The sequence below is a fragment of the Eubalaena glacialis genome, chromosome 3 (genome assembly GCF_028564815.1).
Source record: "Eubalaena glacialis isolate mEubGla1 chromosome 3, mEubGla1.1.hap2.+ XY, whole genome shotgun sequence".
Classification (NCBI taxonomy): domain Eukaryota; kingdom Metazoa; phylum Chordata; class Mammalia; order Artiodactyla; family Balaenidae; genus Eubalaena; species Eubalaena glacialis.
The window spans coordinates 185,200,466-185,272,554 of NC_083718.1; the positions used below are offsets into that span (position 1 = coordinate 185,200,466).

A 72,089-nucleotide genomic window follows, 5' to 3' on the forward strand; every position below is an offset into this window, starting at 1 on the left:
TTGGCGGCGTGAACACAGCCTGAAGGGGTTAGCGCACCACAGCTAGCCGGGAGGGAGTCCAGGAAAAGGTCTGGAGCTGCCGAAGAGGCAAGAGACTTTTTCTTGCCTCTTTGTTTCCTGGTGCGCGAGGAGAGGGGATTCAGAGCGCCGCTTAAAGGAGCTCCAGAGACGGGCGCGAGCCGCGGCTATCAGCGCGGACCCCAGAGACGGGCATGAGACGCTAAGGCTGCTGCTGCTGCCACCAAGAAGCCTGTGTGCAAGCACAGGTCACTCTCCACACCGCCCCTCCCGGGAGCCTGTGCAGCCCGCCACGGCCAGGCTCCCGTGATCCGGGGACAACTTGCCCGGGAGAACGCACGGCGCGCCTCGGGCTGCTGCAACGTCACGACGCCTCTGCCGCCGCAGGCTCGCCCCGCCTCCTCCGTACCGCTCCCTCCCCCCGGCCTGACTGAGCCGGAGCCCCCGAATCAGCTGCTCCTTTAACCCCGTTCTGTCTGGGCGGGGAACAGACGCCCTCAGGCGACCTACACGCAGAGGCGGGTCCAAATCCAAAGCTGAACCCCGGGAGCTGTGCGAACAAAGAAGAGAAAGGGAAATCTCTCCCAGCAGCCTCAGAAGCAGCGGATTAAAGCTCCACAATGAACTTTATGTACCTGCATCTGTGGAATACCTGAATAGACAACGAATCATCCCAAATTGAGGAGGTGGACTGTGGGAGCAAAAATATATATATATATATATTTTTTTCCCCCTTTTGCTCTTTTTGTGAGTGTGTATGTGTATGCTTCTGTGTGTGATATTGTCTGTATAACTTAGCTTTTACCATTTGTCCTAGGGTTCTGTCTGTCCGTTTTTCTTTTTATATTTTTACTTTTAAAATTTTTTTCTTAATAATTATTTTTTATTTTAATAACATTATTTTATTTTATTTTATCTTCTATCTTTCTTTCTATTTTTTCTCCTTTTTATTCTGAGCCGTGTGGATGAAAGGATCTTGGTGCTCCAGCCAGATATCAGGGCTGTGCCTCTGAGGTCGGAGAGCCAAGTTCAGGACATTGGTCCACAAGAGACCTCCCAGCTCCACGTAATATCAAACGGCGTAAATCTCCCAGAGGTCTCCACCTCAACGCCAAGACCCAGCTTCACTCAATGACCAGAAAGCTACAGTGCTGGACACCCTATGCCAAACAACTAGCAAGACAGGAACACAGCCCCATCCATTAGCAGAGAGGCTGCCTAAAATCATAATAAGGCCACAGACACCCCAAAACACACCACCAGACGTGGACCTGCCCACCAGAAAGACAAGATCCAGCCTCATCCACCAGAACACAGGCACTAGTCCCCTCCACCAGGAAGCCTACACAACCCACTGAACCAACCTTAACCACTGGGGAAAGACACCAAAAACAACGGGAACTACGAACCTGCAGCCTGCGAAAAGGAGACCCCAAACACAGTAAGTTAAGCAAAATGAGAAGACAGAAAAACACACAGCAGATGAATGAGCAAGGCAAAAACCCACCAAACCTAACAAATGAAGAAGAAATAGGCAGTCTACCTGAAAAAGAATTCAGAATAATGATAGTAAAGATGATCCAAAATCTTGGAAATAGAATAGAGAAAACACAAGAAATGTTTAACAAGGACCTAGAAGAACTAAAGAGCAAACAAACAATGATGAACAACACAATAAATGAAATTAAAAATTCTCTAGAAGGGATCAATAGCAGAATAACTGAGGCAGAAGAACGGATAAGTGACCTGGAAGATAAAATAGTGGAAATAACTACTGCAGAGCAGAATAAAGAAAAAAGAATGAAAAGAACTGAGGACAGTCTCAGAGACTTCTGGGACAACATGAAACACACCGACATTCGAATTATAGGGGTCCCAGAAGAAGAAGAGAAAAAGAAAGGGACTGAGAAAATATTTGAAGAGATTATAGTTGAAAACTTCCCTAATATGGGAAAGGAAATAGTTAATCAAGTCCAGGAAGCACAGAGAGTCCCATAACCAGACAAAGATGTCACAAAGAAAGAAAACAACAGGCCAGTATCACTGATGAACATAGATGCAAAAATCCTCAACAAAATACTAGCAAACAGAATCCAACAGCACATTAATAGGATCATACACCATGATCAAGTGGGCTTTATCCCAGGAATGCAAGGATGCTTCAATATATGCAAATCAATCAATGTGATACACCATATTAACAAATTGAAGGAGAAAAACCATATGATCATCTCAATCGATGCAGAGAAAGCTTTCGACAAAATTCAACACCCATTTATGATAAAAACCCTGCAGAAAGTAGGCATAGAGGGTACTTTCCTCAACATAGTAAAGGCCATATATGACAAACCCACAGCCAATATCATCCCCAATGGTGAAAAACTGAAACCATTTCCGCTAAGATCAGGAACAAGACAAGGTTGCCCACTCTCACCACTATTATTCAACATAGTTTTGGAAGTTTTAGCCACAGCAATCAGAGAAGAAAAAGAAGTAAAAGGAATCCAAATCGGAAAAGAAGAAGTAAAGCTACTAAAAATAGAACTACCATACGACCCAGCAATCCCACTACTGGGCATATACCCTGAGAAAACCATAATTCAAAAAGAGTCATGTGCCACAATGTTCATTGCAGCTCTATTTACAATAGCCAGGACATGGAAGCAACCTAAGTGTCCATCAACAGATGAATGGATAAAGAAGATGTGGCACATATATACAATGGAATATTACTCAGCCATAAAGGGAAACGAAATTGAGTTATTTGTAGTGAGGTGGATGGACCTAGAGTTTGTCATACAGAGTGAAGTAAGTCAGAAAGAGAAAAAGATATACTGTAGGCTAACACATATATATGGAATCTAAGAAGAAAAAAAAAAAAGGTCATGAAGAACCTAGGGGCAAGATGGGAATAAAGACACAGACCTACTAGAGAATGGACTTGAGGACATGGGGAGGGGGAAGGGTAAGCTGTGACAAAGTGAGAGAGTGGCATGGACATATATACAGTACCAAATGTAAAATAGATAGCTAGTGGGAAGCAGCCGCATAGTACAGGGAGATCAGCTTGGTGCTTTGTGACCACCTAGAGGGGTGGGATAGGGAGCATGGGAGAGAGGGAGACGCAAGAGGGAAGAGATATGGGGACATATGTATATGTATAACTGATTCATTTTGTTATAAAGCAGAAACTAACACACCATTGTAAAGCAATATACTCCAATAAAGACGCTAAAGAAAAAAAAAGAAGTAAAGCTGTCACTGTTTGCAGGTGACATGGTACTATGCATAGAGAATCCTAAAGATGCTACCAGAAAACTATTAGAGCTCATCAATGAATTTGGTAAAGTAGCAGGATACAAAATTAATGCACAGAAATCTCTTGCATTCCTATACACTAATGATGAAAAATCTGAAAGTGAAATTAAGAAAACACTCCCATTTACCATTGTAACAAAAAGAATAAAATATCTAGGAATAAACCTACCTAAGGAGACGAAAGACCTGTATGCAGAAAATTATAAGACACTGATGAAAGAAATTAAAGATGATACAAACAGATGGAGAGATATACCATGTTCTTGGATTGGAAGAATCAACATTGTGAAAATGACTCTACTACCCAAAGCAATCTACAGATTCAATGCAATCCCTATCAAGCTACCACTGGCATTTTTCACAGAACTAAAACAAAAAATTTCACAATTTGTATGGAAACACAAAAGACTCTGAGTAGCCAAAGCAATCTTGAGAAAGAAAAACGGAGCTGGAGGAATCAGGCTCCTTGGCTTCAGACTATACTACAAAGCTACAGTAATCAAGACAGTATGGTACTGGCACAAAAACAGAAACATAGATCAATGGAACAGGATAGAAAGCCCAGAGATAAACCCACGTACATATGGTCACCTTATCTTTGATAGAGGAGGCAAGCATATACAGTGGAGAAAAGACAGCCTCTTCAATAAGTGGTGCTGGGAAAACTGGACAGGTACTTGTAAAAGTATGAAATTAGAACACTCCCTAACACCATACACAAAAATAAACTCAAAATGGATTACAGACCTAAATGTAAGGCCAGACACTATAAAACTCTTAGAGGAAAACATAGGCAGAACACTCTATGACATAAATCACAGGAAGATCCTTTTTTACCCACCTCCTAGAGAAATGGAAATAAAAACAAAAATAAACAAATGGGACCTAATGAAACTTAAAAGCTTTTGCACAGCAAAGGAAACCATAAACAAGACCAAAAGACAACCCTCAGAATGGGAGAAAATATTTGCAAATGAAGCAACTGACAAAGGATTAATCTCCAAAATTTACAAGCAGCTCATGCAGCTCAATATCAAAAAAAACAAACAACCCAATCCAAAAATGGGCAGAAGATCTAAATAGACATTTCTCCAAAGAAGATATACAGATGGCCAACAAACACATGAAAGAATGTTCAACATCATTAATCATTAGAGAAATGCAAATCAAAACTACAATGAGGGATCACCTCACACTGGTCTGAATGGCCATCATGAATAAATCTACAAACAATAAGTGCTGGAGAGGGTGTGGAGAAAAGGGTACCCTCTTGCACTGTTGGTGGGAATGTAAACTGATACAGCCACTATGGAGAACAGTATGGAGGTTCCTTAAAAAACTAAAAATAGAACTACCATACGACCCAGCAATCCCACTACTGTGCATATACCCTGAAGAAACCATAATTCAAAAAGAGTCATGTACCACAATGTTCATTGCAGCTCTATTTACAATAGCCAGGACATGGAAGCAACCTAAGTGTCCATCAACAGATGAATGGATAAAGAAGATGTGGCACATATATACAATGGAATATTACTCAGTCATAAAAAGAAACGAAATTGAGTTTATGTAGTGAGGTGGATGGACCTAGAGTCTGTCATACAGAGTGAAGTAAGTCAGAAAGAGAAAAACAAATACTGTATGTAACACATATATATGGAATCTAAGAAAACAAAATGGTCATGAAGAACCTAGGGGCAAGACGGGAATAAAGACACAGACCTACTAGAGAATGGACTTGAGGATATGGGGAGGGGGAAGGGTAAGCTGTGACAAAGTGAGAGAGTGGCATGGACATATATACAGTACCAAACGTAAAATAGATAGCTAGTGGGAAGCAGCCGCATAGTACAGGGAGATCAGCTCGGTGCTTTGTGACCACCTAGAGGGGTGGGATAGGGAGGGTGAGAGGGAGGGAGACGCAAGAGGGAAGATATATGGGAACATATGTATATGTGTAACTGATTCACTTGTTATAAAGCAGAAACTAACACACCATTGTAAAGCAATTATACTCCAATATAGATGTTTAAAAAAATTATTAAGATATTACCAAGAGAAGACATATTTACATTTTGAGAAATGGAATTTAGAGAATCAAGTTGTTTGGGTCAATTTTCTGTGATTGCAGTTATCACTCTACTGTAATCTTATAAGTTACTCTATGTACAAAATATTGAGAAGGCTGAATATGTATCCCAACTTAAAAGAAAAAAAGGACACTTATGTAAGGATGTATCAATGGCAAACTTGTAGCAGCAATGGCAACTTCCTTACTGACTCTTGGATGTATGGTTTTTAGTGGTAATCTAATTCTCTTCACTCATGGGAACCATGAAGGTAGTCCTCAAGATATCTTGGTCCTGCTCCTAGAAGTCTGGCAGTCATGGGAGAGGCTGCGTTGAAAAGAATTTAAGACCACAGATAATGGAGCCAGACTGGATTCAAATACTGGTTCAGTTACACATTAGTTGCAAGTCTTTGGACAACTAACTTAGCCTCACATTCATTTAAAAATAGTGCTGGGCTTCCCTGGTGGCGCAGTGGTTGAGAATCTGCCTGCCAATGCAGGGGACACGGGTTCGAGTCCTGGTCTGGGAAGATCCCACATGCCGCGGAGCAACTAGGCCCGTGAGCCACAATTACTGAGCCTGCGCGTCTGGAGCCTGTACTCCGCAACAAGAGAGGCCGCGATAGTGAGAGGCCCGCGCACCGCGATGAAGAGTGGCCCCCACTTGCCACAACTAGAGAAAGCCCTCGCACAGAAACGAAGACTCAACACAGCCATAAATAAATAAATAAACCCAAAGTTTAAAAAAAAAAAAAAAAAGCTAATGTTTAAAAAATAAAAATAAAAAATAAAAATAAAAATAGTGCTAATAATAGTCCCTATCTCACAGGGTTTTGTTATGAGAAGTTGATAGGTTGATATTTGTAAATTACTTACAATATTGCCTGTAGTTAGTGCTATATAGACATTTACAAAATAAAATAAAATGAGAAACTTTTTGTCTGAAAAAAAAATCAATACTACTCATCAATAAATCCTTAAATTGGAGAAACTCCTATATTGGAAAAATTTGGAGAACTTTTATAAAGAGCTAATTTATTGATATCTATTTTAAAAATTAGAAAGTGGATTTTAAAAATACATACATGTAATGACTAACCTAAGATGTCCCTTAGTTTAAAACAAATGAAACGAACAAAAATCGGTTTGGAAAGATTTATTTATGGTCTCAACTTCACCTAATGATTCTTACAGATGTTAATATTAATCTTCATTTTCCACAAAACCTTTCCTCTTTCTCTAAGTCCTGCAAGAAGTTGATAAAGTATACCTTTGTAAACAAAGATGAAGCATTTAATCTTTTTCTCTCTACATGATTCCTCCAGAATTTGGCTTCTCCAGATGGCTCCCCTGTGGACTTGATGATTTATTGCAACCAGATTAAAACTCATTATACTAATCATGGTTTAATTTGTTCTTACTTGTTTTCAAATTATTTTTGTCTTGTGCCTCTCTCCACTGTACTACAAATTTATAAATGTAACTAGCTGTATAACTTATATCCCATCTACTTTATAAAATTATTGTCTCTTGCACAACCCAATGTGAAACCAGGCATCTGACATAGCTAAACATCTTGAAGCCATCAATCATATACATAACTCTACAGAGAATATTTGTAATAGTGCAACTCTAGATAAGAGAAGAACGAACAAGGGAAATATTTCCTGCATCATAATAGACTACTAAGACAGGAGATCCAGGGAATTTTAATAAATATGCTACTACCAGATCTGCAGCTGGTTGAATCTGAGGGTGCAAGGCTGAGGATGCAGATGGTAGACTATAAGTTATATGCTGGGACTTCCCTGGTGGCGCAGTGGTTAAGAGTCTGCCTGCCGATGCAGGGGACACGGGTTTGAGCCCTGGTCCGGGAAGATCCCACATGCTGTGGAGCAACTGAGCCCGCGAGCCACAACTACTGAGCCTGAGCACCACAACTACTGAAGCCCGCGCGCCTAGAGCCCATGCCCTGCAACAAGAGAAGCCACCACAATGAGAAGCCCGCGCACCGCAATGAAGAGTAGCCCCCGCTTGCAGCAACTAGAGAAAGCCCGCGTGCAGCAATGAAGACCCGACACAGCCAAAAGATACATAAATAAACAAATAAATAAATTTATTTTAAAAAAAAAAGTTATATGCTGTATATTACAGCTATTTTATTATACATCCTGATATGCTGATGTCAAAACATGCTATACTAGTCTTCCTCAATAGGAAGGACCAGGAGGTGTTAGGGGAATGAAGTGAATGTCTTATTGACATGACCTAGCCTCCAAAAGATATAATTTTTAAATGTGGTATAAACATAATAAAACCATGTTCCATGCCTGTCTGATTTTAGTATTTTTTGGTAAGAATTTGCATGTCTTTTCCAGCCACAACTGGATAAATTCAAGAAGGAACAGTTCCCACCCATGACAGGCATGGGTTGTTGTGGACTAGAGAGTCTGGCTAATCTCTCACTGCGATGGCTCATTGACTACTGAGTATGTTCCCTTTGTTGTTTGTGTTAACCCACTGAACAGCCACAGAAATAAGTAAGGAGGTAAGATATAACTGAGAAGAATAAAAGAACTGGGGAATGATAGAATTTCAGATCATAGACAACTGAGTGACTTTTTTTTTTTTCCCCATCAGTAACTGGAGATTCCTGAGATGTAAACACAGAAAACAGGATAATATATCATGGAGGGCATCTATCCATTTACACTGAAGGTCTCTTTATTTCTGAACATTTCTACAACTGTCCATCCAAGGATAACTCAAACATGTGTGTCTCAAACTGAATCCTCCTCCAGAAATTTAGGTTCATATTTGACTCTATAAACACATGTCTAAAAGTCCCATCAGCTTCCCAAATCAACATATCCTTCTGGAATCCTGCACCCCTGTTGGATCACCTTTCCTTTTCCCAGTCACACTGAGCAGATGACAGAAACCATGGGTGTGTTTTCCCTTCATAATGTACCTATGTCCTAGATTTCAGTTTCCAAGGGTTCAGAAGAAAGCTTTTGATAGAAGCAACCAACTAGGCAGGGTATTACAGCATTATATACTGGGACTTATGTGATCACATATGTCAACGCCACAGTGAGGACAGGGGCTGGGGCTAATCCAAATGGTCCTGGGATGTCCTAAGTCTCTAAGAATCTCCAAAAGCTCAGCATGTAGAAGGGCAAGTCTCTCCTGGTGGAGAACACCCTGAGAGCTGTAACTCTCCCGAGGGGCAGGATAAAGCTCTAGATTTAAACCAGGCAGCCCATCAGTATGACGCAGGAGCCTCTCCATGACAGCCATGGAGAGGAGGTTCCCACACATGCTGAAGACCCTGAGATGGGAACAGTGGCTCAGGGCAGGCAGGATGGCCTCGAGTTGGGAGTCCATGATCCCGCACAGGTTTAAGTCCAGTTCCTGAAGAGTGGCTGCAACTTTCTCCAGCAGAACCTGGAGGAACTCAGGACTAAAGTTGGTCAGGGTAACACCACTAAGATTCAGGCCCTTTAGATGACTAATGTTTGGACACTGGAAGAGATGCGTCAAGTCTGATTCTGTAAGCAGGCAGTTGGTTATTGAGAGGTTGTCCAAGGGGGTCTTCAGGCACCTGGAAAAAAAAAAAAAAAAACAAGCAATTAGGTCTGGGAAACCAGAGTAGCAGGTGACCTCAGGTGTGAGGTCAATGATTGTCCCAAAGCCAAGGTCATTATTACCATCTGGTAAAGCTCAATATCCAGAACGCCCACTCTCATTTTAGGCTGAGTCCTGCCATATTCTTTGTGTGACTGGGTCAAGTACATAGAACCTTGAAAGCTCTCTTTTCTCATCTGTCAAGCAAAGTACAACATACTCCACTTCCTCAGGAGGATGAATGAAGATGATGGAATACTCTAGAACATGCTCAGAGGCGAGCCTGACACAGAGTCGCAATCAAGTATGGACACCACTGAATTTTAGTACTGGGAGATGAGATAAAAAAAGATTTCAACTCAGATTTCTTCAGTCCATGCTTGGGCTCCAGATGCCTATATCTCTGCCCAGGTGAGGCTGTTGGAAGACATGTAGAAACAACCAACCTGGGCAAGATCCCACAACATCCACTGGGGTTGCCAGTCTTCAGGGGCTCACTTACATCCCTGCATCATCTACAAACCTTCTATCAGTTTTTATTATCTTTTTGGCTCTGCTTCATTACCATCATCTCCAGAATCTTGCATTTCCATATATTAATTACCTTATATGCAACACAGACAACCTTTTTCAGCCTGGGGCTTTAAGACAGGCTCATTGTAGTCATAAGTTGGTGACCACAGAGTTTCTATTTAGAAATGCTCAGGTCTGATGTGGTTTTTCCTCTTCAATGCCCCCTTCACTTACCTATTTACCTAAGTCATCTGAACACAGATATCTCTTCCCAAAGAAGAAATCACATACACAACTTCACTAGATCTATACCCCCTAATTTATACCTTTCTAGCATGGTGTCACTTTCCAGAGCTTCTACACCAGTTGGTCCCACACCTTGATTACTGTGCTTATGTGACACCGCACTTCATGGTAGAGCAGCAAATTAGACAATGCATTTGGTATTCTAGTATTGTGTTCACTGTTACTCAGCCAGTGGTGCTACCCTCACCTGAGCATCTGGTTCAGGTGACCTTCGAGGAAGGATGGAGATTCCATATGGAGATCTCGGAGGTACTGCAGCCTGAGGATCTGAGAGGCAAACTGTAGAAGATATTGATGGTCTTGCTCCTTGAAGGCAGACACATGAATGGGGGAGAGAAGGAGTCTCTGAACATTCCTCATCTTGCCCAGGTGAGGAGCATACATGGCCAGGGTGGACAGCTTCCAGGTGCAATTCACTTCCACCTCCTGTACACAGTCCAGCTGTACTATACTCAGAACTTTCTTAATATTTTCCTTGGGCATTGAAACAATCTTCAGCTTCTTACAGCACAGGTGTATGGAGCCTTTTCTCTGCTCCACCCACTTGATGAGGTAAGCGAGGAATTCATCCAGGGTCTTTTTCTTGAGACAAAGTTCTATGAATACCTCCAAGGGAGCCAAGGGCTGTTTTGTCCTTGAAATGTCCTCAACCACTGGTGCCATCGATGAGCTTGAGTACACATGGGTTCTGGCTCCAGACCACATGCTCCAGAAGTTCTGGCCAGTATTCCTTAAATCCAGCACCCTCAGTTTGCACCTCCTGTGGGGAAACAGCAGATTGGGTGGGATCCTTTAAGATACACACTGAATGAAACCAGTCTCAGAATTTAGGCAACACTCAGGATTCCCATCTGTGCTTTTATTTCACATTCCTGACATCATCTGCTGTCTTGCCTCTTCCCTCTCTTCCTCACTTTCCTCCAGCTTCTTTTACTCTTCCATCCTTCCTGCTTCTTCACTTGTAATATTGTTAAACATCACAGTAAGGAGGCTAGGACACATTCTTTCAGGTTCCCCTGCATCTTAGGTACTACTACACTTTTGTAAGGCATTTTCCAAAGTGATCTCAGCAATGCTCAAGGCTTCTGAGCTTCTTCAGAAGCCTCTGGTCCACCCCCTGGTCATTCACTCTCCCTGACACCAGCAGTCTCTTCCAGGATACCTAAGACCCTGCCAGGCTAACAGGATCAGACCCACCTTGGGCGAACCTTCTGGGCTAGCAGGACATCAAGCCCATCCAGCACTGCTTGTAAGGTTCCCTTGTGAGGCTTCTGCATCAGGCCCCCTAGAGGCAGGCGGGCAAAGGGCCAGGCTTGCACCATGGTCTTCAAGGTCTCCCTGCATCTCCCATAGAAGGCAGCTATGAACAATGGTGGGAAGAGCTCCGTGGGCAGATACTCCAAAGAGAAGATGGTCGACGCCTCGTCTCTCAACAGGCTCATTGCTGCTAAGTCCAGGAGTCTGGGTGGGTTCCCAACACTCATCCTGACTCTGCTCTGAAAGGAATCCTGTGAAACTGCCAGGGAACAAAGCATCGTTCTCAGGCCACGCATGAGCACACACTTGTCTGTTTCCCCACCCTTCAGAGGAATCAACTCAGGGCCAAAATCAATGCTCTGGCAATGGTGAACCAGAATGGAAGAAACCCAATTTTTCTGGATTCCAGTCTGGGTTTGGTGGGCACACAGTCATAGCTCTGTCCCTTCTGGCACTAGAGCAAGAATCTCACAAGTACCAAGAAGGAAGAAAGGCAATGAGTAACTCATCCATTTCCATCCACTGCTTTGCTTAATGCAGTTCACCCTTGCAAGTTTGTACCGTGAGACTGAACAAGCTGGCCCCCTTGTTTCTAGGGTGAAAACTTTTAAACTATCACTTAGGGCCTAAACTATGGGGACAGGAGTTCATGTGGAACAGTTTCATCTTCAGTCCCCAAGTTAGTTTTCTGGGAAAGATTAAGGAGATACCTTTAAAATGAATGCCAGTTGTGTATAGAATAAAAACTTTAAATGTCAAGAAATATCATTCCCAACAGTTAGATGTTTTTCATTAACAAGAAAAAGTGCGTGATAAGACATTTAAATGATATAAACCAAAGCACAAATCAAAATGTTTAGGATGAAGGCAAAACTACACTTTGAGGCAAAACCAAAGTCTTAAATTTGTTCAACCAAAAGGAAAGGAAAAGGAAAACTCTCCATGCCATCTCAGACTGCATTCCACCATTCAAAACATGCTTGCCATTGGTAAAATATCCTTAGCTGAGGTTGATAAGTTACCGGCTCTGATGTAGCTGGCAGGCTGCTCAGACCTCAGACTTAGTGGAGAATCCAGGCAGTGACTCCAGAGTGAGAAGTTTCTGTATCTCTTCTTTGGTGCTTGAGGCTCTTATAGAACTTTCTGATCACATCCTCCCACTTTCCTACTACTAACTTCCAACCAGAAAGCACTACCTGAATAGATTCCAGAATATCCCTCAGGTTAATCCTGATTGGATTACTGTCTATCTCAGATGAATTGATTGGGTCAGATCTCCATTCTTGAAAGAGAAAGAATGAGGGAGGGGGATGGAGTCAAGGATTTATTCATTGATTCACTCCACAAAATTGGATTGAGTTTTACTAACATGGACAGTTGTAGCCCCGGGTGTGAGAAAAGGAAGGGAATATGAGTTCCTGACACTATACAAAAAGCAAAACCAAAAACAATGTCTTGAACACATCATTGTTGGGAGATCTTTGGCCAAATCAAAGTTATTAAATGTCCCAGAATTAAAACAGCTTCATAAAGACAGTGGTGTTACATCCAAAGGAAACCAAAAAAAAATCCTATTTGCTTCAAGTTGTCACTTAGGTGTTATATTGGAAACATAGCAGATCACGAGTTTATACAGGGAGCAAGGGAAGTGCAACTGGGGATGTGGTTGGCCCTCCAGGCTTAAGTACTGGCTTCTCTGAAGGACATCTGGTCAAAATCACAATGAGAAGTAAGGGTGGGTGCTGGGCAGTGTGGTGGTGGCCATTCCTAAAGGGACCCTGTGACTCACTCAAACAACATCATATTTTTTTTTCCTCTTGGGGAAGAGGCACATTAAAGACTTTTCTTTGGGTGATATTTAGAAATTAAGCAGGAGTGGCTAAGAGAAGACAGTGTCATCTTTGAAGGTGTTTCCTCCCAGAACGTTGAGATCTGGACAGCAAACTGCCACGAAAAGACTAAACCTGAGAATGTGAGCAAAGGGAGAAATGACCAGCTCCGCGAAGCTGAGAGATTCAAAGCTGAGAAGCTGAGAAGCTGAGACATTTTCAAGTCTGAGATCCACTGAGGGTGGGCACTTTTGGCTCTTTGGGAACTCGGAGCCGGCGGGAAAATAAATGTGGATCAGTCCCTTCTAACCTTGTCCTCAACATGGCAGTTGCTACCAGTAAAAGTTTTATTTTAGGTTCTTCCCACAGAGGATGCAGCCGAGATGGCAATTAACCCCAGGCATATTCTAGGGGCCCTGGGAGCTGAACCATAATCCCACTGGCCCCTTTCTAAGTATTTTTTGATAGTTAGTGTTTCCTCAAACTTTGGTAAGATTCTGATCGAAGTGACACCATTAGGCACAGAAATAAAATTCTGTCCTTCTCCTCATATTAAGCACCGTTCAAAAATACCAACACTTTCCCCCTCAAACTTCAGAGGGTATATCTGTGTTTAATGATCTGCCACGTTGAGGGAGGTCTCCCACCCTGGGTTACATCAGGCAGAGATTCTTTTGAAGTTTAAAATCATAAAAAAAGGGAGAACCTTCCTCCATCCCCAAGAATTTTCCATGCCTCCACCCGCCCTCATTTAATGTAATGCCCAAACCATTCTCATATACCGCTGGCCACCAAGGCTAGGGTTTTTGAAGTGTGTCCTCCATCCTGGAATCTTTCTGGGATATTCAATTCACCATATTTCTACCCTGAGTATAAATGGCCTTTGCATAAAATTGGGTTAAACTGGGTTGTACTCAATAGAGATTTTAACTATCATCTTTCTTAATGAGCTGCAGTAGAGTGAGATTAACCATACATGCCTGTTTATGGAATAAAAATTGGGTGAGCAATGGTGCCAGCACTTTTCATCCACTATTTCAAATAACCTTCACAGAAAATGTAAACTTCACTGCTCTTTCCCATTTTTAGGCTGGTGGATTCAGGTCTGAGCTTGGGGAAAAGACCTGCCCACTTCCACCCAGCGAATAAATGGTAGATTCCCTCAGGTGAGGGGTTCAGAAGGACCCCTGAGTTGTCAGACAACCTAAGTGTTAGGAAGAACTGGCTGACAGACTTCAGGTGCTGTCAGTGAAAATGCGAAAATTGCAGAGTCCAAGCTGCTGATGTTTCTACGGGATCCCAGCTTCTGTGAGATCCAAGGAGGTGGGAGGGATCAAAGTGTTGGAATGTTCTAGAAATTATAAAAGTCCAGCACCTTTCCTTCCCCCTGAGTAGAGGATACCTCCTCTGTCTACCTCCACACAGAGCCTGTTTGCTCAGGGGACACACTGTGTGTCGAAGAGGAGGGAGCACGTGTGCACAGAGGTGCCGTCCTTCCCGCCCAATTCTGGGCCTAGCGGGACTCCCAGGGTCTGATGTGAATCCTGGATTTGGCATTTCTACCATGTCCTGGTGAGCTGTTCTCATGACTTGTTTGCTGTCCAGGTCGGAGCAGCTCTCTGAGCCCATCAGGGGGACGTCCTGACTCCCTTCTCCAGTCACAGGATCCCACGTGAGATTCTAAAATATCTGCTCCCGGGTCTCTGCATAATGGTTTAGAATATTTCTGTACATCCATTTCCTCTTCCAGAATAAGCTGGCTCAGCAGTCCTCTCTTTCTGCAGCCCACCAACATCACCTCTCCTAGAACCTGGAGCCTGGCTGCAATGCTGGGACACACTTCCACCGAGATCAGCAGAAATCAAGGAATTCTTCTCAAATTCCACTGAGCTATTTTGGAAAATATGACTAATCCCAAGGCATAACATTCCCCTGCAGATCCATCGAGGCACCCAGAAATGCTGGAGGGCAACCCCTCCTGGGTTACAGAGGAAGATCTTGAATCTTCTGGTCTTCGCAGAGGTGACAGTTGATGATGGGAGGTCCTGAGGACGAGTCCCCTGCAGAGGCTCTCCCCGATGTGGCTCTCTTGGCCCAGCCCTTGAGCTGACAAAGTTCTCCTCAAGCCCAGTAAGTCTTTTTTCTCTCCCAACACAGATCTCTTCTTGCCCTGAGTTGTCTTGCCCTCTGTGCCTTTTTAAACATTCAGGTCTCTGTGTTGGGTCTCCTTGTCCCCTCTAGTTCTCAACAGGCTCTGGTTCCACTCTAGATCCAGTAATATCTTGCTATAAAAAAAGGAGCTGTCACTCTTCTTCAATAAAGATTTGATGCAAATGTCCCACTGGATCCAATTCATCTCAAAGGACGGGTTTGTAGACACGTGGTGGGTGGAGAGCAGATATGGTCTGCTGACTCTCTCCAGGCAGGGTTGGGCCACAGACACTGAAGGAAGGAAGAGGGAGGAGAACAGAGAATATCCATGGGAGCTGGTGTGGGGCCCAGAATGAGGGGAGAGGAGGGAAATGGCAGCTGAGCAGGAGATCATGTCCTCTGACTCTCACAGGGCTGTGTCCCTTCAAGTCTGGGGACTTGTGCCTGAGACCACTGGGAGCACGGGTGTCCTGGTTTTGGGAGCTGTGAATATTACCAAACCAATCTTGGGTCTGCTTGCCCACTCTCAGTAAAGCCAGTCTACTGGCACCGTGTCGTGGTAAGAAAAGTGCAGCGATTATTTCCAGGCCAAGGAAGCAGTACAGGTGGCAATGCCTTAAAGGCCTGAATTCTTAGATGGCTTTCAGGGAAAGGTTTTTAAAGACAGGGTGAGGGGCTTCCCTGGTGGCGCAGTGGTTGAGAATCTGCCTGCCAATGCAGGGGACACGGGTTCGAGCCCTGGTCTGGGAAGATCCCACATGCCGCGGAGCAACTAGGCCCGTGAGCCACAATTACTGAGCCTGCGCGTCTGGAGCCTGTGCTCCGCAACAAGAGAGGCCGCGATAGTGAGAGGCCCGCGCACCGCGATGAAGAGTGGCCCCCGCTTGCCACAACTAGAGAAAAGCCCTCGCACAGAAACGAAGACCCAACACAGCCATAAATAAATAAATAAATAAATTTAAAGACAAGGTGAGGAAGAGCATTTTTAAGTTCATGATCTTCTCCTGGACATTCTTCTGAATGGTCGGAGTCAACATCATCAACCTTCTGCTTCCAACTGGTCTGGAATCTACCTGCTCCGGGTCAGCATACAGTTAACTTCTTCAGCCTCATGGGAATCTCAGTATCTGCAAAACAGCTCAAAGGATATTGCTGAGAATATTATCTATAACCTTTGAAGAGGAATTAAATGTTCTGGACTTTTTTTTTTTAATGGCTAAACAATCATCATTTTGTCCTGCTTGAATGTTTTCCTTTATTTTTGCATTTTCTCACTTCTCTGATTAAATTCATTCTTTGGAACTCAGGGAAGGCCTTAGGAGGCTAAAGTTTTTCTATAAACGAGAGGCAGGCAGAAGACATGTAGAGGAGTCTGTCTAGGGAGGCACCATAGGGTCCTGCTCAGTGACATGAGTTCAAAAGGGACTGGCTTCTATTGCCCTGACCTGCATTAAGTTCCAGTGGCTGCCCCCAATCTCTACCCCAAGGGCACAGAGTCTGGCCAATGGAGACTGGAGAAACAGAGTGGTGAGTATTCATTCTGGATGCAAAGATGAGGGGCAGCTTAAGAGGGAAGTGGAGGGTCCCCACCATGGCATTTAGGCCAAGGAAAGAGATGCTCTTTGGAAGTTTTGCAGTTTACTCTCCTCACTCATCACACCCTCCAGACTTTGAAAATTGTGCTTTACAGGAGGAAATGAGAAAGAATGACATCTGGCACTGTGCCCCTGTCATCCAAGTGACACTAAGTTGCCTACTTTGATCTGAAGAAAGGTCACAGGAGATGAAAATTAAACCATGACACATTAACTGCCCACCACAAATGAAGGATTAGCCCAGAAGCCCACAATGGACTAGGGGGCACTGGACTCCCCTTGTGATAGAAATCCTCTAATGTCCATGGCTGAACAATGGTAGGATCCGGGGGGTGTGGGGACTCTGTAGACACATTCCCTTGGATGTCTCCAGCACACGTGAAACTCCCCCAGCAAATACCCAGTATTGCCCCCCACTTCTCTCTCCTTGATTCATTTAAAAGTATTTATTTTCTTATAACTGGATAATTGTAAACTGTGACCTATGTCATCCCATTTCCCCCTTTTCTGACTCCTAGAAACCTCCATTATATTCTCTGTTTCTATGAAATTGTTTTTTTAAAATTATTCTACGTATAACTGATACCATATAGTATTTGTCATTCTCTGACTTATTTCACTTAGCATAATGTCCTGCAGGTTCATCCAAGTTTTCACATATGGCAAGATTTTCTTCTTTATATGGCTGAATAATATACCTTTATGTATATACCGCTTGTTCTTTACCCATTCTTCCACCAATGGATGTTTAGATTATTTCCTTGGCTATTGTAAATAATGCTGCAATGAACATGGATGCTCATATATCTCTTCAAGGATCTAATATACTCAAGGTGACTATAGTTAACACTATAATATTACATACTTGAAAGTTGTTGAGAGGAGATTTTAAGCATGCCAACTACACACACAGAAAAAGTTAACTATGTGAGCTGTGGACGTTTTGATCATCTTGATCTTGGTAATAATTTCACAATATATATGTATATCAAATCATCATGTTCACTTAAAATATATACAGTTATATTTGTCAATTATTCCTCAATTTAAAAGAAAAATTACTGAGTATCTAGTATGTGCCAACTGCCATTCTGGGTGAAGGGGCAACGTCCAATGAATGTGACATATTCCTCTCTCTGTTATCTCGAGGTACAGATTTTACATTCTATTGAGGCAGACAAAAAAAACACATAAGCCAAAAAATACCTGTACCTAGACCGCAGTAGTGCAAGAGGGTGAAGGGGCTCAGAACTAGCCTCCCCGGAGTATGCAGCTTTGACATGCAAACTGTTTTGAGCTGAAGGTAATAAAGACCCAGCAGACTCAAAAAGAAATATTTTACCTCTCCCTGAACTACCTAAAAGAATTTGGATAGGGGGTCTGGCCCTGAAAGAGAGCTATTATGAAGAGAGAATTTTATCTGAATGATGTATCTGTATGATAGGACAAGCATCTAATTACCAAACACCTGCTCTTCTGTGAATTACCTCTTCCCCTTTGAAGTCTGGGGTCTCTGTCCCATTCCGTGTGCTGAGATCATAGAGAAGCCTCAATTGCTTGGCTTCTCCGTGAGTCTCACTGTGCTTGTGGGACTTCCATATGCTTCCATTTAAATTTGTTTTTCTCCTGGTAATGTCTTATATCAACTTGATTATTAGACTAGTTGAAGAACGTCGAAGTGTAGAGGAAAATGCTTTCCTCCCTAACACAGATAAAAATGAATGTGCAAGATGAAACTACAACACAATCTTAATAATCAAAAGGGAAAAAAAAATCTATGATTATCCTGTGACCTTTTAAAAGGTTAACTCTCTTGCTGTGGTTATATATATATAGGTAAATGTAAAAGCAGTAAAAGGAATATTTATTTAGAACACAGTATTTTAAAACATTGAGAATTAAATTGTTTTACTTCTTTATAATAAACTTATCAACAGTAGTGTGAGCAGTGACTGCCTTCTTTTCATGGCATAACTGATGACCGGGAGCCAACATTATTTCTATGCTTTGTAAATTGTCATCTTCCTTTCTAAGTTTGGATCAGCCTTCCACCTTGGATCCTTTGTGTTTCCAATGTCATGAAATTCCCCCAGAGTTTTGTTAGTCTGAAATTTTTGGACTGTGTCACTTCATTTGGGGCTTCTTCAGAGTTTACTTCATACACTATCCTCCTTCCTGCATCTCTGGGAGAAAAGGATGTGAGCCTGAGAGGAAGAGAGGCCATAGAGAGAGGGTCACCCTTGACTGGTTCAAGATCACACGCAGGAAAATGGAGGGAGAAGGGTCTGGTTTTACATGCTTTTTATCCACAGGAGGTGCCTCACCACATTGCCTCACTGTGTAGGTTGCCTCCACTGAAGGAGAAAGGGCTCAGATCAGCAAGTCACTGGAACAGCAGGAGGGAAACCATTCCTACCAGTAATAATGTGGTGTATCTGATGAAAACTGTTTTTTTTCATTCTGGGCAGAAACTCACAGGATCCTGGTGATCAAAAATCAGTTGGTCCAGGGAGTTGGGAGGAGTTTCTTCTCTTTGAGCTGGGAAGCCAGGGGTGTGGGGCAGGTTTTGAGGCCACACCCACTGGACTCGGGAACACAGGGAGGAAAAGAATGAGGGGCTGCCTCAGGACTCCCCCGTAAGACCTGCAGTGCAGGTCTTCTATGAACTGCAGAGTCAGGAACCAGCCAGCTTGGGGGTCCTAACACATCCCTGAGTCCCTCTTCTAGAGAAGACTCACCTGCAGGACAACTGGCCCTGGCCCTCTGAAGGAGAGGTCCTCAGAATCCACCAGAGTCTAAGATCGATAAAGGGGGACACAGGAACTTGGGAATTGGTGGGTGGAGGGAACATGTCTGGAAGGACGGCACCTATTACCCTTCCCCATTCACTGAAGTCACAGCAGGTTTCCCTCCTTCCAGGTCCTCTAGGGATTCTTGCACCTGGAAGTCAGGCTGGCTCAGCCAGCACCTTATGGGGAGGGGGATGGGTGCAGAGCTCTCATGTGTCATTTCAACTTTTACAAGTCTCTAAATGAAGGCTCTCTCCCAGTGGTCTCATATTCTCTTTGAATATGAGGAAGTCTTGGGAAACCCAAGACTTTTACCTGCACTCCTTCCTGGCAATGGCCAGGCAGGGATTTGTGGACTTTGGTTTTTCCCTGTCACGGGGTCCACTCCATCCTGGAGGATCATGACAACTTCTAAGTGTGTCTACATACATTCTAACGTACAAGTGAGGTCAGCCCCATTCCATCTGGATTATTACATAGAATAGCTTAGTCAAAAGCCTCCATTTTTCTCACCTGGGAGCTACAGCCTTGACACATTCAACAAGCATTTGTCCTTGAGTGGCTGCTGAGGCAGTGACACAGGCTTCAGTGACTCTGGCTCACAGACCGTAGCTTTAAAAATGCAAACAAGAAGGATCAGGTTTACTAATCTAGTGAAAAGTTTTACTAATTTTCTTATGAAAATGCAGGTTTACTAATCTAGTGAAAAGTTTTACTAATTTTCTTATGAAAATGCAGGGGCTCATATGGAAAGCTACAAAGGCAGGCAGGCTCCAAGTTGGGTCACTCTGGGTATTTAGGATATTCAGGAGTGCTTTTCTGCTTGAAGAGAAACCAGCTGTGAAAGTACTATCAAAGAAGACCAGAGAGGGACAGAGGTTAAAGTGGAGAAGGCAAATTTGATGCAGGACTATTGCAAAAATGGAAGAGAGACCCAGTAAGCAACTGGGCTCCATTCAAAATACAATAGGGACAAGTGGGGATTTACAGCCGGGGAACAGGGGTGTAGGTGGATGGCATATTACTGAGAGGAGACATAAGGACTGAGGCGGGGTGAGATTCTAGCTTAATCAACCTAACAGGATTCCTACTGAAGGCAGCCAATGATGACCAGATACCAAGAGTGAGAAGTGAGACATTTTGATCAGATATTGTGGATGATCAGATATCAAGGGTGGAGTGGGCAGATAGCTCTCCCTTGAAGTTTCTCAAACATGTGACCCAAGAGATTCTACTTCATCCCTTTTTGCAAACCAGACTGGCACACCCAGCCTGGTGGCTCCTCAAATGGTCATCTGTGCTCCTATTTCATTATTGTGTTTTACACTTGGAACACACTGCCTCCAGGAAAGCCACCAAAAAAACCTAGTCAACAAAAGTCACAGCGGTTGTGGAAAGTAAATCATGGCCCCTGCACTTATGAATAGAAGCACAAGTCCCCGACTGTATAACTGGAATTGATACTGAGCCCAAGCTTGTACTGCTCGCCACACAACAGACCCAGAAACTGAGAGATGGGTTGTTTGTGCAAAGAATAGTGAGTTTATTTGGAAAGCCGGCAGACCAATAAGATGGTGGACTAGTGTCCCAAAGAACTAAGTTCTCTGTATTACAATTTAGGCGTCTTTTATAATAAAAGGGGAGGGGTTAAGTTCTGGTTCTGGCCAGATGCTGGAGGGCATGTGTTAATTTCTTCCTTTCTACAGCCATTCAAAGGTGGGCCTGCTCAAGATGTTTCCTATGAGCTAAACAAAGGTATTTTAGCTTAATGCTCATTAAGGGTTCCAGACACGGGCCATTATATAACAGAATGCAAAGGTTCTTTCCTATTACAGAATTCCCATCTTCTCAGGACACAATTCTTAATAACTTGGAAGAGTGAACATATGGGGTTGGCTGAGATGCTGCGACTTTGTCCTCAGCCCCATCTCATTGGATTTTACTAAATATCCCATAAACTGTGTGTGCATCATTATCTTCATTTTACGGGGAAACTGAAGCTCTTGCCTAAGGTCCTCCCAGCCCTATATCCCCTTCCACCCCGGAGTCAACAATACTAGTCTCTGAATCCTTAGCAGGGAGCCTTCACTTTTTTTTTAATTGGAGTATAGTTGCTTCACAATGTTGTGTTAGTTTCTACTGTACAGCAAATTGAATCAGCTATACGTATATGTATCTCCCCTCTTTTTTGGATTTCCTTCCCATTTAGGTCACCACAGAGCACTGAGTAGAGTTCCCTGTGCTGTACAGTAGGTTCTCATTAGTTATCTATTTTATACATAGTATCAATAGTGTATATATGTCAATCCCAGTCTCCCAATTCATCCCACCCCGCCTTTCCCCCTTGGTATCCATATGTTTGTTCTTTGCACCTGTGCCTCTATTTCTGCTTTGTAAATAAGACTGTCTATGCAAATTTTTTCAGATTCCACATATATGCGTTAATATATGATATTTGTTTTTCTCTTTCTGACTTACTTTGTATGACTTACTTTGTCTCTAGGTCCATCCACATCTCTACAAATGACCCAATTGTGTTCCTTTTTATGGCTGAGTAATATTCCATTGTATTTATGTACCATATCTTCTTTATCCATTGATCTGTTGATGGACATTTAGTTAGTTTCCATGTCCTGGCAATTGTAAATAGTGCTGCAATGAACACTGGGGTGCATGTATCTTTTGGAATTAAGGTTTTCTGTGGGTATATGCCCAGCAGTGGGATTGCTGGGTCACATGGTAGTCACTATGGAGAACAGTATTTTTAGTTTCCTTAAAAAACTAAAAATAGGGAGCCTTCTTTTGGGTGCACTTTGTTTAGACCCACTGTGATGGATAAATTTATGTGTCAACTTCACTGTGACAAGGGATGCCCAGATAGCAGGTCAAACATTAATTCTGGGAGGATATTTAAGGGCATTCTAGGAAGAGATGAGCATTGGAATCAGTAGACTGAGTGAAGAGATTTGCCTTCATGAATGTGGGTGAGTATCATCCTATCCTCTTGAGGCCTAAATGGAACAACAAGGGCAAATTCCTTCTTTTTCTCTCTTATTGCCCATGAATATTGGAGTTTCTGGCTCTTGAGCCTTGAAAGTCTACAATATACGTTCTGGTCCCCTGGTTCTCAGGTCTTTAGCCTTGACTTGGAGCTACACCATAAGTTCCACTGCTTTTCAGCCTTAAGACTAGTTCTGAATTATACCACGGACTTTCCTAGTTCTCTAACGAACAGACAGCAGACTGTGGGACTTCTCAGCCTCTGGAACCAGGCAAGCCTCTTCTCATAATACATATGTGTCTATATATACAGGTGAATCTCGAAAAACACGTGGTTGAACTGTTCAGGTTCACTGCTATGTGGTTATTTTTCAGTAGTAAATATAGTTCTACACCATCTGTAATTGGTTGAACCTGAGGATGCTGAACTGAAGATAAGGAGGGCCGACTACGAGTTATATGCAATACATAACAGACATTTTGTTGTTACATATTCTGAAATGCTGATGTCAAAACATGCTATACTTCTCTTCCCTGATAGGGAGAGACAGGAGTTGTAATGGGAATAATATCAATCTCTTATTGAAATGACCAAACCCCCAAAAGGATATTATTTTTAATGTGGTATGGAAATAATAAAACCATGTTAAATACATGTATTCTTTTAGTATTTTGTTAAAAGGAATTTGGATGTCTGGCCACAACTAGATTATATCAATAAGGACCACTACTGACCCATGACAGTCATGGAATGGTGAGGACCAGAGTCTCAAGCTTATTGACAGTGTGGACAACACCTTCCAGAACTGTGGGCCTTGCCTTTTGCAGTGAAGCCTTTCTCAGCACATGCAAAGGCCAGGAACTGAGACTTATGGACCCATTGGTAGAACTGTGAAGAATACTCATGTCCAGGGTCATGACCTAACTCAGCAGTGAGGGCCCTGCCAAGAGCTCTTCACTCCAATGGCTCAATGACGTGGAGTATATTCCCCTTTTTTTGTATTAACCCACTGAATAGCCAAAGAAGTAGGCAAAGACATAAGAGATTCCCCAGACGGAATAAAGAACTTGAAGCAATAGTAAGGTTTCAGATTATAGACAACTCAGTGCCTTTTTTTTCATCAATAATTGGAGATTCCTGAGGTATAAACTGAGAAAACAGAATAATATATCATGGAGGGCAGCAGTCCGTTTTCACTGAGGGTCTCTTTATTTCTTTATTTTTTTCATTGCTTTACAAACATCCATGCAAGGATAACTCCAACATGTGGGTCTCAAGCCTGTAACCAGCTCCAAAAATTTACATTCATATTTGACTGTATAAACACCTATCCCCAAAGTCCCATCACCTCCCAGAGTCTGTATTTCCAGTGCAATCCTGCACCCACACTGGATCACCATTCCTTTTCCCATTCACATTGAGCAGATATCAGAAACCATGGGTGTGTTTTCCCTTCATAGTGTACCTATGTCCTAGATTTCAGTTTCCAAGTGCCCAGAATAAAGTTTTACATAGAGGCAACCAACTAGACATGAGTATTACAGCAGTATATAACAGGCTCGATGTGACTGCATATGGCATCACCATAGTGAGGACAGGGTCTGAGCCTAAGCCAGATGATCCTAGGCCATCCCAAGTCTCTCAGAATCTCAAACAGCTCAGCATGAAGCTGGGCAAGTCTCCCTTCCAGGGGAACACCCTGAGGGCAGTAACTTTCCTGAGGCGCAGGATACAGCTCTTGACTTAAACAGGGCAGTCCAACGGTGTGTCGCAGCATCTTCTCCATGACGACCATGGAAAGGAGGTTCCCACACAGGCTGAAGGACCTGAGCTGGGAGCAGCTGCTCAGGGCAGGCAGGATGGCCTCAAGTTGGGAGTCCATGATTCCACACTGACTTAAGTCCAGTTCCTGGAGAGTGGCAGCAACTTTCTCCAGCAGAATTTGGAGGAGCTCAGGACTAAAGTCGGTCAGCCTGACGCCACTCAGATCCAGGCCTTTTAGCTGACTGATGTTCGGGCACTGGGACAGATGGATCAAGTCTGATTCTGTAAGCTGGCAGTTAGTTATTGAGAGGTTGTCCAAGGTGGTCATCAGGCACCTGGGGAGAAACCAAGCAATTAGTTGTTGGAAACTGAGGTGCCAGGTGAGCTCCAGGTAAGAGACAAGTGATTTCTACAGGGCTAAGGTTAGTCTAACCATCTGATGATGGTCAATACACTGATTGCCCAGTCTCGCTGTAGGCTCAGTCCTGTCACCATTGTGTGACTGAGTCACTTCACAGGATCTTGAAAACTCTCTTTCTTCATCTATAAAGCAGAGTACAGCATACTCCACTTCCTTATGAGAATGAATGAAAATAATGGAGTACTCTAGGACATGCTCAGACAAGAGCCAGAGAGAGTTTCAATCAAGTGTGGACATCACTGAATTTTAGTATTGGTAGATGAGATAAAAAATGATTTCAACTCAGATTCCTTCAGTCTCTGCTTGAGCTCCAGACGCCTATATCTCTGGCCAGGTGAGGCTGTACAGAGACATACATAAACCTACACAACATTGAACAACATCAACTGGGGTTGCCTGTCTGTATGGGATCACCTATATCCCTGCATCATCTACAAACCTTCTATCACTTTTTACTATCCTTTTGACTCTGATCCACTACCATCATTTCCAGAATCATAGTTTCCCATATATTAATTAATGTAATTAATACATATTAATTATCTGGAGCATAAGACAACATTTTACAGGCAGGGAGTTTAAGACAGGCTCATTGCAGTCACGAACCTTGTGAGCGTTGAGCTTTTCTTCAGAAATACTCTGGTCTGATGTGGTTTCCCCCCTTCAATGTCCTCTTTACTTACCTATTTTTATAAGTCATTTGAACATAGACTCTCTTCCTAAGGAAGAAATCACAAACTCCTCATTGCTAGATCAAAACATCCCAGTCTATAATCTGTACCTCCCTAGCAGTGTGTCCCTTTCCAGAGCCACTATACCACTTTAGCCTCCTACCTTGATTTGTGTGGATACGGGATACCACACTTCAGGATAGAGCAACAAAGGAGGCAGTGCGTTTGACATTTTAGTGTTTTCAATGGTAGCGTGTTAAGTGTTACCCAGCCAGTGGCCCAACTCACCTGAGCGTCTGGTCCAGGCAGCCTTCAAGGAAGGAGGGAGATTCCAGATGGAGGTCCCGGCGGTGGAGCAGCCTGAGGAACTGAGAGGTAATTTGGACATGACGCCGCTCCTGCTTCTCGAAGGCAGACAGGTGGATGTGGGAGAGAAAGAGTCTCTGCACATTACTCATCTCACCGAAGAAAGAAGCAAACATAGCCAGAGTGGACAGATGCCAAATGCCAGATCCACTTCCTGGATACAGTCCAGCCGCACCATACTCAGGACTTTCATAATATTTTCCATGGGCGTTGAAAAGATCTTCAGCTTCTTACAGCACAGGTGTATGAAAACTTTTCTCTGCTCCACCCACCTGAGGAGGTAGGTGAGGAAGTTATCCAGGGTACTTTTCTTCAGACAAAGGTCTATGAAAACTTTAAACGGGGCCAAGTGCTGCTTTGTCATTGACCTGTGTTCAGCCACTTGTGCCATTCGTGAGCTTGAGCACCCGTGAGTGCTGGCTCCAGACCACATACTCCAGAAGTTCTGGCCAGTGTCACGTAGATCTAGCACCCACAGTTTGCACCTCCTATGGGGAAAAAGGAGATTGGTGGGGATGCATTAAAATCCACACAGAATGAAGAAACAGCCTCAATATTTGACAACAGGCTGCCCACCTGTGCTGTAACGTTAGATTCCTGACATCACCTGCTGCCTTGCCTTCTTCCCTCCCTGTCTCACTTTCTTCCATCTCCCTTTGCCTTCCCCTACTTTCTGGTTCTCCACTCCTAGTAACATTAAGCAGCACTGGGAGGAGGTGAAGCATGTTCTTTCAGGCTCTCCTGCATCATGGGCACTCCTATGCTTCCGGGAAGCATTTCCCATAGTGAGCCAAATCCCCTAAACGTCTTCGTTGTCATCTTCAGAACTCTCTGTTCCATCCTTTTTCCATCTACTTAGCCTCACCCCAGCTGCCTCCTCTAGGACGATCCAGATTTTACCAGGCTACCAGAATCAGACTCACCTGGATCGAACCTTCTGGGCAAGCAGGGCATCAAGCGCTTCCAGCACTGCTTGTAAGGGTCCCACATGAGGCATGTCTTTCAGACCCCCCAGAGGCAGGTGGACAAAGGGCCAGGTTTGCACCATGGCCTTCAGGGTCTCGATGCATCTCCCATGGAAAGCCTCCATCAACAGTGGTGGGAAGAGTTCTGTGGGTAGATCCTCCAGAGCAGAAAAGACCAAGGCTTCTTCCCCCAGCAGGTTCATTCCCGCAATGTCCAGGAGTCTGGGTGGAGTCCAGAAACTCATCCTAACTCTGCTCCAAAAGGAATCCTCTAGAACATTCGAGGGAACAAGGCATCCATTTCAGGCCAAGCATGAGCATACCTAAGACTGTCTCCCTACCCTTCAGAGGAACCTACTCAGGGCCAAGGTGCCTGCTCTGGAAGGGGTGGAAGTGCCTCACCTAACCTATATTACACTCTGAGCTCAGTGGGCACAAAGCTTTAACTCTTTGCCTTTGACGGATTCAGAACAATCATCTAACAAGTACCGATGAGGAAAAAAGGCATCCACTAGCCCATTCAGTTCCATCCACTGCTTTGCTTAAGTCATGTCCCACTGGGAAATGGGTACCAAGGATCCTGAAAACTGACTCCAAACTTTATTTGGGGAAGACTTTCAGACCATGACTTAGAGCCCTAAATCTATGGGAAAAGGAGTGTCATGTGGACCAACGCAGCCTACATCTTCAGTTACCCCAGTTAACCTGGCTAGTAAAGATGAAAGAAATACCCCTAACATGCATGCCATTTGTACACAAAAGTAGTGTTTAAATTTCAAGAAATAAAATTCCAAACAGATTTTTTTATTAAAAATATCTCCTTGGTAAAGACATTTTAAAATGATATCAGCTAAAGCACAAATCAAAATGTTTGGGATTCAGGCAAAACTACACTGAGAGGCAAAACCAAAACCTGAAATGTGTTCATCTGAAAGAAATGATTTTTCAAAAACTCTTTGTGCCATCCAGAGTTCCACGCTACCCTTCGAGATTAGCTAACCATGGGTAAGAAGAGGGTGTCCTTAGCTGAGGTTGGTAACTTAGTGCTATGATGGGGTTGGCAGGGTGCTCAGACCTCAGACCCTCTGGAGAACACAGCTGGCAAGTCCAGAGCCAGAAGATTCTGCATCTCTTCTTCGGGCTTGAGACTTTTATAAATGTTTCTAATCCCATCATCTCTCTGTCCAACTACTAACTCAATCAGTATGGTATACCTGTTTAGATTCCAGACTGCCCATTGGATTCATGCTGATTGGATCTTCATTTTTCTCCAGATTAATTGATTGATCAGATATCAATTCAGGAAACAGAAAGAATAATGGAGGGGGTAATCAAGGACTCATTCATTGATTCACTTAACAAGTATTGATTGATATTTACCAATATGGACAGTTATATTCCTGGGCTTGATCAGGGAAGAAATTGTTGGTACTTGACATTGGACAACAAAAAAACAAAACTAGAAATCATCATTGTTGGGGGAACTTTGGCCATATCAAAATTACCAAAATGTCCCTGAATGAAAACAGCTGCATGAAAACAGTGGTACTATTCCCAAAGGAAACAAAATAAACCCATTCCTGTATCAACTTGTCACCTAGGTGTTATGTAGGAAACATAGGAGACCGTGAGCCTATTCAGGCAGGAAGGGAAGAGCTTGTGTGGATGTGGTTGGTTTTCCAGCCTTAAGCAAAGCCTTCTCTGAAGGTTGACAGGTCAAAATCTCACTGAGAAGTAAGAGTAGCGCTGGACGGTTTGGAGCTGGGCATTCCTCAAGGGATGACATGATTGATTGCAACAATGTAAAGTAAAGCAGTTTTTTCCCTCTTGGGAAGGAGGGAGATTTAAAGACCTTTTTCTCGGTGATATTTAGAAAGTAAAAAAGAGTGGCTCAAAGGAAACAGTGTCATCTTTGAGGGTGTTTCTTCCTAGAAAGTTGGGATCAGCACAGCAAACACCATGAAAAGACTAACTCTAAGAATGTGAGAAGAGGGAGAGATGTGAATCCTGGGATCAGACATTTCCAAGACTGAGAGCCACTGAGAGTGGGCACTGTAGGCTTTTTGGGAACTTGGAGCCAGGGAAGAAATAAACGTGGGTCAGTCGCAAATAACACGGTCATCCAGGGGCAGGTGCTACCAGAAGCGGTTTTCTTTGAGTTTTTTTCTTACTGAGGACACTTTCCAGATGGCAAATAGCCCAGCCACTTTCCAGCAGTCTTGGAAGCCAAACCATAATCCCATGGGTAACCTTTCCAAGCGTATTTACATAATTACTCTTTCCTAAAACTTAGCAAAGTTCAACACAGATTCTGATCAAGGAGATGCCATTAGGCACAGAAATAAAATTCTGTTTTTCTCTTCATAAATAGCAACACCTTTCCTGCACTAAATTCAGAAGCTCTGTGTGGTGTTTCAGGTTCTGCCGCTTTAGGGATGACTCCCACCTGGGCTGCATCACACAGAGATTCTTTTGAAGTTTAAGGTCACAAATAAAGGGCGACCCTTTCTCCATCTTCAAGAATTTTCCTTGTCTCTCTCCCCCCACCATTTATTTGATGACCAAACGATACTTATATACCTCTGCCACCAAGGTGAGGACTCTTTGAAGGGTTTTCTCCCTCTTGGTCACTTTCCAGAAGATTCCTTTCACCACATTTCTACCATGGCTATAAGTGGCCTTTGCAGAAAATAGGGTTAAATTGGATTCTACTCAATAGACATTTTAACTCCTATGTCACCAATCCCTTTTATTAATGGCCTGTAATAGAGTGAGATTAGTAACAATGATTATCATAAACCTTTCTGTTTACTGAACATAAACTGGGTGAGCAATGGTGTGGGCATTTTTATTCACTACTTCAGATAATCTTCAGAGAAAATCTAAACATCACTGCTGTTTTCCCCTATCTTGGGCTGATGAACCACGGTCTCTGCCAGGTAGAAAAATCTTCCCATTTCTGTGCAGTGAATAATTAGGTGACAGGATCAGAAGGACCCCTTGAATTGTCAGACAACCTAAATCTTGCAAAGGACAGACTGAGAGACTTCACGTGATGTTAGTGGAAATGCGGAAATCGCAGAGTCTAAGCAGGGGTTGTTTCCATGGGATCACATCTTCTATGAAATCCAAAAAGGGCATTGTTTAAAGTGACAAGTTGAAACTAATTCTCTGAAGAAAACTCGAGGGCTGGTATGGAAAGCTCCAAAAGTAGCCAGACTCCAAGTTGGTCATTCTCGTATATGTGGGAATTTGGGGGATATTCAGAAGGACTTTCCTGCCTGAGCAGTAATCAGCTGTGGAAGTTGTATCAGAGAAAATGAGACAGACACAGGTTTATGAGGTGAAGGCAAATTTTATTCAGGACTATGACGATAGATAACCCAGCATGTAACTTGGCTTCATTCACAATTCAACAAATGCAACTAGGGATTCACAGCCAAGTAGCAGGGGTTTTGTTGGCCGGTAAATTACTGAGAGGAGACATCAGGTCTGGGAGAGATTCTGGCTGAACCAATGTAATAGATTTCTTGCTGAAGGCAGCCCAGCATGATCCTTTACCAATAGTGGGCAGTGAAGAATTTTGATCAGGTTTTTGGGGTCATCAGATATAAATGGTGGGGATTCTTGCTGAACTGGTTTAGAATTCTTGTTCAAACTGGATTTTACAAGGAAGTACACAGACAATCGCTGGAGAAGTTTCAGAAGCCTGAATAAACTTTGGTCAAACAAGGAACGTTTCCAGTTGAGGGGACTGTGTTGGGGCACTGAGTGGACGGTGCAAACGCTGATTAGTGAAGTGTGTGGCCAACTTGGGAACAGGTGAAAGTCACTGATGCTGGGCAGGGAGGGCACAGGCAGGTCACGTGGGAGTTGGAATGAAGAGGGGATCCTTTGAAAGATTTCCATGATCTGATTAACAGTCTCACACTCACTGTGATGAGTGCCTGGAGATGACGTTGTCAGTGGACAAAGGAGCAAGAAGGGAGAGAACACAACCCGCATCCTGGCCTGGACAGAGCAGTCGTGTTGGAGACCCACAGAGGTGGAAAGACACAGGAGTTCCCATAGCCTTGGCAGTTTGTAGGAGGCTTGAGGGTGGGTGTGGGGAAAACAGAGGAGGATGGCCGCTGGAATGCTGATTGGTCCACTGGGGTCTTGTTCTCTGTACGGTGATGGGTTGCTATGAACTGAATGTTTGTTCCCCATCCCCTACTCCACCGGCCACACCCAAACACACACACATCCCACAGGTTCATATCTTGAAGCTTTAATCCCCAGTGTGATGGGATTTGGAGGTGGTCCCTTAGAAGGTAACTAGGTTTGGAGGACGTCATGGAGATGGAGCCCCATGATAGGTTTAGTGCCCTTAGAAGGACCCCCCACCATGTGAGGAAACTAGGAAGCTAGCTCCCTCCACAACCCGACCATGCTGCCTCCCTGATCTCAGCCTTCCAGGCTCCAGAATCATAAGATATAAATTTTCTTTGCTTAAGCCACTCAGTCCATAGTATTTTGCTATAGTCGCCTTAATCAAGTAAAACACATATGAATGGGATAGCAAGAGTGTATGGGAAAGTGTAAGACTTTGTGGTCCCATGAATGTTTTCTTTGGACAAATCACACAAAACACAATAAGAAGGTGATGCTGTCCATAGTAGGTTAAAATAAAATACAGGTCACATGATTGACTTTATACTGTAATCCATTCTTATATAAGGTTCCCTATGAATATAGCAATCACTCTTTCATTCATTAGTTCAGGTCATATCTTATTAATATTTACTATAATCCTGGGGTTCTACTAGGTGTAGATGAAGTTTAGGAAGTGAAAGTTACATGAATCCAATCCTTGTGGAATTGAAACCCACTTCATAGGATTAGCAGAAACTGGAAACTAATAGAAATTCTTGAGTTTGTCTCACAGAACAGCAGAGAAGGGAACAGCTTGTTTAAAACACTCCTCTTGTAACCTGAGGTCACCTGTCAAGCTCGTCTTCATTGTTCCTGCAAATTTCATACCCTGAAATCTTCCCATACCTTAAACAATACATTACAACACTCCTTTAACTGTGACCTATAGATAACACCTCTGACATATAAGTCACTATAGTAATGGTTCTTTAAGTTGTTTTTTTCAGGTCATGGATCTAGTCTTGCCCAGTTCAAACCAGTCAAGACCAGCGACCATTCATTTGGGCCTGTGGCAGTGCACAGTGAATGACCATTTGACGTCAGAGGGGTAAAAACTGCATCCTCAGATCATGCTAATGCCACCATCTTCTGAACATGCATCCCATGTAGTAGCATGTAACAGAGATATGCCTGCACAGAGCAGTGATTACCTCACCTTTTTCCTGCCTTCAATCGCCTTTCCCTGCACCTCCAACCTTACTATACCCTTCACCCATAAATATCCCTGCTCCCTTGCCTTTGAAGTGGTAGATCTCAGACTTGTTCTCCGGTCTCCTCCCTTAGCTGTCTTGTAAATTAACACTTTCTCTGTTGCAAACCTTAGAATCTTGTTGTTTGGCTTGCTGACTGTTGGGCAAATGAACCTGGTTCAGTAACAGAATATTGCAATTCATACTTGTAAGCATCTTAGATCAGCATGCTGAGATGTCCAAAGGGTGATCATTATGGTGAAAGCACCAGAGATTGCAAAGTTCTGTAAATTTTCATTATATTTCCACTCAAGTTTCTGTATTTTATTGAACATTTTCTATTGTCAGATTCTTTCCCATGACCAGTGATGAAAATAGGGGCATTATCATTTTGGAAAATCAAGACCCAACCTACAGTGAATTGGAGAATTAAAAAGACAGAGTTTAAGAAGCTTCCATGAGGAACGAAAAAGAGGAGTTCAGTTTTTTAGATTCCACATATAAGTGAGAACATACTATGTTTATCTTTCTCTGACATATTTCACTTAGCATAATGCCCTCATAGTTCATCCTTTTTGTGGAATATGGTAGGATATCTTTCTTTTCATGGCATAATACTATATATATAGTATATATATTATATATACTATACATATATGTATATATACACACACATATGAGGAGGAAGTTCAGGAGAGATGCTTCTTCTATCTGTATTATTGGAATATTTTACACTGAGAATGTTGTTTATTACTTGGGCAAATCCAACAAAAGAATGGAAAACAAATGGAGTTTTCTTTCATAGGTAATTTACGTGGACATATGTATTGACTGCAAATGCTATTTCTTCTATACCCTACATGTTTATATTATTGTCAGCCAGCTAACCTTGATTTTCTCCAAATTGGCATTTTAGTTAAAAATAATATTTGACTATAAACTGATGATAAAGCTTTCCATGGACCATGCAGCTATAATCTTTTACTGCCATGCAAGTCTCTGTGGGCAGTTATGGGCAGTGATTGAGACACTGTTCCTGCCCTTTATGGGACAATATCTGTCTAACAGGGGAGATTGTCATGAAAAAATAATTTTAATAAGAATCGTTATCCTATGATCCAGAAATCTCACTCTTTGGTATCCATCCAAATGACTTGAAACCTTATATCCACACAAAAACAGGCACATGGAAGTTTATACCAGCTGTTTCATAATTGCCAACACTTGGAAGCAACCAAGTTGTCGTTCAGTACGTGAAAGACTCAATAAACTGTGATATATACAGAAAATGGAATGTTATCAAACCATGAAAATGCATGGAAGAACACTCAGTGTCTATTACTAACTGAAAGAATTAATCTGAAAAAGGCTACATACTGTATAAGTCCAACTATATGGTATTTTGGAAAAGGAGAACTCTGAGAACAGTGAAAAAAATCAGTTGAGGTGTTGAGGTGATGAGGTGGGGTTGATGTGGATGAGGGATAATTAGGCAGAGCAAAGATGATTTTTAGGGCAGTGAAAATACTCTGTATGATACTACAGTGGTGGATACATGTCATTATATATTTGTCAAAACTCAGAATGCACAGCACCAAGAGGGAACCTCAATATAAGCTATATACTTTGGTTGATGATGATGTGTCAATGTAGGTTCATTTGTTATAACAAATGTACCCATCCAGTGGGGAATGTTGATAGCTGGGGAGGCTATGTACATGGTGGGGGAAGGATTTAAATGGAACCTCTCTTACCTTGTGCTCAATATTACTTAGAACACAAAACTGCTCTAAAATATAAAGTCTACTTTAAAAAGTATAATTGTAATCCTTCCAGCTCTGAAATTTTGTTTTTCTAAATATTTTTCAAAGAACAAACAATTCTTTTTGAATGGTCTTTAAAATCAGTTTTAAAGACACTTTTCTTTTGAGGATCCAAATCAAGTTAACATTTTTTTAAATATCCACATGCATTTTTTTTTTAATTGAAGTATAGTGCTTTACAATGTTGTGTTAGTTTCTGCTGTACAGCAAAGTGAATCAGCTATACGTATACATATATCCCCTCCTTTGGGGATTTCCTTCCCACATAGGTCATTACAGAGCACTGAGTAGAGTTCCTTGTGCTATACAGTAGGTTCTCATTAGTTATCTATTTTATACGTAGTAGTGTATATATGTCAATCCCAATCTCTCAATTCATCCCACCCCCTCTTTCCCCCCTTGGTGTCCATATGTTTGTTCTCTATGTCTGTGTCTCTATTTCTGCTCTGCAAATAGGTTCATCTGTATTATATTTCTAGATTCCAATATATGTGTTAATATACGATATTTGTTTTTCTCTTTCTGACTTACTTCACTTTGTATGACAGTCTCTAGGTCCATCCGTGTCTCTGCAAATGGCACAATTTCATTCCGTCTTATGGCTGAGTAATATTCCATTGTGTATATGTACCACATCTTCTTTATCCATTCCTCAGTTGATGGGCATTTAGGTTGCTTCCATGTCCTGGCTATTGCAAATAGTGCTGCAATGAACATTGGGATGCATGTATCTTTTGGAATTATGGTTTTCTCTGGGTATATGTCCAGGAGTGGGATTGCTGAGTCATATGGTAGTTCTATTTTTAGTTTTTTAAGGAACTTCCTGGCAAGGGATTAATCTCCAAAATGTACAAACAGCTCATGCAGCTCAATATCAAAAAAACAAAAATCCAATCAAAAAACGGGTGGAAGACCTACATAGACATTACTCCAAAGAAGACATACAGATGGCCAAGAGGCACATGAAAAGCTGCTCAACATCACTAATTATTAGAGAAATGCAAATCAAAACCACAATGAGGTATCACCTCACACCAGTCAGAATGGCCATCATCAAAAAATCTACATACGATAAATGCTGGAGAGGGTGTGGAGAAAAGGGAACCCTCTTACACTGTTGGTGGAAATGTAAATTTACACATGCATTTTTTTTTAAGTACTAAATTGTCTTTATAATTTTAAAAGACAATTTATTTCTTCTATATTTATATAAATTACAGTACAAATATTTATACTAAATGAGCATTTACATTACAGCAGATTTTTTAGAATGCTGAACACTACAGACCTGCTTGCAACACTGGTTTTTGCCATTTGGTCTGATCTACCAGCAGGTGGCCTAGGAGTCATGAGGCTCAGAATGTCTATCACTAGAGAGGAATGGAATCTTTCCTATGACATTCCCCTTGCCCCTCCCAGTGCTGGCTGCCAAAGCAGCTTGGGTGAATGATGATTCATTGCTGGCCTCATGTAAATGATGAGTCCTTTCTTCTTTCCTTCCTGTTGTAAGAATAGAGGGTAAGCTTGAGGAATGAAGAATCCTGGGGGTTTCTGCTAGCAGGGGAAAAGAAGGAAACAAGTCATTTATTGAGCTCCTACTGTATGCCAGGTCCAGTGCTAAGGCCTCAACATGCATTATCTCATTCATTCTACAGGAACCCCATATGCTGTTTGTGCATGATTACCTCCATTTTATGGAGAAGCTGTGCCTCTTGCCTAAGATCCCCCCAGCCCAATATCCACTCCATCCCCTGAGCCAACAATACCAGCCCCTGAATCCTCAGCAAGGAACCTTCATTTGGGTGCCCTTTGTTTATGGTCTCTGTGACGGTTAATTTTATGTAACATTGATTCTGGGTATTTCTGAGATGGTGTTTCTGGAAGAGATTAACATTTGAACCCATCAACTGAGTAAAGAGATCTGCCCTCACCAATGTGGGTGGGCATCATCCAATATCTTGGGGACCTGAGTGAACAAGACACTCTTCTCTCCCTCTTTCTCTTCTTGACCATGAACATAGCAGCCTTTGGCTCTTGAGACTTGAGACTCCAGGACTTACATGAGTGGTCCCCTGGTTCTCAAGCCTTCAGCCTCCCACTTGGAGTTACATCATCAGCTCCCCCAGTTTTCAGCCCTAAGCTTTGGCATGAGTTATAAAACTGGCTTTGCTCGTACTCTAGCTTTCAGACTGTGAGATTCCTCCGTCTCTGTAACCGTGTAAATCTATTCCCATAATAAATCCCTCCTAATATATATCTGTATATACAGATGACTCTTGAACAACATACCTTTGAACTGCCCAGATCCACTTACCTGCAGATATTTTTCTACAGTAAATGTAGCCCTACACCATCTGCAGTTGGTTGAATCTGAGGATGTGGAACTGAGAGTAGGGAGGGTTGACTATGAGTTATAAGATGTATATAGGAGGTGTTTTTTTATACATGCTGATATGTTGATAATAAAGCATGCTATACTAGTCTTCCCTGATAGGGAGAGATAGTAGGTGTTAGAGGATTAATGTCAGTCTTTCAATGACATGACGTAACCCTACAACAGGATATAATTTCTTAATGTGGTTTGGAAATACTAAAACCCTGTTATATGCTCGTATGATTTTAGTATTATGCTAAAAGGAAATTGTATGTCTTTACTGGTCACAACTAGTTTAACTCAAGGAGGACCACTACCCCCTCATGACAAGCATGGGTTGACAAGGACAAGAGAGTCTGGTTCATCTGCAGTGTGGACGACCCCTTCCAGAACTGGAGGTCTTGACCTGTGTAGTGAAGCCCTTTCCCAGCACACACGAAGGCCAGGAACTGGGACTAATGGACCCACTTAGAGAACTATGAGGGCTGCTCATGTCCAGGGTCATGGCCTGAGTCAGCAGTGAGGGCCCTGTCAAGAGCTCGTCATTGACCACTGAGTATTTTTCCCTTGTTGTGTGTATTAACCCACTGAACAGCCACAGAAGTATGTAAGGAGGTCAATGATGTCCAAGACAGAATAGAGAACTGATGGGAACAGTAGGGTTCCCGATCATAGACAATTTGGTGCATTTTCTTTCATCAGTAACTGGAGATTACTGAAGTGAAAACAGAGAAAACAGGATAATATACCATGGAGGACACCAGTCCATTTACACTGAAGGTCTCTTTATTTCTGACCATTTCTTTACAATCACCACCCCCAGGGATAACGCCAACATGTGTGTCTCCAGCCCAAATTTCTATCCAGAAATTTAGATTCATATGTCTGATGCTATAAGTACATGCCCCTGAAAGTACCCTCACCTCCCAGCATCTACATTTCCAGTGCAATCCTGCACCTGTGCTGGGTCACCTTTCCTTTTCCCATTCACATTGAGCTGATATCTGAAATCATAGGTCTGTTTTCCTTTCATGATGCATCTATTGTCTAGATTTTGGTTTCCAAATGCCCAGAAGAAAGCTTTTGATAGATGCACCCAACTAGGCAGAGATATAGCAGTGGTATAGAAAGGGCTCCTCTTGATAGAATGTCTTATTGCCCCAGCGAGGACATGGGCTGGAGCTAAGCCAGATGGTCCTGGGACATCCTAAATTCCTCATAATCTCAATTAGCTCATCCCGAAGCTGGGCAAGTCTGCCCAGGTGGAGAGCTCCATGAGGGCTGTAACTTTCTTGAGGTGCAGGATAAAACTCATCACTTAAATGGGGCATACCAGTGGTGTGACACAGCAACTTCTCCATGATGGTCATAGAGAGGAGGTTCCCACACAGGCTAAAGGTCCTGAGCTGGGAACAGTGGCTCAGGACAGGCAGGACGGACTCAAGTTGAAAGTCACTGATCCCACACTGCTCTAAGTTCAGTTCCTGGAGGGAGGCTGCAACTTGCTCCAGGAGAACTTGGAGGAGCACAGGACTAAAGTCGGTCAGCGTGACACCACTCAGATCCAGGCCTTTTAGCTGACGGATGTTTGGGCACTGAGAGAGATGGATCAAGTCTGAATCTGTAAGCCGGCAGTTAGTTATTGAGAGGTTGTCCAAGGGGGTCTTCAGGCATCTGGGGAGAAAACAAGCAATTAGGTCTGAGAAACCAGGGTGGCATGAGCTAAATTTGGCAGATAGTTGATTTGCCCAAAGCCAAGGTCCTACTAACTGCCTTAAGAAGGTCAATACCTAGAATGACCAGTCTCATTTTAGACTGACTCCTGTCATCTTCTTTGTGTGAGTGGGTCAACTTTACAGTATCTTGAAAGCTCTCTTTCCTCATGGGTCAAGCAGAGTGAAACTTACTTCACCTCTTTTAAATGATGAATGAAGATAATGAAATGCACTAGAACCTGCTCAGCAGAGACCCTAACACTGAGTCTCAATCAAGTGTGAGCATCACTGAATTTGAATATTGGGAGAGAAAACATAAAATGCTTTCAGCTCAGGCTTCTTTCAGACCATGCTTAAGCCCTAGGCACCTGTATCTCTGGGCCAGTTGAGGCTGGTGGGAGACATGTATAGAGAATCAAACTGGACAAGATCCCACATCATCAACAGGGGTTGCCAGTCTGCAGGGGCTCACTTACAACCCTGCATCATCTGCAAACCATCTACCACTTTTTTTTATTATCTGTGGCTCCTGCTCCACTACCGTCCTCTCAGAATCATGCATTTCTTAAATATTAATTAACTTTTCTGGAGCAAAAGACAGCCTTTTAGAGACTGGGAATTTGAGACAAGCTCATTGTGTTCACAAACGTGGTAAGCACAGAGATTCTCTCTCTCTTTCTCTCTCTTTCTGCCATGTAGCTTGTGGTATGGTAGTTTCCCAAGCCCTCAGCCATGAAAGTGCAGAGTTCTAACCACTGGACCTCCAGGGAATTCCCCAGAGCTTCTCTTTAGAATTGCTCGGGTCTGAGGTGGTTTCCCTTCTTTAATGCCCTCTTCACTTACCTAATTTCCTAAGTCATCTGACATAGATATCTCTTCCTAAGGAAGAACCCATGTCCACCCTCAATGGATCCTAACCCCATGATCTATAGCTTTCTGCTAAGGTGTCCCATTACAGAACCTCTATAGCAGTTTGTTCCTCTACCTTGATTTGTGTGGTTATGGGATACCACACTTCAGGATAGAGCAGCAAATGACACAGTTCACGTGACATTCTAGTGTTATGTTCACTGTTACCTGGTCAGTGGCTCACTCTCACCTAAGCATCTGGTCCAGGCAGCCTTCAAGGAAGGAGGGAGATTCCATATAGAGATCCCGGAGGTGGTGCAGCCTGAGGAACTGAGAGGTAATTTGGACAACGTGCTGCTGTTCCTGCTCCTCAAAGGCAGACACAAGAATGGGGGAGAGAAGGAGTCTCTGCACATTACCCATCTGGCCCAGGAGAGGAGCAAACATGGCCAGGGTGGACAGATGCCAGGTGCAATTCACTTGCACCTCCTGGATACAGTCCAGCTGCACCATACTCAGGACTTTCATAATATTTTCCATGGGCATTGAAACGATCTTCAGCTTCTTACAGCACAGGTGTATGGAAACTTTTCTCTGCTCCACCCACCTGAGGAGGTAGGTGAGGAAATTATCCAGGGTCCTTTTCTTCAGGCAAAGTTCTATGAACACCTCCAAGGAAGCCAAGGGCTCCTGTGTCATTGACCTGTGCTCAGCCACTGCTACCGTTCCTGAGCTTGAGCACCCGTGAGTGCTGGCTCCAGACCACATGCTCCAGAAGATCTGGCCCGTATCCCGTAAATCCAGCACTAGCAGTTTGCACCTCCTATGGGGAACAGATTAGTGGGGGTGCATTAAAATCCACACAGAATAAAACCACTGTCTCAGAATTGACAACAGACTGTCCACCTGTGTTTTTATTTCACATTTCTGTCATCACCTGCTGACTCCCCCTCTTCCCTCTCTGCCTCACTTTCCTCCGTCTCCCTTTCCCCTCCGCCCCTTTCTGGTTCTTCACTTCTAGTACTGTTAAGCGTCACAGGAAGGAGATGGGGCATGTTCTTTCAACCCCCCTTGCATCTAAGGTACCCTTACATATCAGGAAGGCATTTCCCATAGTGAGCCAAGGCCTCTGAACTCCCTCACTGGCATCATCAGAACCCTCTGGTCCATCCCTTGTCCATCTACTTTCCCTCACCCCACCTGTCTCTTCCAGGACACCCAGGATTTTACCAGGCTATGCGAATCAGACTCACCTAGGGCGAACCTTCTGGGCAAGTAGGACATCAAGTGCTTCCAGCACTGCTTGTAAGGGCCCCACATGAGGCATGTTTATCAGGTCCCCCAGAGGCAGGCGGACAAAGGGCCAGGCTTGCACCATGGCCTTCAGGGTCTCGATGTGTCTCCCATGGAAGGCCTCCATGAACAGTGGTGGGAAGAGCTCAGTGGGCAGATCTTCCACAGCAGAAATGGCTGAGGCCTCATCCCTCAGCAGGCTTGTTCCCGCCAGGTCCAGGAGTCTGGGTGGGTTCTGGACACTCATCCTGACTCAGCTCCAAAAGGAATCCTGTGGAAACTGCCAGGGAACAAGGCATCGATTTTAGGCCAAGCAGGAGCACACCTCAGACTGTCTCCCAAACCTTCAGAAGTACCTACTCAGGCCAATGTCACTGCTCTGGCAGAGACAGAAGTGCCTCAATTAGCCCATATTACACTGTGGACTCAGGGGGCAGAAAACTATAACATGTTCCCTACTGGATCTAGAACAAGCATCTCACAAGTGCCAATGAGGAGGAAAGGCAACCACTAGCTCATTCAGTTCCATCCACTGCTTTGCTTAATTCCTGTCCTACTGGGAAGTATGTACCAAGGAGCCTGAAAGCTGACTCTAATCTTTATTTGGGAAAGACTTTCAGACCACGACTTAGAGCCCTAAATCTATGGGAAGAGGAGTGTCATGTGGACCAACACAGCCTACATCCTCAGTTACCTCAGTTAACTTGGCTGGTAAAGATTAAGGAGATACTCCTACAATGAATGCTATTTGTCCACAAAATATATATTTTAAATTTAAATTTCAAGAAATAACATTCCAAACAGATGTTTTTTATTAAGAATATCTGCTTGAGGGACTTTCCTGGTGGTCCAGTGGTTAAGACTCTGTGCTCCAAATGCAGGGGACCGGGGTTCAATCCCTGATCAGAGAACTAGATCCCACATGCTGCAACTAAAAATCCCGCATACCGCAACGAAGATTCCACGTGCTGCAACTAAGACCTGGCTCAGCCAAATAAAAATATAAATAAATAAATATTTTAAAAAATAATATCTGCTTGGTGGGGACATTTAAAAATGAGATAAGCCAAAGAACAAATCAGAATATTTGAGATTTAGGCAAAACTACACTGAGAGGCAAAACCAAAACCTGAAATGTGTTCATCTGAAAAAAATGATTTTTCAAAAACTCTCTGTGCCATCCAGAGATCCATGCTACCCTTCAAGATTAGCTAACCGTGGGTAAGAAGAGGGTGTCTTTAGCTGAGGTTGGTAACTTACCGCTATGATGAGGTTGGCGGGGTGCTCGGACCTCAGACCATGTGGAGACCCCAGCCAGTGACTCTGAAGCCAGAAGATTCTGCATTCCTTCTTCAGAGGCTGAGGCTTTTATACACCTTTCTAATCCCATCACCCCTCTGGCCAACTACTAACTCAATCAGAAAAGGATCCTTGATTTTATTCCATACTGCCCATTGGATTGATCCTGATTGGATCTTCATTCTTCTCCAGATTACTTGATTGAATCAGATATCCATTCAGGAAACAGAAAGAATGATGGAGGGGGAATCAAGGACCCATTCATGGATTCACTCCACAAACATTGACTGTATTCTACCAATACAGACAGTTATATTCCTGGGGGTCAAACAGGAAAGGGATTATTGCTTCCTGACATCGGACAAGAAAAAAACATAACTTGAAAGCATCATTATTGGGGGATCTTTGGCCATATCAAAGTTATCAAAATGTCCCTGAATTAAAACAGCTTCATTAGGACAGTGGTATTGTTCCCAAAGAAAACAAAATAAACATGTTTCTGTATCAACTTGTCACTTGGATGTTATGTAGCAAGGATAGGAGATGATGAGCCTATTCAGGGAGCAAGGGAAGAGCTTTTGTAGATGTGGTTGGTTTTCCAGCCTTAAGCCAAGCCTTCTGTGAAGGTGGGTATGTCAAGATCACAGTGAGAAGTAAGGGTGGGGGCTTCACCTCTTGGAGCTGGGCATTCCTGAAGGGACCACTGAATGATTGCAACAGTTGAAAATAAAGAGTTCTTATTCTCTTAAGGAGGATGGAGATTTAAAGACATTTCTCTGGGTGATATTTAGAAAGTAAAAGAGAGTGGCTTAGAGGAAACAGTGTCACATTTGAGGGTGTTTCCTCCTAGAAAGTTGGGATCAGCACAGCAAACACCATGAAAAGACTAAATCTAAGAATATGAGAAGAGAGAGAGGTGTGAGTCCTGGGATCAGACATTTCCAAGACTGAGAGCCACTGAGGGTGGGCACTGTGGGCTCTTTGGGAACTTGCAGCCAGGGAAGAAATAAACGTGGGTCAGTCGCAAATAACACGGTCATCCAGGGGCAGATGCTACCAGGAGAGGTTTTCTTTAAGTTTTTTTCTCACTGAGGACACTTTCCAGATGACAAATAGCCCCAAACATTTTCCTGGGTGTTGGAAGCCGAACCATAATCCCATTGGCCCCTTTGCAAATGTATTTAGATAATTACTGTTTTCTCAAACTTAGCTAAGTTCAAGACAGATTCTGAACAAGGAGACACAATTAGGCACAGAAATAAACCTTTTTTTCTCTTCATAAAGAGAGAAATTTTTTTCTCTTCTATTTGGTGCTTAAGGTTCTACCACATTCAGGGATGACTCCCACCTGGGCTGCATCACACAGAGATTCTTTTGAAGTTTAACTTCACAAATAAAGGGAGATCCTTTCTCCATCTCTAAGAATTTTCCATGTCTCTCTCCCACCCCATTTATTTGATGCCCAAACAATTCTTATATAGCACTGGCCACCAAGTCAAGGACTCTTTAAGTGTGTTTTCCCTCTGGGTCACGTTCCGGAAGATTCCTTTCACCACATTTCTGCCATGGGTATAAATGGCCTTTGCATAAAATAGGGTTAAATTGGATTCTACTCAGTAGACATTTTAACTCCCAGGTCAACCATCCTTTTTAGTAAAGACATGCGGTAGAGTGAGATTAGTACCAATGATAATCATAAACATCTCTGTTTATTGAACAAAAACTGGGTAAGAATGGTGCGGACACTTTTTATTCACTACCTCAGATCACCTTCAGAGAAAATCTAAACATCGCTGCTATTTTCCCCATTTTTAGGCTGGTGAATCAAGGTCTCTTCCAGGTAGAGTAATCTTCCCATTTCTGTGCAGTGAATAATTAGGTGACAGGATCAGAAGGACCCCTCAAATTGTCAGACAACCTAAATGTTGCAAAGGACTGACAGAGAGCCTTCACATGATGTTAGTGGAAATGCGGAAATTGCAGAGTTTAAGCCGGCGATGTTTCTATGGGATGGCAGTTTCTATGAGGTCCAAAAAGACCATTGCTTTACAGTGAGAAGTTAAAACTAATTTTCTGAAAAAAACTCGAGGGCTGATATGGAAAATATCAAAAGTGGCTAGACTCCAAGTTGGTCGTTGTCGGATTTGTGGGCATTTGTGGGATAATCAGAAGGAGATGTCCTGCCTGAGCAGTAATCTGTTGAGGGAGATGTGTCAGAAGAAAATCAGAGACAGACACAGGTTTACGTGGTGAAGGCAAATTTTATTCAGGACTATGACAATAGAGGAAAAGATACCCAGCATGTGACTTGGCTTCATTCAAACTTCAACAGATAGAAGTAGGGATTCACATCCAAAAAGCAGGGGGGTTATTGGCTGGTAAATTAATAAGGTCTGGGAGGGATTCTGGCTGAACCAACGTAACAGATTTCTTGCTAAAGGCAGCCCAGCATGATCTGATACCAATAGTGGGCAGTGAGGAAATTTGATCAGATTTTTGGGGTCATCAGATATCAAGCGTGGGGATTCTTGCTGAACTGACTTATGGTTCTTATTGAAACTGGATTTTACAAGGAAGTACACAGACAATCCCAGGAGAGGATTCAGGAGCCTGAATAAATTTTGGTCAAACAAAGAACGTTTTCAGTTGAGGGGATTGTGTTGGGGCACTGGGTGGACGGTGCAAACGCTGATTTAGTGAAGTGTGTGGCCAACTTGGGAACAGGTGAAAGTCACTGATGCTGGGCAGGGAGGGCACAGGCAGGTCACAGGCAGGTGGGAGTTGGAATGAAGAGGGGATCCTTTGAAAGATTTCCATGATCTGATTAACGGTCTCACACTCACTGTGATGAGTGCCTGGAGATAATGTTGTCAGTGGACAAAGGAGCAAGAAGGGAGAGAACACAACCCGCATCCTGGCCTGGACAGAGCAGTCGTGTTGGAGACCCACAGAAGTGGAAAGACACAGGAGTCCCCATAGCCTTGGCAGTTTACAGGAGACTTGAGGGTGGCCTCCAGAGGAGGATGGCCGCTGGAATGCTGATTGGTCCACTGGGGTCTTGTTCTCTGTACGGTGATGGGTTGCTATGAACTGAATGTTTGTTCCCCATTCCCTACTCCTCCTGCCACACCCAAACACATGCACATCCCACAGATTCATATCTTGAAGCTTTAATCCCCAGTGTGATGGGATTTGGAGGTGGTCCCTTAGAAGGTAACTAGGTTTGGAGGACATCATGGAGATGGAGCCCCATGATAGGTTTAGTGCCCTTAGATGGGAATGAAGAGACCTGAGCTCCCCCACGCCCCACCATGTGAGGAAACTAGGAAGCTAGCTCCCTCCACAACCCGATCATGCTGCCTCCATAATCTAAGGTTTCCAGGCTCCAGAATTGTAAGAAATAAATTTTCTTTGTTTATGCCACCCAGTCTATGGTATTCTGTTATAATAGCCTGAGTCAACTAAAACACAGGTGCATGGGATAGAAACAGTGTACAGGAGGCTAATGTCTTTGTAGGCTCATGATTTTTTTTTTTAACAAGTCACACAAAACACAATAAGAAGGCAGTGCTGAACATAGTAGGTTAAAGTAAAATACATACAGGTCACATGATTGACTTTATAATGTAACCTGTTCTTGTATAAAATTTCCTATGATTATAACAATCACCCTCTCATTCATTATTTCAGGTCATGTCTTACAAATGATTATTATATTCCTGGGATTCCACTAGGCCTAGATGGAGTTTAGGAAGTAAAGGTTACATGGGCTCCATCCTTGTGGAATTGAAACCCAACTCATAGGGTTAACAGAAACTGGTAACTTGAGTTTGCCTCACAGAACAGCAGAGAAGGGAACAGCTTGTTTAAAACCCTCCTCTTGTAACCTGTCTTCACCTGTCAAGCTCGTCTTCATTGTTCCTGCGAATTGCATGCCCTGTAAGCTTCCCATACCTTAGACAATATATTACAAGATTCCTTTAACCACCCTCTAAAGATAACACCTCTGACATATGGTTCACTATATTAATAATTTTTTAAGTTGTTTTTTTCAGGTCATGGATCTAGTCTTGCCCGGTTCAAACCAGTCAAGACCAGCGACCATTCAACTGGACCTTCATGAGTGTACAGTGTATGACATTTTTACATGAGAGGGCCAAAAACTCCATCCTCAGATCATGCTAAAGCCACCATCTTCTGAACATGTATTCCATGAAAAAGCATGTAACTCAGACAAGCGTGCCCAGAGCATCTATTACCTCACCATTTTCCTGCCTTGAATCAACTTTCCCTGCACCTCTACCTCCCTATACTGTTCACCCATAAATATCCCTGCTCCTTCGCCTATGAAGAGGAAGGTCTCAGACTTGTTCTCCTGTCTCCTTTCTTGGCTCCCTTGTAAATAAGGGCTCTCCCAACTGCAAACCTCAGAATCTTGGCCTTTGGCTTGCTGACCATGGGGCAAATGAAACTGGGTAAGTAACAGAATGATGTAATTCATATTTGTGATCATCCTAGGTCAACATGCTGAGATGTCCAGAAGGTGATCATTAGGATGAAAGCACCAGTGATCATAAAGTTCTAGGAATTTTCTTTATATTTCCACTCAACTTTTATGTATTTCATTGAACTTTTTCTATTATGATTCTTTTCCATGACCAGTGATGAAAATAAAGGCATCATCATTTTAGAAAATCAAGAGCAATCATACAGTGAATTGGAGAAATAAAGAGACAGTTTAAGAAGCTTCCATTGAAGAAAGAAAAAAGACGAGTTGACTTTTTTTAGATTTCATATATAAGTGAGAACATACAGTATTTCTCTTTTTTTAAATAAATTTATTTATTTATTTATTTATTTTTGGCTGCGTTGGGTCTTCGTTGCTGCGCGCGGGCTTTCTCTAGTTGCCGCGAGCAGGAGCTACTCTTCGTTGTGATGCGCGGGCTTCTCATTGCAGTGGCTTCTCTTGTTGCGGAGCACGGGCTCTAGAGCACAGGTTCAGTAGCTGTGGAGCACAGGCTTAGTTGCTCCGCAGCATGTGGGATCCCCCCAGACCAGGGCTCGAACCTGTGTCCCCTGCATTAGCAGGCAGATTCTCAACCACTGCGCCACCAGGGAAGCCCCGTATGGTAGTTCTATTTTTAGTTTTTTGAGGAACCTCCATACTGTTCTCCATAGTGGTTGTATCTATTTTTTTTTAACATCTTTATTGGAGTATAACTGCTTTACAATGGTGTGTTAGTTTCTGCTTTATAACAAAGTGAATAAGTTATACATATACATATGTTCCCATATTTCTTCCTTCTTGCATCTCCTTCCCTCCCACCCTCTCTGTCCCACTCCTCTAGGTGGTCACAGAGCACCCAGCTGATCTCCCTGTGCTACGTGGCTGCTTCCCACTAGCTATCTATTTTACATTTGGTAGTGTATATATGTCCATGCCACTCTCTCACTTTGTCCCAGCTTACCCTTCCCCCTCCCCGTATCCTCAAGTCCATTCTTTAGTAGGTCTGCGTCTTTATTCCCATCTTGCCCCTAGGTTCTTCAGAACCATTTTTTTGTCTGTTTTTTTAGATTCCATATATATGTATTAGCATACATATTTGTTTTTCTCTTTCCAACTTACTTCACTCTGTATGAGAGACTCTAGGTCCATCCACCTCACTACAAATAACTCAATTTCGTTTCTTTTTATGGCTGAGTAATATTCCATTGTATATATGTGCCACATCTTCTTTATCCATTCATCTGTCGATGGACACTTAGGTTGCTTCCATGTCCTGGCTATTGTAAATAGAGCTGCAATGAACATTGTGGTACATGACTCTTTTTGAATTATGGTTTCCTCAGGGTATATGCCCAGTAGTGGGATTGCTGGGTTGTATGGTAGTTCTATTTTTAGTTTTTTAAGGAACCTCCATACTGTTCTCCATAGTGGCTGTATCAATTTACATTCCCACCAACAGTACAAGAGGGTTCCCTTTTCTCCACACCCTCTCCAGCATTTATTGTTTGTAGATTTTTTGATGATGGCCATTCTGACCGGTGTGAGGTGATACTTCATTGTAGTTTTGATTTGCATTTCTCTAATGATTAGCAATGTTGAGCATTCTTTCATGTGTTTGTTGGCAATCTGTATATCTTCTTTGGAGAAATATCTATTTAGGTCTTCTGCCCATTTTTGGATTGGGTTGTTTGTTTTTTTTTGACATTGGGACTCTGTTTTTATCTGAGTTAGAGATTATATGGTACCCATATGGTACCCATAGAGAGACAGATAGATTCAGAGAGGAGCAGTAACTTCTTCCAAGGCACACAGCCTGTAAGTGGTAGAACTGGAAGCTCTGTTTGTCAGTGCTCTCGAATACTGCCCTATGCTGTGCCAGCACCCACTTTAAGCCTTGTAATAAAATACTGGAGTCTTAGGCTCCTCTCTTACGGGAGGAAGCGTGAAAGAACATGAGGTTCAGATGTTTACCATGTTGCTTTCTCTGCAGAATGTTATTCCAAAAACCACACAGATAAAATAAAAGTGGAGTAGCACCACCTACTACAGTGGTTCCCAATGTGGGGTCCCCAGACCAGCAGCATCAGCGTCCCCTGAGAACTTGTTCTAAAAGTGACTTCTTGGGCCCACCCCAGTCCTACTGATCCAGAAACTCAGAGGGTGGGACCAACATTGGTGTTTTAATAAGCACCTCCTCAAATACCCACCACACCTGCCAGGGATGCTGAGCCGCCTCACTTTGAGCAGCCACGTGAGGCAGGAATGTAGGAAAAACATCCTCTCTGGCTGGATTCCTCCCTCCTTTCCACTCATTTTCAGAAGGTAGGGAAACCCCCCACCAATCAGGCTACTGCTATTGGTTGTGTAGCCCAATTGTTAATCTGGTAGCAATGTTTTCGTCTGACTTTTGAACGCTTAGTAATCCGGCTCAACTACTTCCGGTCACTACAGTGTTAACAGCCACTTTTTAGACTCTGTGTGTGTGTGTATGTGTGTAAGGTCATGGAACGCTGACCACATATGGGCAGCCATGGGCTCTGGGATCCACTCAGTCCCACCTCCACCCCTAACCATTGTCCCTCCACCGTCTCAACTGCCTGGAAAGGATTAGATGGATTGAGGGATAAGTGATGGAACATGTACTGAGCCCAGAGAACTCCTGCCTGGCATCCAGGCTGCAGATGATTCATGCTCCCCCAAAGTGTCCACATCCTCATCCCTGGAACATGTGAATATGATCATTTATATTTCAAAGGAACTTTGCAGTTGTGATGAAGGATTTTGAGATGGGGGATGACGCTGGGTTATCCAGTGAGCCTCACATAATCAGAAGGATCCTTAGAGAGGGAGACAGAGAGGAAAGAAGATGCTACACTGCTGGGTCTGGAAATGGAGGAAGGGGACACAAGCCAAGGAATGTAAGTGTCCCCTGGTAGCGGGAAAAGACAAGGAAAGAATTGACCCCTACAGCCTCCAGAGGGAACACAACCCCGAGAATCCGCTGTGAACTTCTCACCTCTAAAGCTGTAAGAGAATAAACTTGTGTTACCTTAGGACAGTGAGTTTGTGGTATTTGTTACAGCAGCAATAAGAACTAGTACACCACCTTTCTGGACCTTTAACAAACCTGCCAAGCTCCTTCCCAACTCGAAGCCTCACATATGCCATTCCTGCAACCTGAGCAACCCTGTCCTCCCACTCCACCTGTCCCTGCACCTGGCTCATCCCTCTCAGCGTTCCAGTCTCAGCCTAAATGTCCCCTCCTCAGGGAAGCCCTTGCTCACTAGGTCATGTCTCCATGCCCCCATTACTGCTCTCATGCACCCCTTTAGTTCAGCTCAACCCCAGTGATCTCCCTTATGACCTACTGGCCTCCAAGGTCCTCACTTCTGTAAGCCTGTCCCCCAACATCACCCTCTCCTGAATGCAGGAAAGGGATGCATTCAACATCCCTTTCCTGCTGGACAGAAGGCTGTGAGGCCAGAGGCTGCCTTGACCACGGCTCAGTGGATGTTTGTGGGATGAATGGATGGTGCAGGAGGTGTGAAGAGGCCAGCTGGCTCCATGTCAGCTGTCACTTATGTCTTCTACCACACCCTTCCTCTATTCCCCATTCCTCATGTCACTCATTCATTCAACAAACATTATTCCTGGAGGATATGGACCGAGTTGTGAGAACTTGGAGTCATGTTACCTCTCTGGGCCTCAGTTTCCCCTTGTGTGAAATATGAGAACTTATGGGTTCTTCCAGTTACTCTTGACATTCAAGTCTGTCTTCTGCACATACGTGACACTCCTTGTGTCAAAGGGCTTTATTTGTGGGCTGGAAAAGAAAGGAACCTGTGGGTTTGGAGGAGGGGTGGAAAGTAGAAAACACAGACCATGATTCCAAGGGCCACTCAGATGGGCCTGATTTAAAACTCTGGAAGTATCTGCAGACGCCTGCTGTCTGGCAGGTCCGACGGTGTGGTGGGCCTCCATGGGATCCCACCTGGGCTGTGATGGGGTGGCAGTTCTCAGAAGTGTGGGACAGGCTGCAGGCGAGGGGGAGGCCCCGGAACCGCATGCTCCCGCTGAGACATAGCACCAGAAGGTGGTCTGGGGCAGGAAGAAGTGTAAATATTCTCCCTCCAGGTGGCCTCGGGTGATGGGAGCCATCTCTGCTTCAACTGCTCATAGAGTCCGTAGTTTGTAGGGGGAGCTGCAAGGCAAACCAGAGTCTGGGTGAACAGGGCTTAGAGGAGGACGCCAGTGTTGATGGGACAGGAGAATGGTTGGCTGGACCCTGCAGGTTCTCCCAGGCTGCCGTACCAGGGAGCTAGGCTGGCCGTGCACCAGAGGGGAGAAGGAGGCTTGCAGGAGAGTGGTGGTCCTGCCAACCCCCGAGAGCCTCAGGGTGTGGCCTGCTCCCTGTGGACCTCGGAGGGACCAGGCACTGTGAGAAGCCTTGGAAAATTCAGCCCCGTGACCTGATTGAGGGTGGCCCCATCAGCTCCTGGATAGTAACTGCCCCACCCCAGTAGGGAAGGGAGCAGCGCGAGCTTGCGAGAGTGACCTTGCGAGAAACCCTTGCAAAGTAATGCACTGTGACAAGCCGCTCACTCTCCACAAAAAGATAAGTGCAAAGGATAGGGGCAGCTTGAAATGTAAATCAAACCAAGGCACTCTCCTGGTAAATCTGTGCAAAGTCTTGTTACTGAGGGAAGGACAAAATCCACACTCCTTATTGTGGCCTATGAGCCCCTACCTGGACTTCCTCTACCCCTGCTTTGCAGCTTTGTCACTCGCTATTGTCTCCCCTGGGATGTTCTTCCCTCCAATTCCTGCATGGCTCCCTCCTTCTCAACTCAGTTATTTCCTCCAGAAAGACCGTCCTTTGTCATCCCATCCAAATGAGAATCAATATACCTGCCTCACTTTCTCTCCGCTACCCGTTTTCTTTTCTTCATACCACATATCCCGGTGCAGTGTACTGGATCTTAGGTTATCTTATTCATTAATGATGTCTTCTGTGTCTCTTCATGGGGGTGTCAGTTCCCTGAGGGCAGCAATTCCTCCCTATCTGTCACTGCTGTGTCCCCAGGTGCTACAAGAGGGCATTGCACCTGGGGATTACTCGGTCAGTATTTACGAAATGGATGATGGAACTGAGTGTGCAGTGACGCTGCCCCCCACCACCTGTGCTCCAGGTAAACATGCTGCTGTAGGTGACAGTTTCATCACACAGCAACATCATCCAGCAACACAGGGAGAGGGCAGGTGGCCTGGAGGGTAAACAGGACTCTTTCCCTATCTTCTCATTCTAATGCTCTTCTGGAGTCTGAGTCACCTGTGAGGTTCTTCCGCACCAGGTGGGCACACCTCAGCCCTATGCAGTTATGAACCCTTTAGAGCCCAATAAAGGGGGTGATCCCGAATTATAAAAATACCGAGAAGGGGGAAGTCAGCTTTCTCTGGGAGCCACAGCAACTTATGTCTATTCCACGTGCGGAGCTGGGGCAAGCCTGGGTTATAGTTATGCCGGTTGTAATGGTCGTCGTACGTGCTGATTAGATGGCGGCACGAGGGCTCCTGGTGGTGGGTGATCAGGTGTTTGTACGGGAGCCCCTGGAAGGACAGACACAGGGCACATGTTACCAATTGGAGGAAGGCATCCACCTGGCTGTGGCTGGAGACAGAATCTGCCCGCCATGGAGATCTGTGGTGCTGATGGAGAGGGGACCCCCACGGGAGTGTGGCTGCCTGAGCCCTGGGAGCCACCAACAGGAAACACACTCGTCTGCCCACCATGACGCAGTTCACCTTCAAACACACATCCCATCTCAGCTGCAGTCAGTTCTCTGTGTGAGGAGCTCCCAGCCTCTGCCAAGACAACTCATCCCGAGAACGAGCTAGGGGGATGCATTAAAATGAAAGTCAGGAGGCCCAGCTGAATAAGGAGAGTCTGAGCCATCTCATCGCATGCCCTTGTGATCTGAAATTACCCCCTTTGATTTGTCTCAAGTCTCATCCTTCCAAGTGCCGATTTCCATGGCAAATGAAAGATGTTAAATGCTGAGCCGGACGTCTGCACCTTCTATTTCAATCAGTCACTATGGGAAGAGTCAGAGAATGCTCCATAAATTGCCTTCTCCTGCAAAGGATTTATGTGTCCCTCAGCTGGCAACTCAGGGAGTGATTTCTTTGGTGGGGAGTTATTTACAGGGAGAAGAAAGCCGTGTTCTCCCGACTCTGGGATGTTTGCCTGAATCAGTGCTTTTCCTAAGAAAATCCTCTTGGCCCTAAAAGGGAATCCTAGAGGACTGGGCTGATTTACAGGGAAGATGATGTGGATTTCCATGCTCGTCCTCTTGTCTGGAGTAGTGGGGAGGTCTGTGCCTACCATGGCCTAAAAACACTGGCTGCACCAAATACTTCAAGTGGTGGTTCCATAAATCAGTCAGATCACAATGCCAGAAGGAGACGAGGGGGGATGGGCACAGACATTAAGCAGGGGTTCCCAAGATCCGCGTCACCAGGTGTTTGGAGTATATTTCCAAGGTCAGGGAAAGCAAGTTGGAGGGGTTCTCATCAACCAAGGGAAGTTCTGAGGAGGCAGCACAGCAGGGAAAGGAGAGAGGCCAAGAGGGATTTTCTTGCAGTTTCTCTTGGTTTGGGGCACAGTTCTGCTATCTTGACCATGTACACAAGATTTTTGTTTTGATCAGGTACGGTAAGCTGACAGACATAGAGACAACTGCCTTTGAAAGAAGAGTTTATCACTTACAATTCCCAAGAGGAGGGGGCATGTCACATCACACAGGACCACATGGGAAGCACAAGGGTCAGTCAAGAGGCAGAAGGACTGAAGATAGAACATGGCCCAGAGCCTTCGTTGTGCTTTCCAACAAAGGAATGGGCAAAGCAGGGTAGGCATGTTTGAGAAGTGTAGGATTGCACAGTTTGGATAAATTCAGGGTGTCTCTGGTTGTCACTGCCTGGCCCTGGAGTGGGGAATATTGGCCTCGCATGTGAGCATTAGATAAAGGAGGTGATTGGAGGGATGGGCTCTGGATTGGTTGGTTTGCATCTGAAAGGCATGATGGCAGGCAAGTTGTTTACTGTCCCTAGGAATTAGCTAGCCCTGGGAGGGGCAGCCTCTCCAGGATTAGCAAGGCCCCTAAAATATCAAAGTAAAATACAGAAAATAAAAAACATGATTAAAACACCTGCCTGGGGATAAAAACTCCATTGATCCATGGTCAATCTGAAGAGCAGATGCAGCATTTGACAAAGGGAGAAGAGTAAAGTGGGGAGGGAGATGGAAATGGAGGCTGTCACAGTAGGGGAGCACAGGGTGAAGCACACAGAGGAGCTGACAGCACTGAAGCAGCCACGTGGAAGTGATGCTGTGTCCAGTGTTCTCAGCACACAAACAGGCTATTGGAACAGAATCCTTAGGAACGAATATCCAATTGCTCGGTTCTATTTTGTGTATGTGTTGGAGGAGGTATCTTAATTTTATCCAGACTCTATGTATGTGTGGTTATCCCTTCATCAGGGTTTGTGATGGGACAACAAATGTCTTTAAGAAAGGGCACCAAAGGTATACTGAGAGCTAGGCTAAATGCCTCATGTACATTGATGGTTAGGGGATGGTTAGGATTGTGGGTTCTAATTTTGACTTCCTTGTATTAAAATATGTTTGTGTCTCCAGTGCACACTAATGCTAATGGTTGGCAGCACCAAAGCATCAGCATGGTCCGAGGACCATGCAGTGTGACCCAGATATGACAGCACAAACCAGAGATGCCAACAGGGTCCAGGGATGCTAGCACAGAACTGAAAATCTGGCACTGTTTATATTGACATGAATCCCCAAATGCAGAAGTTGAAGAATCAACTCTGGCAGGTGGTAAAAAGGGATCTGAGGAGACTCTTTGCTTGATTTCTTGATTTGCTGAGCAGCCCCCTGCTCAGTCCCTTACCGACAGGCTACACAGCTTCAGACAAGACACTCGCCACCCTTGGGCACATTTTATCTGAAAATGAGGGTGTTGAGCTGGACAATCCCTTGGGTCCCTTCCAGCTCTAAAATGCTCCATCCTGAAGGATGTCCATCCCTCATTCTGTGCCTCCCTGCCCCCACCCTGAATTTAGGCAAAGGTAGGGTTATGTGGGGTGGGAGTGAGGGGACAGAAATCACCTCTATGAGTAGCAAGCTGGCAGAAGAAATAACTTGGGGGAACACCCAGATCATGGTGGGAACAGGGCATAGTTGTGCACCCAGTGGGTGAGCACCTACAAGCTTAATCTCTCCAGGCTGAGGCTGGTGGGAAGTACCCATGAGGGTTGATATAGGAAGAGGTTTTCCCTCCTGTTCCTGGAAGGGCCAGGATCTCTGAGCCTCTGGCACCCTCTCACCTAATTTGATAAATGTCTCAAATGCCTGGTCTTGGGCGTGGAAGGCATGTTCTGAGGTTGCAGTGCCCTGCTCCCTGTTCTGAAAGCCTGGAACACAGCCACACTCACAAACAGGCACCCAGCAAGTGAGGGTGCACTTTTCATACAAAAGAACAGGACGCTTGGGCACATCTACTGCAAACACTGTCTGTTTAAACATCACCATCACTTAACTTTTGGAGTACTTTGTGTAATTCCTGACTACATTTACCTTAATTGAACACTTACCTTTGTTTGTTTCCCATATTCTTTGCCTGCACCCTGTTGGAAAAGTGTGAAGGAATGGGGGAAATGGCGCAGGAAAGTGCTGGGGTACCAGCCAAGGGGAATGCTACCAGCTTGAGATTAGATTGACATCTGTCCACCCAGTAAATAAGGGTAAATGACATTGGCAGCCCCTGGCTGGGGAGGGTATTTAATGAGGTTACTCCTGAGTTTCTAAGAGGGAAATGGGTCTAGAAAGAGTCTGGCTGTTAGTGTCTCCTGAGCATTGGGAGGAAGTCAGGCCTGAGTGGGGTGTCCCGAGCCCTCTTACCTCAACTCTCCTCTTGCTGTACCACCTGGAGATCTGGTCCGGTCTGTGGCCTGGGAAGGGGATATACTCTTTTCTATAAATGGTCTGGGGTGTTTTCTCAGTGGCTTTGGTGAACTGAAAAAGACCAAATATTCAGGACAGTTTCTGTGATGTCCCTTCTCAAACTTCTGCTGCATCCCCTCAGCTCCCAACCATTGGAAGCTGGGCAGAAAAAGGGTAAATATGGACCTCGGACATCCTGCACAACACAGGCTTAACTGTGCCCCCCTCCTTTCCAGTAATTGAAAAGGAATGTGCTCAGGGACTTGGCACCCCCCCAAGAGCCCTTGGGAAAGCCGTTTTGGTGTCACCTGACCATATCTCATGGTTTGCACCTGTTTCTGTTCTCTCCTCTCTCTCCCTGCTCCTCCCTCCTGCTTGACCCCTCCCTTTCTTTTTCTCCTTTGTTCCTCACTCTTCCCAACTCTACTCTTTCTTTCCCCCATTATATTACATTTTTGTGGTTGATTTTTTTTTGAAATTCATTGTGGTAAAATATGTATAATAAAAGGTACCATTTTAACTATTTTTAAGTGTGTGGTTCAGTGGCATTAAGTACATTAACCCTGTTGTGCAACCACTACCACCCTCCATTTCCAGGACTTTTTCATCCTCTCAAACTGAAACGCTGTCCCCATTAAGCAACAACTCCCCAATCTCCCCTCCCTCAGCCCCTGGCAACCATCATTCTACTTTCTGTCTCTATGAATTTGACTACTCTATGTACCTCAGATAAGTGGAAGTATACAGTATTTGTCTTTTGGTGACTGATTTATTTCACTTAGCATAGTGTCTTCAAGTTTTATCTACATGGTAACATGTGTCATAATTTTCTTTTAAAGACTGAGCAATATTCCATTGTATGTACATGCTCCATTTTGCTTATCCATTCATTCGTCATTGGATTACATCTACCTTTCAGTTCCTGTGAATAATGCTGCTGAGAACATGAATGTGCAAATATCTCTCTTCAAGATCCTGCTTTCACTCTGTTGATAGTGTTGATAGAGTTCTTTGATGCATAAAGTTTTTAATTTTGATGAAGTCCAATCTATCTATTTTTTTCTCTTGTTGCCTATGTTTTGGGTGTCATATCCAAGAAATCACTGCTAAATTCAAGGTCATGCAGCTTTTCTTCTATGTTTTCTTCTAAGAGTTTTATAGTTTTAGGTCTTGTATCTAGGTCTTTGATCCATTTTGAATTAATTTTTTAATATGGTGTGAGGTAAGGGTCCAACTTCATTCTTTTGCATGAGTATGATGTTAGCTGTGTTTTGTAACAATCTATTTTAAATTGATACTAACTTGCCTTAACTCAATAATAAAAACTTCACTCCTTTACAGCTCTGCCCTCTCCCATTTTATGTTATTGATGTCACAAATTACATCTTGATATACCGTGTATGCATTAACATGGATTTATAATTATTTTTATACACTTGGGTTTTTTAATCATGTAGAAAATAGTGGAATTACAAACCAAAATTATAATAATAATGGTTTTTATATTTGTCTGTGTATTTATCTTTACCAGAGGTCTTTATATTTTCATATGGCTTCAATTTACTGTCTAGCATTTCTCCATTTCAACTTCAAGGACTCCCATTAGCATTTCTTGTAGGGCAACCCTAGTGGTAATGAACTCCCTCAGCTTTTGTTTATCTGGGAATGTTTTAATTTCTCTATTTTTGAAGTAGAGTTTTGCTGGCTAAAACAGTATTCTCAGTTGATAGTGGGGTGGGGATTTTTTGTTGTTGCTGTTTTTGAGCCTTTTAAATATATCACTCCGCTGCCTTCTAACCTGCAAGGTTTCTTTTGAGAAATCTAATGATAATCTTATTAGGGCTCCCTTGTATGTGATGATTCATTTTTCTCTTGCTTCTTTAAAGATGATCTCTTTTTCTTTGACTTTCAACAGTTTGATTATAATTGTCTCTGTGTGGGTCTCTTTGGGGATTTATTTTATTTGATCTTCACTGAGCTTCTTGGATTTGTAGATCCATATCTTTTCTTCCAGTTTAGGAAGTTTTCAGCCATTATTTCTTCAAATAATCTCTCTGCCCCTTTCTCTCTCTCTTTTATCCCATAATCTGTATACTGGTCAGCTTGATGATGTCCCATAAGTCCTTGGGATCTGTTCACTTTTCTTATTCATTTTTCTTTTTGCTCCCTAGACTCAATCATTTCAAATGATCTGTCGTCAAGTTCTCTGATTCTTTCTTCTGCTTGTTCAAATCCACTGTTGAATGTCTCTAGTGAATTTTTTTTCAATTTAGTTACTGTGTTTTTCAATTCCATTATTTTTGTTTGGCTCCTTTTTATAATTTCTATCTTTCATTAGTATTCTCATTTTGCTTATATATTATTTTCCTGATTTCCTTTAATTCTTTGTCCATATTTTCTTTTAGATCTTTAAGCATATTTAAGACAGGTGGTTTTTTCTAAAATTCTTTTAAATTTATTTACTTTATTTATTTATTTTTGGTTGTGTTGGGTCTCAGTTGCTGTGCACGGGTTTTCTCTAGTTGCATCCAGCAGGGGCTACTCTTCGTTGAGGTGCGCAGGCTTCTCATTGTGGGGGCTTCTCTTGTTGAGGAACATGGGCTCTAGATATGCGGGCTTCAGTAGTTGTGGCACACAGGCTCAGTAGTTGTGGCACATGGGCTTAGTTGCTCCGCAGCATGTGGGATCTTCTCGGACCAGGGATCGAACCCATGTCCCCTGCATTGGCAGGTGGATTCTTAACCACTGCACCACCAGGGAAGCCCCTAAAACAGGTTTTTAAAAGTTTTTCTCTGGTACTTCCATTGCCCGTGCTTCTTCAGGGACCATTTCTGCCACTTTATTTTCTTCCTTTGAGTGGGCCATCTTTTCCTGTTTCTTTGTCTGCCTTATGATTTTTTTGTTGAACACTGAGCACTCGAAAAGAACAGTCATCTCTCCTAGTCTTTGCAGACTGGCTCCACTCAAGGAAAGTTCTCCGCTAAGTAGCAGGGCATGTTCTGAGCCTTGGAACCAGCCAGGTATGAAGGTTTAAGTTCTTCTCAGGACTTTTCTGAACATGAGCATGCATCCTCCTTAGGCCTCTGTGTGTGTGTGTGTGTGTGTGTGTGCGCGTGCGCACGCGTGCATGCACACGATTTTTATTTCCCCTGTGTATGTGGCTGCTTTAAAATGCCTTAATCATCTGAGGAGTCTCTCCCTGGCTTCTTCTCAGAGTCTTAGATGTTCTGTTGCATTCCTCTACCTATAATTTCTTGCCCCCAGACATTTGCAAGTTTGTAGTCCCCTGGCAGCTTTCATTAACTGTGACCACTGCTGCTTTTCAAGCTCTTCCTAGCCTAAAATATGAACTACCCACTTTTCCCTGTCTGATCTCTTGAGTTAGGCAGAACAGAGACCAATCCCTCAGGCAGCTTCCAGACAGGTTACAATGTTGCTCCGCTCCCTCTGGGTTCCAGGGAGGGAACTGGGAGCTGAGCCACTGCTTCCCCCACACTGCACCACACTGTGCTGGGGAGGGAATGCAGAAAGGGCAAGTAAAAATGCCATGGAATCTCCTACTATTTTGAATGTGGCTTTTTCTACTGGGCATTTGGTTTTTTGCTATAGACCTTTGTTTTGCAGAGCTCCCATATAGTTGTTTCAGTTAGGCTATAGTTGCTTTTTAAGTGTTTCCATGGGAGAACAAGGAACCTGGAGCTTCTTAGTCTGCCATCTTCCTGACATCACTCCAACTCTGCTCTCTTTACGCAATCTCCTCTAGGTGTTGGACCGGTCCATAATATCCCTGGGTACTGCCTTGCCCACAGGAGCCTGAAGGGATTGGCCCTTGGATTACACACCCCTACTCCCCAAACAAAGCCAAGCGCAGTCAGAGCTAAAAATGGCCAAAAGCCACATCTGGCCAGAGGGGTGGTAAATGTTAATGTTCCCCCATGAAAACAGCCTTTTCCAGTTCTCAGAAATCACCATCAACCTTCCCCGCACTTGCATCAAAGCTGCCAATTCTATCTCACCCTCTTTCCCCTGCCTATTTTCCAAGAAGACGTGAGGATGTCTAGACATCTCTGCAGAAATTTAAGTGGGTCAGTCTTGATTGCCACGGATGAAGATATGCTATTTTAAGTAGGCCAATTCAGGCAAAGTATTTTGTGATGATCTTTAAGGTACATGGGAACACCAAAAGCCCATTTGTTCTGTTTTGAAAGTGAAAGCTGAAATGCACAGGCAGGGCAAGGTTGTGCAACAGGTGCCAGAGAGCAGCAGTTCATCCCTGGACATCAACACAAGGAGGGTCAAGCCTGCCTTGGCAGGTAACACATTCTGGGAAGGACCAGCCCAGGGAGAGCAGACATTCTTCAAATCAAGGTGCAGTGGAATTAGGGACAGGGAACATTGGATGCCTAGAAACACTCCACTGAATATAGAACTGCAAGGCACAACCATATTGACACCTGTGCTATGATGTTTTCAAGATGTAATAGGGACCTTGATGATTGCTTGAACGTAACTCCTCTATGTATAGCACAGAGTCCCTAATGCCACCTTCTTAAGATGCAGTCGCCTATGGCCATTTGAAAACAATAATGCCCTAACTCCTCCCTCTCCCTGCCAGGTCTCCCTCTGAGCCCTCTGTCCACCTTCTCTTTTCTTACCTTCCTCCTCTCCTCCAACCAGTTTCCAGTGAGCACTCTGGTTGAATACTTGGTCTCAATCTTCCAGCTTGGAGTGGAGAACGACTGTGGACTTACTGCAGTAAGAAGCTGCATGGTAAGGATTTGCCCCAAGCTTCTTTGACTTAACACAGTTTAAGGTTTCGGGGGTGGGAGATGTTATGAAGTTGCTGAGTTTGGGATGCCTTTTTTTTCTTTTCATCAGTCAAAAGGAGTGGTAGTAGATGAAACTCTGCTAACTTCACAGAATAAAAGGGCCCTGAGAGTCCACTTTCAGCCTCCAGGGAGAGGTGATGTGATCTTGGATTCCCTACTGTTGACTGTCTCCATGGTGATAGACTCTGAGTATACTCTCCTTAAGGGGGCAGCTGATTCTTCAGGAGCAAAGTTGACACCACAAAAGCAAATCAAACCAACAACGATCACCACAAAAGCAGGAGGCAGAAGGATCTGGTTTCTATGTCACCACCTGATAAAAGGCATCATCTTTGCTGCGTTTTTACAACTAGAATGAGTTGAGATAATCACATTCTACTACTTAATGAGTGCTGATGTGCTAGGCCCATACTGAGACTTTTACATGTACTCACTTGTTTAATCCTCAAAGCAGCCCTATGAAGCAGGTGCCAATGATTGTACCCATTTTATGGATGAGGACACTGAAGCAAGGAAGGATTAAGTAGCTGCCTCAAGTCACACATGTAGAGAGCTGGGATTTAAATCCACTCTGATTCAGGTCTAAACCACTGGGCTCTACTCACTGCCCATCTGCCACTTTGCCTAAGGGACTTGAGGAAGAATCCTATCTTTGTGGTCAAACTAATAATATTGTTCATTCAGATCATCTCCATTCATTCATTCCAGAGTCATTCTAGCAAGCATATGCCACATCCTTGGCACTGAGCTGGGGCTACAATGCATCAGTGGCTAGGCCAGGGCCCCATCCCTATAGAGCTCAGTCCAATGGGATAAAGACCATGATCTTGCTTATTCATTAAGCCAAAAAATCAGGAACCACCTAGATATCTACCAACAGAGAGCTGATGTGGCACATCATATAAACAAATACCCTGTAGCTGTTAAAAAATGCTGACATAGGAAGATGCCTGCAATATATGGTTAAGTTAAAGAAGCAGTACACTGTAGTCTTGCTTGCCACAAATGAAGACATTCCATTTCAAGCAGGTAATTCAGAGAAAGTGTTTTCCAATGGCCTTTAAACAAAAATAGAGGAACTCCAGGAAATTATTTGTTCCTTATTGAAGCTAACTATGTGGCAGGGAAAGGGCATGGAAGATAGAGCAGAGCAAACTTCTATTTGGCAGGTACCATAGTTTGGGCAAGTCTTAAGCCAGGAAGATGGGCTATCCTTTCAATCAAAACCCAAGAGAGCTATGTGTTCTGTATAATTCCATTTTATACAACTTTTTACTGTAAAATGTAACACAAACATGAAAAATTACACTAAAAATAAATGTACAGAATAAATGAATTCCAGTAAACAAAACCCCACCAGCATGTAGGTCAAGAAATAAAACATTCCCAGCACCCCAGAAGTGTTCCCATACGCCTTCTTCCACTCCAACCTGACTTCTGTGGCAATCTCTTCCTTGATTTTCTGTATATGCTTAGCACCAAAGGATGCATTCCTAAACACTAAAGCTTAGTATTGCCTGATTGTGGACTTTAAATGGAATCCTCTAGCATGTATTCATTTGAGTCTGAATTCTTTTCCTCAATATGGTTAATGTTTTTAAGAATCATCCATGTTGCACATAGCTGTGGTTCCTAAATATTTTTGGACACAGAACATGTCTCCTAGTAGCCAGATATAGCCATTTCTCTAGGGCAGTGGTTCTCAAAATTTCTAGTCTCTTAAAAACTATTGAGGACCCAAAGGGCTTTTTAAAATGTGGATTATATTAGTGGTCTGGAGCCAGATTGTACCAGTTCGTGAGAGCCAACACTACATTCTGTAGTCATGTTGGTAGCTTGAAATCAGTCATGACAGGAATATTACACCACAGAATTGCCCAACCCAATGAATTATATTATATATTAATTAGTATTTATTAATTTATAAGTAACAACAAACTTTCAATCTATTGTAATATGTTGTTTTGTTTAAAGGAGAAAATCAGTCTCATATAGATATGTAGTTAGAAGAAAGAGAAATATTTTACTAGCCTTTGCAGTTAATCATGGATATTCTTTGCTACTACACCAAAACTCAACAAGTGGCAGTTTTTAAAGTTTAGCTGCAGTGTGGAATCTGAAATTATTCAGTGAACTCTTTGAGCTCTATTACGTTAAAATCCACTGATTGATTTTGTGCTTTGGATAGATCTTTAACCCATTTGTAATTTTGTAACATCATGGTGGTCATTTGGAAAAGATAATTTTACTGAGCAGATCTTCCAAATGTTGACATGTTTCATTATACTATATCCCAAAATAATCACATTTGCTAATATCCCTACTGATATCGTCAGAAAAGCACCTATTAGGAAGTTGACAAGCTCACAGTGGTAGATACAGGTTTTCCAAAATTCTAGTTTTAGCTTGAAAGCTCAAAATTTTTGTCATTGGCAACAACTACTGACCATTGTTTTCCTTGAAGTGACAGCTTTCCATCATTCATTTTTGAGAAATCATCTGCCAAATATTCCAATTCGAATAACCATGATTTGTCTGCCAGTCGTTCTTTCAGGTAAAAATTGTGTTTCATTAAAAAAAAAAAAACAAAACCCTGGGAATTCTCTGGCGGTCCAGTGGTTAGGACTCTGAGCTTCCACAGCAAGGGGCCCAGGTTGATCCCTGGTCGGGGAACTAAGATCCCACAAGCTGCAAAAAAAAAAAAAAAAATCAAAAAAAACAACAGCTAATTTCACTCACAACTCAAACAATCACACACAGAGCGTTCTTTCTCAAGAGAATCATTGAACTTGGGCACGCAACAGCAGAGCTTTCTCATGCGTCCTTCCCATTTCATCACATAGCATATGAAAAAGACATCTGCTCAAGGGTCAAAATTTAATAAAATTAATAATTTTTACTTCTTCATCAAGGACACTCTATGTGAAACTAGCAGTTTTTTTTAAACATCCTTATTGGAGTATAATTGCTTTACAATGTTGTGTTAGTTTCTGCTGTATAACAAAGTGAATCAGCTATATGTATACATATATCCCCATATCCCCTGCCTCTTGCGTCTCCCTCCCACCCTCCCTATCCCACCCTTCTAGGTGGTCACAAAGCACTGGGCTGATCTCCCTGCGCTATGCAGCTGCTTCCCACTAGCTATCTATTTTACATTTGGTAGTGTGTATATGTCAATGCTACTCTCTCACTTCACTAACACATATATATGGAATCTAAAAAAAAGAAAAAAATGGCTCTGATGAACCTAAGGGCAGGACAGAAATAAAGACGCAGACGTAGAGAATGGACTTGAGGACACGGCGTGGGGGAGGGGTGAAGGGTAAGCTGGGACGAAGTGAAACTAGCAATTTTTTTAAAAAACTGCGAGTGTGTGGTGGTGAAGAATACAAATGTTAATGGCACTGCCTTGATTTATGCACCGGCTCTGGCAGTTTTACCCACGATCACTTCTGCACCATCAGTGCAAATATCAACAACATGGAAAAAGGCAAATAACATCTTAATATTACACTGTTGGTGGGAATGTAAATTGATACAGTCATTATGGAAAACAGTATAGAGGTTCCTTAAAAAACTAAAAATAGAATTACCATATGACCCAGCAATCCCACTACTGGGCATATACCCAGAGAAAACCATAACTGAAAAAGACACATGCACCCCAGTGTTCATTGCAGCACTCTTTACAATATCCAGGACAAGGAAACAACCTAAATCTCCATCAACAGATGAATGGATAAAGAAGATATGGTACATATACACAATGGAATATTACTCAGCCATAAAAAGGAATGAAATTAGGTCATTTGTAGAGATGTGGATGGACCTAGAGACTGTCATACAGAGTGAAGTAAGTCAGAAAAAGAAAACCAAGTATTGTATATTAATGCATATATGTGGAATCTAGAAAAATGGTACAGATGAACCTGTTTGCAAGACAGAAATAGAGACATAGACATAGAGAACAAACATATGGACACCAAGGGGGCAAAGGGTTGGGGGATGGTATGAACTAGGAGATTGGGATTGACATATCTATACTAACTAATATGTATAAAATAGATAACTAATGAGAACCTGCTGTATAGCACAGGGAACTCTACTTAACTTCGCTGTACAGTAGAAACAAACACAACATGGTAAAACAACTATACCCCAATAAAAAAAACAGTCATACACACCAAAAAAAAAAAAAGAAAATAGTGTTGACGTTCAAGATCCCCTAAAAGGAGCTTGGGGATCTCCAGGGGTCTGTGGACTATGCTTCGAAAACCTCTGCTCTTAGATATATACCTAGGAGTGGGGTTTCTGGGTCATAGGGTATGTGTGTCTTAACTTTGCTAGATAATGCCAAACTATTTTCCAAAGAGTTATATCAATTTACATCCTCCCCCAACAGTGTATGAGTGCTTGTTTACATTACTCCACACCTTCTAGGACTTTTTCATCATCCGAAACAAAAATTATGTACCCATTAACAATAACTCCTCATTCCTTCTTCCCTCAAGCCCTGGTAACCTTTATTCTACTTTCTTGTCTCTATGAATTTGCCTACTCTAGATACCTTATAGCTTATTTCACTTAACCAAATGTTTTCAAGGTTCATCCATGTTGTAGCATATGTCAGAAATTCATTCCTTTTTATGGCTGAATAATATTCTACTGTGTATATGTATACCACACTTTATCTGTGGATGGACAATTGATTTGTTTCCACCTTTTGGCTATGTGAATAATGCTGCTGTGAACATTGGTTTACAGCTGGCTGTTTGAGCTACACTCTTTTGAGTATTCACCTAAGAGTGGAATCAGCACCACAAAGCTATTTTGCACAGCAACCACACCATTTTACATTCCCACCAGCAATGCACAGGGTTCCTGTTTCTTTATTTTTTGCCAACACGTTATTTTTCTTTATTTTTCTTTCTTTTTTTTTTTTTTTTTTGTAATAGCCTATCCTAATGGGTGTGAGGTGGTATCTCACTGTAGTTTCAATTTATATTCTCCCAATGGCTAATGATATTGAGCATCTTTTCCTGTGCTTATTGGCCATTTGCATGTCTTCTTTGGAGAAATGCCTATTCAAGTCCTTTCCTCATTTTTTAATTGTGTGTGTGTGTGTGTGTGTGTGTGTGTGTGTGTGTTTGAGTTGTAGGAGTTCTTTATATTCTGGATATTAATCCCTTATCAGATACAAGATTTGCAAATATTTTCTCTCATTCTGTGAGTTGTCTTTTCACTCTCTTGATATCATCTATTCCTATGTAGTTTGTATTTTATGCTACTTAAATGAATTATTTTTTATTTCATTTTCTGATTCTTGCCTATGTATTAAAATGCAATTAGTTTTTTGAAACAATAACTTTATGTCCATCAACCTTGTTAATTATCTTATTAATTCCAATAATTTCCCTGTAGATTCTTTGAGAGTCTGCACACAGGAGTATAGCATCTGCAAATAATACTATTTTATTTCCTCTTTTCCAATCCTAACTTGTTTTATACTTGTCTTTTGCATTGGCTAAGACCACCAGAACAATGTTGATTAAAAATGGTAGTGAGCAACTCTTGTCCTGTTCCTAATACCAAAGAAAAAAAGTTTAATGTTTACCATTAAGTATGATGTTTTTTTAAATGCCATTTATTGAGTTCAAGAAGTTTCCTTCTATTCTAAATTTGCTTAGACAGTTTCCATAAATAAATGTTTAATTTTTTGCATCTATTAAGATAATCACACACTTTCTCTCATTGAATCCATTAATGTGATAAATTGTATTGATTAATTCTGCAATGTTAAACTGATCTTACATTTCTAGTATAAACTCTAGTATATATGATCATGATACAGTATCCTTTTTCTAATATTTCTGGATTCTGCTTGCCAAATATTTTTTAGAAAAATTTTTTGCCTCTATATACATGAGTAAGATTTTCATAGCCTGCAGTTTTCATTTCCTCAGTTTTTGTGGGATTTTATTATTAAGATTAAGTTAACCTAAAAGTTTTACTGAGCTCTGCCCACCAGAGCAACAGCCAGCTCTACCATCCACCAATCACTCCCATCAGGAAACTTCCACAAGCCTCTTAGATGGCATCATCCACCAGAGGGCAGACAGCAGAAGCAAGAAGAACTACAATCCTGCAGCCTGTGGAACAAAAACCACATTCATAGAAAGATAGACAAGATGAAAATGCAGAAGGCTATGTAGCAGATGAAGGAACAAGATAAAACCCCAGAAAAACAACTAAATGAAGTGGAGATAGGCAACCTTCCAGAAAAAGAATTCAGAATAATGATAGTGAAGATGATCCAGGACCTCAGAAAAAGAATGGAGGCAAAGATTGAGACAATACAAGAAATGTTTAACAAAGATCTAGAAGAATTAAAGAACAAACAAACAGAGATGAACAACACAATACTTGAAATGAAAACTACACTAGAAGCAATCAACAGCAGAATAACTGAAGCAGAAGAACGGATAAGTGACCTGGAAGACAGAATGGTGGAATTCACTGCTGTGGAACAGAATAAAGAAAAAAGAATGAAAAGAAATGAGGACAGCCTAAGAGACCTCTGAGACAACATTAAATGCAACAACATTCACATTATAGGGGTCCCAGAAGGAGAAGAGAGAGAGAAAGGACCCGAGAAAATATTTGAAGAGACTGTAGTCGAAAACTTCCCTAACATGGGAAAGGAAATAGCCATCCAAGTCCAGGAAATGCAGAGAGTCCCATACAGGGTAAACCCAAGGAGAAACATGCTGACACATATAGTAATCCAATCGGCAAAAATTAAGACAAAGAAAAATTATTGAAAGCAGCAAGGGAAAAATGACAAATAACATACAAGGGAACTGCCATAAGGTTAACAGCTGATTTCTCAGCAGAAACTCTACAAGCCAGAAGGGAGTGGCATGATATACTTAAAGTGATGAAAGGGAAGAACCTACAACCAAGATTACTCTACCCAGCAAGGATCTCATTCAGATTCAATGGAGAAATCAAAAGCTTTACAGACAAGCAAAAGCTAAGAGAATTTAGCACCACCAAACCAGCTCAACAACAAATGCTAAAGGAACTTCTCTAAGTGGGAAACACAAGAGAAGAAAAGGACCTACAAAAACAAACCCCCCAAAATTAAGAAAGTGGTAATAGGAACATACATAGTGATAATTACCTTAAATGTGAATGGATTAAATGCTCCAACCAAAAGACACAGGCTTGCTGAATGGATACAAAAACAAGACCCATATATATGCTGTCTACAAGAGACCCACTTCAGACCTAGGGACACATACAGACTGAAGGTGAGGGGATGGAAAAAGATACTCCATGCAAATGGAAATCAAAAGAAAGCTGGAGTAGCAATACTCATATCAGATAAAATAGACTTTAAAATAAAGAATGTTACAAGAGACAAGGAAGGACACTACATAATGATCAAGGGATCAATCCAAGAAGATACAACAATTATAAATATATATGCACCCAACATAGGAGCACCTCAATACATAAGGCAACTGCTAACAGCTCTAAAAGAGGAAATCGACAGTAACACAATAATAGTGGGTGACTTTAACACCTCACTTACACCAATGGACAGATCATCCAAACAGAAAATTAATACGGAAACACAAGTTTTAAATGACACAATAGACCAGATAGATTTAATTGATATTTATAGGACATTCCATCCAAAAACAGCAGATTACACTTTCTTCTCAAGTGCGCAGGGAACATTCTCCAGAATAGATCACATCTTGGGTCACAAATCAAGCCTCAGTAAATTTAAGCAAATTGAAATCATACCAAACATCTTTTCTGACTACAATGCTATGAGATTAGAAATCAATTACAGGGAAAAAAAGTAAAAAACACAAACACATGGAAGCTAAACAATACGTTACTAAATAACCAAGAGATCACTGAAGAAATCAAAGAGGAAATAAAAAAATACCTACAGACAAATGACAATGAAAACACGACGATCCAAAACCTATGGGATGCAGCAAAATCAGTTCTAAGAGGGAAGTTTATAGCAATACAAGCCTACCTCAAGAAACAAGAAACATCTCAAATAAACAATCTAACGTTACACCTAAAGGAACTAGAGAAAGAAGAACAAACAAAACCCAAAGTTAGCAGAAGGAAAGAAATCATAAAGATCAGAGCAGAAATAAATGAAATAGAAACAAAGAAAACAATAGCAAAGATCAATAAAACTAAAAGGTGGTTCTTTGAGAAGTTAAACAAAATTGATAAACCATTAGCCAGACTCATCAAGAAAAAGAGGGAGAGGACTCAAATCAATAAAATTAGAAACGAAAAAGGAGAAGTTACAACAGACATTGCAGAAATACAAAGCATCCTAAGAGACTACTACAAGCAACTTTATGCCAATAAAATGGACAATCTGGAAGAAATGGACAAATTCTTAGAGAGGTATAACCTTCCAAGACTGAACCAGGAAGAAATAGAAAATATGAATGGACCAATCACAAGTAATGAAATTGAAACTGTGATTAAAAATCTTCCAACAAACAAAAGTCCAGGAACAGATGGCTTCACAGGTGAATTCTATCAAACATTTAGAGACGAGCTAACACCCATCCTTCTCAAAATCTTCCAAAAAATTGCAGAGGAAGGAACACTCCCAAACTCCTTCTATGAGGCCACCATCACCCTGATACCAACACGAGACAAAGATACTACAAAAGAAATTACAGACAAATATCACTGATGAATATAGATGCAAAAATCCTCAACAAAATACTAGCAAACAGAATCCAACAACACATTAAAAGGATCGTACACCATGATCAAGTGGGATTTATCCCAGGGATGCAAGGATTCTTCAATATACGCAAATCAATCAATGTGATACACCATATTAACAAATTAAAGAATAAAAACCATATGATCATCTCAATAGATGCAGAAAAATCTTGACAAAATTTAACACCCATTTATGATAAAAAAAAATATCTCCAGAAAATGGGCATAGAGGGTACCTAAGTCAACTTAATAAAGGCCATATATGACAAACCCACAGCAAACATCATTCTCAATGGTGAAAAACTGAAAGCATTTCCTTTAAGATCAGGAACAAGACAAGGATGTCCACTCTCACCACTATTATTCAACATAGTTTTGGAAGTCCTAGCCACGGCAATCAGAGAAGAAAAAGAAATAAAAGGAATACAAATTGGAAAAGAAGAAGTAAAACTGTCACTGTTTGCAGATGACATGATACTACACATAGAGAATCCTAAAGATGCCACCAGAAAACTACTAGAGCTAAACAATGAATTTGGTAAAGTTGCAGGATACAAAATTAATGCACAGAAATCCCTTGCATTCCTATACACTAATGATGAAAAATCTGAAAGAGAAATTAAGGAAACACTCCCATTTACCCTTGCAACAAAAAGAATAAAATACCTAGGAATAAACCCCCCTAGGGAGACAAAAGATCTGTATGCAGAAAACTCTAAAACACTGATGAAAGAAATTAAAGATGATACCAACAGATGGAGAGATATACCATGTTCTTGGATTGGAAGAATTAATATTGTGAAAATGACTCTACTACCTAAAGCAATCTACAGATTCAATGCAATCCCTATCAAATTACCAATGGCATTTTTTACAGAACTAGAACAAAAAATCTTAAAATTTGTATGGAGACACAAAAGACCCCGAATATCCAAAGCAGTCGTGAGGCAAAAAGACGGAGCTGGAGGAATCAGACTCCCTGACTTCAGACTATACTACAAAGCTACAGTAATCAAGACAATATGGTACTGGCACAAAAACAGAAATATAGATCAATGGAACAGGATAGAAAGCCCAGAGATAAACCCACGCACCTATGGTCAACTAATCTATGACAAAGGAGGCAAGGATATACAATGGAGAAAAGACAGAGTCTTCAATACGTGGTGCTGGGAAAACTGGACAGCTACATGTAAAAGAATGAAATTAGAACACTCCTTACCACCATACACAAAAATAAACTCAAAATGGATTCGAGACCTAAATGTAAGACCGGACACTATAATACTCTTAGAGGAAAACATAGGAAGAACCCTCTTTGACATAAATCTCAGCAAGATCTTTTTTGATCCACCTCCTAGAGTAATGGAAATAAAAACAAAAATAAACAAATGGGACCTAATGAAACTTCAAAGCTTTTGCACAGCAAAGGAAACCATAAACAAGACAAAAAGACAACCCTCAGAATGGGAGAAAATATTTGCAAATGAATCATCCGACAAAGGATTAATCTCCAAAATATATAAACAGCTCATGCAGCTCAATATTAAAAAAACAAACAACCCAATCCAAAAATGGGCAGAAGACCTAAACAGACGTTTCTCCAAAGAAAATATACAGTTGGTCAAGAGGCACATGAAAAGCTGATCAACATCACTAATTATTAGAGAAATGCAAATCAAAACTACAATGAGGTATCACCTCACACCAATTAGAATGGGCATCATCAGAAAATCTACAAACAACAAATGCTGGAGAGGGTGTGGAGAAAAGGGAACCCTCTTGCACTGTTGGTGGGAATGTAAATTGATACAGCCACTATGGAGAACAGTGTGGAGGTTCCTTAAAGAACTAAAAATAGAATTACCATATGACCCAGCAATACCACTACCGGCCATATACCCAGAGAAAACCATAATTCAAAAAGACACATGCACCCCAATGTTCATTGCAGCACTATTTACAATAGCCAGGCCATGGAAGCAACCTAAATGCCCATCGACAGACGAATGGATAAAGAAGATGTGGTACATATATACAATGAAATATTACTCAGCCATAAAAAGGAAGGAAATTGGGTCATTTGTAGAGACATGGATGCATCCAGAGACTGTCATACTGAGTGAAGTAAGTCAGAAAGAGAAAAACAAATATCATATATTAACGCATATATGTGGAACCTAGAAAATGATACAGATGTACCTGTTTGCAGAGCAGAAATTGAGACACAGAAGTAGAGAACAAACGTATGGACACCAAGGGGGGAAAGCGGTCGGTGGGTGGGGGTTGTGGTGTGATGAATTGGGAGATTGGGATTGACATGTATACACTGTTGTGTATAAAATGGATGACTAATAAGAAACTATATAAATAAAAATTTTTTTTAATTTTTAAAAGATTAAGTTAACCTCATAGAAAGAATATGCCTACTTTTTATATTCTCTAGGAAAGTTTACATAAGATTAATGTATTTCATCCCTGAATATTAAATAAGTCAAGGTATCAAGGCCAGGAGATTTCTCTTTTGTGTATCTTTGTTTTAAGGCTTTTATTAGTTACAAAACTAATCAGATTTTTCTCTTTCCTTTTGTGTCAGTTTGGTGAGTTGTATTTTTCTAGGAATTTACACATTGCATCTAAATTTCAAATTTGGGGTCATACGTTGTTCATAATGTCCTCTTATCATCTTTTTAGTATCTCTAAGATCTGTGCTGAAGTCCCTTTTTATTCCTAGTATTTACTCTTTGTGCTTCTTCCTTTTCTTCTTTATTGGTCTCATCAGATATTGATCAATTTTATCAGTCTTTTTATTGAACCAAAATGTGGCATTGTTGATCACCTCTATTGTGTCAATATTTTATGGTTTAAGGATTTTGCCCAAAATATATTTTAAAAGTATATAAAGATAAGTATGTTGAAAAGTATAAAATACTTTTTAATACTTAATCATTCAATCATCTTTGGAAATTCTCAGCACAGCTATTTTATGTACATAATAAACAGAGCTATTTTACAGTGGCTTCCTTTTTTTTTTTTTAACCGTTGTTTCTGTGGGTTTCTGTTGCTAGCTCTTCTCTTCTTGTATGCCTGGTATCTGAAAAACTAAATGGTAAGGTCTAGGATGATATTATCTTCCATCAGAGATGATTGTCACTTGCTTTTCCAATCACCTGTGCATATTAGAAACTGGGGATCACTTTAATCCAGTTTAGGAGCAGACACTTTTGGTCATTGAATAATCACAATACTGTGTGCTCAGCACCACACTGGAGGAACTACAGCAGACTCTGTGTCCATAGGACAAGGGTCTAGTTCCAGAGAAGGTGGCACACTTCTATGGTGAGATCTCAAAGATGGATAATGAATTGACTTCTCTTCTCCTGGTCTAGTACATCCCAGAAATACTTCTTAAAGGTGGGCAATCAGCTTTGGGTTATTGCACAAGGAACGGGATGGGGTGGGGGATTGCTGGGTACTCAGACAAACTTGGTTTCCACTTCCAGTCCCACCTCTTACCAGCTGTTTCACTTTGGCCAAGTTCCTGGGTC

General features: G+C 42.5%; 4 protein-coding genes across 4 annotated transcripts; all 4 read right to left on the reverse strand.

The window, feature by feature from the left end:
- Window positions 1-8,461: 8,461 nt before the first annotated feature.
- On the reverse strand, window positions 8,462-11,361 carry LOC133087271 (PRAME family member 12-like). Its single transcript, XM_061184098.1, has 3 exons — window positions 11,054-11,361; window positions 10,044-10,616; window positions 8,462-9,014 (listed from the first exon to the last, which is right to left on the reverse strand). The coding sequence occupies exons 1-3, from the start codon at window positions 11,338-11,340 to the stop codon at window positions 8,462-8,464; spliced, it is 1,413 nt and encodes a 470-aa protein (XP_061040081.1). The 5' UTR covers window positions 11,341-11,361.
- A 12,642-nt stretch (window positions 11,362-24,003) lies between these two features.
- On the reverse strand, window positions 24,004-26,868 carry LOC133087272 (PRAME family member 12-like). Its single transcript, XM_061184099.1, is given in 4 exon segments — window positions 24,004-24,577; window positions 25,623-25,839; window positions 25,842-26,188; window positions 26,624-26,868. Coding segments are annotated over 4 exon segments (1,383 nt in total).
- Window positions 26,869-37,346: 10,478 nt separating this feature from the next.
- On the reverse strand, window positions 37,347-49,134 carry LOC133087273 (PRAME family member 15-like). The gene is made up of 4 exons (XM_061184100.1): window positions 49,037-49,134; window positions 40,064-40,351; window positions 39,061-39,633; window positions 37,347-37,920 (listed from the first exon to the last, which is right to left on the reverse strand). Exons 1-4 carry the CDS (start codon window positions 49,132-49,134, stop codon window positions 37,347-37,349), a joined length of 1,533 nt encoding a protein of 510 aa, XP_061040083.1.
- A 791-nt stretch (window positions 49,135-49,925) lies between these two features.
- On the reverse strand, window positions 49,926-59,697 carry CFAP107 (cilia and flagella associated protein 107). The gene is made up of 4 exons (XM_061187086.1): window positions 59,584-59,697; window positions 54,887-55,000; window positions 51,339-51,516; window positions 49,926-50,110 (listed from the first exon to the last, which is right to left on the reverse strand). Exons 1-4 carry the CDS (start codon window positions 59,695-59,697, stop codon window positions 49,926-49,928), a joined length of 591 nt encoding a protein of 196 aa, XP_061043069.1.
- Window positions 59,698-72,089: the final 12,392 nt, after the last annotated feature.

Coding starts and splice junctions, on each gene's coding strand:
- LOC133087271 (XM_061184098.1), bottom strand. CDS start 11,340: ATGAGTGTTGGGAACCCACCCAGACTCCTGGACTTAGCAGCAATGAGC. Junction 10,617..11,053: donor GCCCAGAAGGTTCGCCCAAG/GTGGGTCTGATC, acceptor GTTTCCCCACAG/GAGGTGCAAACTGAGGGTGC. Junction 9,015..10,043: donor CACCTGAACCAGATGCTCAG/GTGAGGGTAGCA, acceptor TTTTTTTTCCAG/GTGCCTGAAGACCCCCTTGG.
- LOC133087273 (XM_061184100.1), bottom strand. CDS start 49,134: ATGAGCCAGGTGCAGGGACAGGTGGAGTGGGAGGACAGGGTTGCTCAG. Junction 40,352..49,036: donor GTTGGGAAGGAGCTTGGCAG/GTTTGTTAAAGG, acceptor GAGCTGAGTCAG/GATGAGTGTCCAGAACCCAC. Junction 39,634..40,063: donor GCCCAGAAGGTTCGCCCTAG/GTGAGTCTGATT, acceptor TGTTCCCCATAG/GAGGTGCAAACTGCTAGTGC.
- CFAP107 (XM_061187086.1), bottom strand. CDS start 59,697: ATGCAGCTTCTTACTGCAGTAAGTCCACAGTCGTTCTCCACTCCAAGC. Junction 55,001..59,583: donor GGTTGGAGGAGAGGAGGAAG/GTAAGAAAAGAG, acceptor GGTCTTTTTCAG/TTCACCAAAGCCACTGAGAA. Junction 51,517..54,886: donor ACAGCAAGAGGAGAGTTGAG/GTAAGAGGGCTC, acceptor CTGTCCTTCCAG/GGGCTCCCGTACAAACACCT.